Source organism: Crinia signifera, chromosome 5, assembly GCF_055691185.1.
Source record: "Crinia signifera chromosome 5, ASM5569118v1, whole genome shotgun sequence".
Taxonomy (NCBI): Eukaryota; Metazoa; Chordata; class Amphibia; order Anura; family Myobatrachidae; genus Crinia; species Crinia signifera.
Genome location: NC_139221.1, coordinates 161,959,231 through 162,031,319, shown reverse-complemented (window position 1 = coordinate 162,031,319; position 72,089 = coordinate 161,959,231). Strand labels below are relative to the sequence as shown.

Below are 72,089 nucleotides of genomic sequence, written 5' to 3'. Positions count from 1 at the left end.
TAGCACTGTATTATCTAGACCAGTGGTTCTCAAATACAGTTCTCAAGTACCCCGAACAGGTAATGTTTTCAGGATCTCTTTTATCATGCACAGGTGAGGTTGAGCTATTGTGCTGGGTCAGTAATAATCCCAATTGCAGAGAGCACTTGATGACTGAAGCTCAGAACCATTGATCTATAGTAGATCAACGAGTGACTAAGAAACTGACCAAACTAACAAAAAAGACAATACAACATACAGGACAGAAGAAGAACAATAACAACAAAAATATTTATTTATTTACAGTTTCTTATATAGCGCAGCATATTCCATTGCGCTTTACAAAAGGAGACAGTGATACAACATACAGGGTGTTTACAGACAGTCAAAGGTAGGAGGACCCTACTCTCAAGCTTACAATATGAGAAAACGACATAATATTGTAAAAAGAATATGGATAAAAAATATATTATCAAAAAATATTATTAACAACATAGATAAGGAGAGTAAAATAAAATAACTGGATCGTAGTTCATAGTTTTAGTCCAAAATGGAATCAATGCAACTGTGGGTCATACATGTATGTATTTATCTATGTAGATTTAAACTATTAGCCTTCGTAGAGTTGCATTATCATCCAAATGCAGCGACAATCTTTATCTTACATAATGAAGAAAAAGCCTTAGGACTTATCAGTTTTCTGCAGTTATTTTTGTAGAGGTATCGATTTTCAGCAAGTTGAATCTGACATGTATGGGTGATTCTCTCCCATTGTATACAACAGCTAATAAATACTATAGTCAGAAGGAGCTAGCTAGCAGAGCCAAACTTGGAAAGCTTTTTGGAGCTTGAAAATTTTTCCCAGGCGGCCGTCCCTTTGGGGAGTGGTCTTCAGCATTAGTTTGCCAAAACCAAACACATCACCAGTCCTCGTGACATTATCACTGGCCCAACAGATTATATAAGGTACTCTTTATATAATAATTTTGTTGTTGGTTTTGGGTGTACGTTCTTAGCTGAACATGAATCAGGTGGTTCAGACCTTCTCGGATCAGCTTCAGAGCTTAACACAAAAGGGTTGGGATTTGTCATTGCGGGTTGCCTCCCAGGAACAGGGATCCCGACCTCCAGCACCGGTAGTCCCTGAACCTAAGATGAATTTGCTTGATCGGTTTTTGGGAAACCTGAAGGATTTCTTAAATTTTTCGTGAAAGTTGCAAACTCTATTTCCACCTTAGGCCCAAGTCTTCAGGTTCTGAGTCTCAACGGGTGGGGTTGGTTATCTCACTGTTACAAGGGGATCCCCAGACTTGGGCATTCGGGCTCCCAACAGACAGTCCTGCCTTATCCTCTGTGGATAACTTTTACAGTTAGCTTGGTCTGTTATATGACAACCCGACAGGGAGGCTTCAGCAGAAACCCATCTGCGAGCCCTGAAGCAGGGTAAAGATCCAGTGGAGGTTTACTGTTCCGCCGTTGGTCGAATGACTGTGGTTGGAATGACCCTGCCCTATGGAGTCAGTTCCGATGTGGCTTATCTGGCGCCTTCAAGGATAGTCTTATTCAGTATCCGGTACCCGGGTCTTTGGATAAATTGATGGAGCTGGCCATTAAGATTGACCGTCGGCTCCGTGAAAGGAGGTCGGAATGGGGTTCTCAGAACGGTCCCGTTCCTTTTGTGTTGGCCTCTCCCGAGGAAAGTGAAGAACCCATGAAACTGGGTGCAGCCAGAGATTCCTCTGAGGAAAAAGAGCTGGCAGAATTAGCGTCAGTCTTTGTTTGTACCGTGGGGGCAAAGGTCATGTCTTTTGAAATTGCCCCAACAAATCAGGAAAAGCCTAGGCCAAGTGAATGAGGAGAGGGTTCACTTAGGCCTCCAACTTTTTTCCTCTCATAACTCTTTATTAGTTCCCAGTAGTATTTCTTTTGGAGGGGTCAATTCTTCTTGTTCTGCTATTATCAATAGTGGAGCAGCTGGTAATTTTTGGGATATGTCCTTTGCTCAGAAGCTCGGTATTCCTCTTCATAAACTTGAAGGATATATCATCATGCGAGGTCTGGACGCGAGTATACTACCCAATGGTATTATTTATTATCAGTCCCCTGTGTTCCAATTAACGGTGGGTCTGTTCCATACTAAAGATATTTATTTCTTGTTGACCACTTGTCCTGTTGTTCCTTTGGTTTTGAGTCATCCCTGGTTGGTCAAGTGCAGCCCATCCATTGATTGGAGTTCGGGTGATATAGTCCATTGGGGTTCAAACTGCATAAGGCGGTGTGTGAATACGTCCATCCTGCAGGCATCCGTTTCCTTGTTGAAAATCCCTTCTTGTCATGCTGAGTTTGCAGATGTCTTTACAAGTCAGATAGTCTTAAACTTGCACCATTCTTATGAATGTGCCATTAAACTCTTGCCTGATGCTCAGTTACCTAAGGGTAGGCTTTATGCCCTGTCCATCCCAGAGACTAAGGCCATGGTTGAGTATGTTCAGGAAAGTTTTAAAAAAGGATTTATCTGGCCTTCCAAGTCTCCGTTAAGTGCCGGGTTCTTCTTTGTCGCCAAGAAAGACGGCTCCCTCTGACCTGTATAGATTTCAGAGCTCTTAATAAGATCATGGTAAAAAACACCTATCCACTCCCGTTGATCTCCGTGTTATTCGATCAAGTGCGGTCCGCCACCATCTTTTCCAAGATCGATCTTAGAGGAGCATATAATCTTATCAGGATCAAAACCGGAGATGAGTGGAAGACTGCTTTCAGTACCCAGTCGGGGCATTATGAATAATTAGTCATGCCTTTCGGTCTCTCTAATGCCCCTGCCGTCTTTCAGGATTTAATCAATGATGCGCTATGAGAATACCTGGGCAAATTCATTGTTGTCTACTTGGATGACATTTTGATTTGTTTTACAAGATCTGGACTCACACAGAACTCAGGTTAAACAACTGCTGCAGAAGTTGCGGGAGAACAATTGGTTCGATAAACTTGAGAAGTGCAAGTTTGAAGTATCTCAAGTGTCTTTTTTTAGGATACATTATTTCCTCCTCCAAATAACTCCAAGCTGTCATGGATAGGGTCCAACCCACCAATCTTAAAGCTATTCAAAGAATTTTGGTGTTTGCTAACTATTATAGATGCTTTTTCCTCAATAGTGGCACCTCTTGTGGCTCTGACCAAGAAAGGAGCAGATCCATCCAATTGGTCTCCCCAGGCGAAACACACTTTTCAGGCTCTCAAACAGGCCTTTGTTTCTGCTCCCATCCTCAGACATCTCTATCCCGACCTTCCTTTCATTGTGGAGGTAGATGCATCTGAGGTTGAAGCAAGGGCTGTGCTCTCACAAAAGGATCCTAATTCTCTTGTTCTCCATCCTTTCACTTACATGTCTAGGAAGTTTTCCTCCGCAGAAGCCAATTATGACATGGGGAATAGGGAATTGTTGGCCATTAAGTGGACCTTTGATGAATAGAGGCATTGGTTGGAAGGAGCCACTCATCAGATTCTGGTCTTAACCGATCATAAGATCTTGCAATATATTGAGTTGGCTAAGAGGCTTAATGCCCGACAGGCTCGTTGGGCCTTGTTCTTCACTCAGTTCAACTTTCTTATCACCTATAGGCCATGGCCTAAGAATGTCCAGGCAGATGCGCGTTCTCAATGCTTTCTTCCTCAGCACGGCCGCATGGCAGTTACTTCTTCAATTCTTCCTGCTATGTGTATTCAGGCCAGTCTCAATCAGACCTTAGAGGGTCTTATTCGCCAGGCTCAGAGTCAGGCTCCTGTCCAAACTCCGTAAGGTTGTTTGCTTTTTCCTGAGTTTCTTAGATGTAGAGTTTTGGTGTAGTTTCATGACACTAAGATCGCTGGTCATCGGAAATGTTTAAGACCTTGGATCTGTTATCCCACGTGGTCTGCTGGCCAGGTATTCTCGGGATACCAAGTAATTTGTCCTTTCCTGCCCAGTCTGTGCCAGACATAAGGTGCCTCGGTCTCAGCCTTTCGCGGAGCTCATGCCTTTGGCCATTCCTTCTAGGCCCTGGTCGCACATCGCAATGGATTTCGTGGTGGGTCTTCCAGTTTCTTCTGGCTGTCAAACCATTTGGGTTGTCATTGACAGATTTTCAAAGATGGCGCACTTTGTGGCCCTGAAACATTGCCATGTGCCAAAGAATTGGTCAATCTGTTCTTATGACATGTTTTTAGGCTCCATGGATTACCCACAGATATTGTTTCAGACAGGGGCCCGTAATTTGTTGCGCATTTTTAGAGACTGTTCTGCTCCGCTCTAAGATCAAAATCAGTTCTCTTCCATCCTCAGTCAAGTAAGCAGACTGAGCAAATGAATCAGTCTCTGAAACAATACCTGTGGTGTTTTGTTTCTAAAATGCAAAATTATTGGGTTGATTGTCTACCTGTGGCAGAGTTCACTTATTATAATGCATACCATTCTGCCTTCCAAGACCTCACCTTTCTTTGCAGTGTTTGGGTTTCACCCTCGAACCAATGTTTTGGGATCCGAAGCCTCAACTTCTTCTTCCTCTTTTACTTCTTGCCTTAGGATTACTTGGAAGAAGATTTTTGGTGCCATTAGGGAGACAGCTTATAAGCAGAAGGTGTTCTCTGATAAGTCCAGGTGTCCTTGTCCGTTTAAGGTTGGTGATTGGGTATGGCTGTCTTCCGGGAACATCAGACTTCATCAATCTTCGGCAAGGTTTGGCCCGAGTTTAATTGGTCCTATTCGGATCATCAAAGGGTTCTTTGCTACTGTGAAAGTATTCCATCTATTATTACAAGTGTTGAGCATATAGTAAAAGATGATCTGCCATAAGTGAAATTTTATCAACTATTATGAACTAAAGACTTTTTATGAAACAGAACGAACATTCTCAAGGATTTGGGGACTTTTTATTGTTGATGACCCTATAAGGTTATATTGAATAAGGATTCACACCATTGGGCACCATCTTACCATTATAATATATATATATATATATATATATATATATATATATATATATATATATAGTGACAGGTATGTTGGTAGCTGCTCACCTATAAAAGCAAAGTCTGCTGTGAGCTTCAGACCTGATAGCATGACTGGTATCAAACATTGATGTGATAGCTATGTGTATTGCAGCCATTTTCAGCGATAGTGGTAGGACCTGCAGAACAGTGGGGTCCCTTGACGGGGGCTGCAGGCTTAAATGCATTGATCAATTAATGAACCAAATCTCCACTATTTATTATCAGTTAATTTAGTGTGTGCAGAGCCCCTCCAATGTCTATATATATATATATATATATATATATATATATATATATATATATATATATATATATATGTGTGGAATGATGTGATTTGTAGGACACGTCCCCTTTTCACCAGGCCATGCTCAAAAACTTTGGCAGTGCATACAAGCGTACCGCCGCCCATTATTCAGAAGTTGGGAAGTATGATTTATAGCAGAAACATATTATTTAATAAAATGTTGATATTCATTTTGTGTAAACAACAGCATTCAGGACAAGTGCATGTCTTTCAGCTTTGGAAGAGTGTTGAACAATACCCACTTCATACAAAATGCAATTAAATGATTTACTTCAGTGCTTTGAAGCTCAAAAGATTGCGTGTGATCCTGTTTATTTATTTTATTGCAATCTGATTATACCCTAGCTTCTTCCCACTTAGTCAATTTGGTGCCCCAGTTCTCACACTTTTGATGCTGCCAGCTGCTGAATACTGAGAGATGTCCTGTGAAAAGGGTAATATGGGATGCTGCTGGGTCAAGTAGGAGAGAATGGTCTTCCTTTGTACTTGTGCCACATTTCAGATTGATCCCCTGCTGAGGTGAAAAGCAGCTATAACCATCCTATTTTCAGATGGTCTGTAAAATTCCTCATTGTTTACAGGGGGGAACTGTGAACAAATGTGTTTTTATTATTAAAAGGCTTTGAATGTAGAACAGACATATTATACTATTTGAGTATACATAGATGTGCACAATAGTAACACAAACATATTAACAATAGCCCTAATAGCTTTATTGTTTCTAATGCCAGGGCTGGAGAAATTACTTCAATGTTAGGAAATGGTGTAACGTTGTGGGCTAGCATAATATGAAATGTGAGAGGTACAGTATGTCGACATTTTGACTGTCGACCTTCCCCAATGTCGACCTAATGCTTGTGTGGACCTAATGACCCTGTCAACCTAACCCACGCCGACCTTCCTGCATGTCGACCTTAATGCATGTCAACCTAAATGCATGTCGACCTAATGACTGTCGACCAACATGCTGGAGACCTAATGATCCACACCCTTCACGATATATTAGAGAGTATGCTACCAACAACCAGTTAATACAGAGATCATCCTAGTAACTGCCAAACCATACAGAGAACATCCATGTTACCGTCCTACAATATAGATGAGCATCCTAAACACTGTCGTACCATACAGAGATCATCATACCATACAGAGCATAATAGAATAAAAAGAGCATCCAAGAAGGGGCCTAAGGACTAAATAAACATACAAACATGCACCCAACACAAATGCAGCATGCATACACCAAATGTACACGTTTATAGTGTACATACATCCAACACACACACACAGCATGCATACATACAGTACATATATACATACACATCATACATTTATTTATTTATTAACAGTTTCTTATATAGCGCACACATATCCCCCACAGCGCTTTACAGAGAATATTTGAAAATTCACATCAGTCCCTGCCCCAGTGGAGCTTACAATCTACAGTATATTCCCTACCACAAGTACACGTACACACAGACATTCTAGGGTTAATTTGTTGGGAGCCAATTAGCCTACCCGTATATTTTTGGATTGTGGGAAGGAACCGATGTACCCAGAGAAAACCCACGCAAGTACGGGGAGAATGTACAAACAGTTATGGCCATGGTGGGAATAGAACCAATGACCTCAGTGTTGTGAGGCAGTAATGCTATGCATTACACCATCCGTATATACAAACACAAGCCATACATATATATACACACAAAACACAAAGCATCCATACACAGCATATATAACACACATACATTATACATACATACATACATACATACACAACACACAGCATGCATTCATACATAGATACACACACACACACATATATATATATATATATATATATATATATACACTTCCCAAATGTGGTTCAGCGCCCTTTACTCAATTGATAGTCCATACGTCATTTCTCCAAGATAACAATTTATTAAAATCTTCAAAGTTTGATTGACCGTCTGGCCGTACAACAGAATCCCAACGCGTTTCGTCCTAAGACTTCATCAGGGGATTGTATACAGTCCGAATATTAAATTTCTTATTGAAACGACTAGGAGATGCGATGTCGGTGAACAATTATTACACCAAAAAGAATATATGATATGTCTCCTGTCCTTCTCTTGTAAGCCCTATGAGGCTAACCAATTGCACTGGTAGAGATTAGTTTGTTCTGAAAAGAGATCGGCCTGTTACAGTCTCTCTCAGGGACCTCTATCTCTTGCAAGGAAGGATAGTAGTTCTACTTTTCAGAACAAACTAATCTCTACCAGTGCAATTGGTTAGCCTCATAGGGCTTACAAGAGAAGGACAGGAGACATATCATATATTTTTTTTGGTGTAATAATTGTTCACCGACATCGCAACTCCTAGTCGTTTCAATAAGAAATTTAATATTCGGACTGTATACAATCCCCTGATGAAGTCTTAGGACGAAACGCGTTGGGATTCTGTTGTACAGCCAGACGGTCAATCAAACTTTGAAGATTTTAATAAATTGTTATCTTGGAGAAATGACGTATGGACTATCAATTGAGTAAAGGGCGCTGAACCACATTTGGGAAGTGTATGTTGTATGTAAGTTACCCGGCCCTCGGGTAACATTGTGGTATAGCAGCCTCAGTACATATTGTTAAAAGAAAGTTCTTCTGTTTGATATTGTTAAGCGCGTCGTGGAGTATTGTGTTATATATATATATATATATATATATATATATATATATATACAGGGCTGGCGCCACCACTAGGCAGCCTTAGGCATTTACCTGGGGCGCCGGCCACTGGAGGGCAGCACTTGCGAGCAGGTCAGCGGTGTGGAGCAAGGTGAGTGGCATCTGCACCAGGCTCATCCCCCCATAAATCCAGTTAACGCACCAATGCTGTGGACCGTGCGACGAAGCAAGTCACCTGCACTACCGCTGACTTGCTGCGGGTTGCCCGCACCCCCCTCCCCTCCCGTCCGTGAACATGCATAATGCTGCCCGCCCGTGGACCGTGCGCTGTACGCTGGAGCAAGTCACCTGCACTACCGCTGACTTGCTGCGGTGCCTGCACCACCCCATCCCTGTACAGTGACTCGCCGGTGGCCGGAGCAGGTGGGCGGCGGGATGCCCCCCCCGCCTGGGGTGCTGAGGTGCCTTGCACCAGCGCTGTGTATATATATATATATATATATATATATATATATATATATATATATACAGTATATACTGTGTGTGTGTGTATATATATATATATATATATACACACACACACACACACACTGCATTCATACATAAATGCATACATACATACATATACACACAGTGGCCCTTATTCAAATCTGATTGCAGTACAAATTTGTTCTCAAATGGGCAAAACCATGTGCACTGCAGATGTAACCTGTGCAGAGAGAGTTAAATTTGCATGGGGTGTGTTGAAACTGAAATCTAAATGGCAGTGTAAAAATAACGCAGCCAGTATTTACACTGCACTGAAACAAAATAACTCACACAAACTCTCTCTCTACATGTTACATCTGCCCCACCTGCAGTGCACATGGTTTTGCCCATTTTGAGAACAAATTGTGTCTGAGCTCAGATCTGAAAAGGGCCAATATGCACAGCATACATACATATACACAAAACAAAAATGCTGCATACATAGAGTAAACACAATACACAAGCACTAACCAAGTGAGGAGGACAGTAGGTGTTGGTGCTGCTGCATGCTCATTAAACTCCCTAAGCTGTTCCCTGTAATGATGGAGATGCAGAGTATGGATGGCCATCGACTATTGATGATTCATAATCATTGATGGTTTATGGCCAATCAACAATAGTTCTCAATGGAGTGCAGCGAATGGATTTGGTGAGTTACACCCTCGCCTGGGCTGTTTGGTGTATGGAGGGAGGGCCAGGGCTGGACCGGGAAACGCCCTCACACTGGGCCAGATGTACTAAGCTTAAAAAATGATAAAATGGAGAGTGATAAACAACCATCCAATCAATTCCTGCCTGACATTTTTCAAACGCAGCCTGTGACATGGCAGGTAGGAGCTGATTGGCTGGCTGCTTATCACTCTCCATTTTATCACTTTTGAAGCTTAGTACATCTGGCCCAATGTCTGTTCCCCAGGGAACACGGGCAGGCTGATGCCTGCTGGGGGCAGACAGCTGACGTCACAGGACATCAACTGCCCGCCCAGTCTTCGCCCTATCGCTCTTAAGTATAAGTCATTTCAGACTGGCTTTTCTTTGCAAAGACTGGAGAAATCATTCGATGGTCGGCAACCATCCAATGAATTCTCCTGCCAGCGGCTGCGTGCGAGGGGATGTGTTCTCATATTCTTGCTCAGGGGATTCAGCAGTTGGGATGCGGGCGTTCGGCCTGGGCGGCGTTAAGCAAAGAACACCACTGTTTTGCAAGTGGTACTGAATTACCCCCATAGTCTCTCACAAACTACTTTTTTCTTTGCAATCTGGTTGGACCAATATATAAACTGTGGCATTCTACTATATGTGAGTGGCCCCCTTCATTTCTCACTGTTTACTCAAAGTCTTGCTTCTTATTGTTTGTGTTTGTCTCCTATTGTGATGAGCTGCAGAGTATGTTGATAATAAATAGATAAGTGGTAATATTCTGAAGCCCACCTTGGATGGTCTTTTCCAGTTCTTCATGGAACAATAATACAGTTAGAGTTAGTACAGATAAGCACTCCAATTTACTGTCACCACTTTGCTGGTCGACTATGGGGTAGATGTATGAAGCAGTGATAAGGGAGGAGCGATCAGAGGAGAAGTGGCCCATGGCAACCAATCAGCTGCTCCGTATAATTTTATATTATGCACATTAGAGATGTTACTTCAGTGCTGATTGGTTGCCATGGGCCACTTCTCTGCTGGCTCACGTCTCCTCTTTTATCACAGCTTCATACATGTACCATATGTTCTTTGTAACTATGAACCCATATGTGTGTGGATTATTAGATACAGTCGATACGTCAACCCCAAAATGTCAACATGCAATAGGTTAACAGGATCAAAAGGTAGACATGGTAAAAAAAATCGACATGGGAAGGTCGAGCCGATCAAAAGGTTGACATGAAAAAGGTAAACACTTGAAAAGGTCAACGTGAGTTTTTCACATTTCACAAGGCTCAGTATTATATTCTCTTTCTATGCCGACATGGATAGTGAAGTTAGAACAAACCGTTTTGCTTTTTTTCAATCAAGAAAAACTCATGTTGACCTTGTCATGTGTCTAGCTTTTTCATGTCGACCTTTTGACACTGTCCACCCTTAATGTTGATCTTTTGTTCCTGTCCATCTATTGCATGTTGGTCTTTTCGTATAGACACATTGACTGGCTATCTAGACACTGTGGGGGAAATTTACTAAGATGGGAGTTCTGTTTCAGATGGAATGTTGCTATGGGCAACCAATCAGAAACTATCTATTATCTTCTAGAACAGTGATTTTCAACCTTTTTCAGCTTGTGGCACAGCGGGCAAGACTTTAAAAACATTTTTAAAATATAATACATATAATATCAAATGCCACCCTCCCCCCCCCCCCCTTAGATATGCCAAGCACCAGCTCCCCCTTAGAAATTCCACACACAAATGCCCCCCTTAGTAATTCCACACACAAATGCCCCTCATTAGTTATTCCATGCACCTGTCCCATAGATGGTGCCGACAGAACCCCACCGTCCGTGGGGGCCTTTTGTGCATGTGCCGGGACACGCCTGCAGAGCGCACAGGCTGATCTGACGTTCCTGGCGCCTGCTACGCACAGGCACGCCCTGGCGTCAGCTCCAGACAGCGTCACCGTGCACACACGCATGCACACAAGCCCGAGCCGTCCGCCCCTGCATGTCACTATTTACAGTGACAGGCTCCATCGCTGCCGGCGACTATTTGGTTGAGTCGCCGTGACCCACAGCCTGGTGGCACACCAGTGAACTGGCCGCGGCACACCGGTTGAAAAAGACTGTTCTAGAAGGTGCTACATAAATAAGGAAATTCTGATTGGTTGCTCACAGCAACATCCCATGTGAAATATAACTTCCACCTTAGTAAATTTCCCCCTGTAGCTCTATCAACCAGAACCCATTTGGATAATGTTAATGCCTTAGCATTTCACATTTTCTGTTTTTCATTCTTTTTGAATATAGGGGCCCAATGAAAGAAACAAAGCTCTCCTACAGATGATAAACAATTTAAAGAAAATCCATATAGTGCCAGGAAGCTTGGGGGATACGTTTATTTTACGTTTTGCTGTTTGTGCTCGAACTGTTGAATCAAAACACATTACATTTGCCTGGAAGCACATTGAAGCATTGGCGACTGAAGTCCTAAAGACAGAAGGGGAACGAATGTAGCATAAACCAGCATGGTAAGAGTTGTGCCACTGTCATTTCTATGTATACCTGGATGCAAGAGGTTTATACTTTTGGGTTACAACCCAACAAATTTGGGGCCTGATTCTGGTTCATTTGCAAAGGCAGATTCTCTTTTTAATGGACAAAATCATGTGCACTGCAGTGGGGCAGATGTAGATTTGGGTGGGGTTTGTACTTCAAACTAATATCTATATTGCAGTGTAAGAATAAAGCAGCCAGTATTTGCCCTGCACAGAAACAAAATGACACCAAAATCTAACTCTCTCTGAACATGCTACATCAGCCCCACCTGCAGTTTCTTTTTCCATTAGAGAGAATTTGCTTTTGCAAGTGAACCAGAATCAGGCCCATCTGGCCCCTACCATTTTGTTGTTTACTGCCAACTAATATGTTAATGTTTCCATCTCATTTTCCCCAGAATTAGTGCTCTAATTGTTGGTAATATTATTATTTTTATGTGACAAAGTGGCTGATTTTTATTATAATGCTTACATTTTTTAAAAACAATGTGAATATCACCTATGCAATCTCCAATCAACTTAGATGGATCAGTTGTAGATGAAAAACTAAATTTCCCTGAGAGACTTCTTCCAGTCCTCTACACCCCCATTACAGGTGCATCATATTCTCTCAGCCAATCAGCATCAGGCCAGGCTTTTCAATATAATTTTTCAAATTCACCAGCTGCTTCCTGCGCCGCTGCTGGGCAAATGCTGCTATTAGCTCCAGCCGCCGCTCTGTCCCCGATGACCGGACCCCACTGCCTGCCCCCTGCTGAACAGACCCCGCCGCTGCACATAGGTGTGCGCCAGTGGTGGATCCAATTGCGAGACATCTGTTGTCCCACCAGTGCCGTCGGAATCGGCCGGAATTCGCCGAAATCAGCCGAAAACGTCCCAATGTATGGGGGCCTTTAGGGTTTGGCTGTGTGTGTGTGTGTGTGTGTGTGTGTGTGTGGGGGGGGGTTAGGGTTATGCTGCGGGGAGGGAGGGTTAGGACTATGCATTTAGAAGGGGGATTAGGGATAGGAGACAAGCTGGAGGGTTAGGGTGCACGTAGGGGTGGTTTAAAATAGCACAGATAGACAATCAGCTTCTGTCATTATTCAAACCCAGCCTGTAACATGACAGTTAGGAGCTGACTGTCATTGTTTTTCACTATCTACTTTATCCCTTTTTGAAGCTTAGTACTGTACATTTGGCCCAATAGAAGATGTAAAGTAGTGTTTCCCAACCCTGGTACCCACAACAGTTCATATTTTCCACTAATGGTCGACAGCTAAAATGGGTTCACATACCTTTTGGTTGATACTGTGAAAAGGTTGACACAAGCTTATGGTCGATAAGGGAAAAGTCAACAGTCAAAAGGTCGACATGACCTTCTAAAAGTATAAACCATGGTACTCAGCTGCCATCACTAATGCCATCTATCCTGCATGCAGCTTTGACTATCATCATATATTTAGGTCCATGCTTGTGCAGGAAGGTCTTTTTGCATCCGTAGTAGTAAAAAAATGACTCAACTGCACAAACATCAGTAAAGTGCCCACCTATAAATCAGTGATGGCATTTTGTGGATCCAGGGTCACAGAACATCACTGCCCAGGACTGCAATGGGGACTTGTTAGCCCCGCCTACAGGCAGCACCTGCATGTCTGCTGACATGGGTAAAAACTGGAACCAGACCGATCCCCAGAACCTCGGACAGACTACAGGCATCGAACTGTGTCATTACGGAGCTTGTAGTGTCCAGCAAGAGGGTATTTGTCCAGGCGAAGTCCATCTGGTATGGATTCCAGTAAAATCAGTAGATTATAGCCTCCATGTATGGTCAGGGGATGTAGTAAAATCAAGAATGGTCCAGACCATACAGGTAGACTGTAATCTGCCCTTCCCCATCTCCCCGGCGATACTACAAGCTCCAGAATGGTACAATTTAATGACTCACAATTGAGCCAGTTCTTCTATAGGAACCGAGTGAGCCTTGAAATGTGAAGATTTAGCTGAGGTTTCTGGATCGAGATGGTTCTTTTCCAATCACTGTTCAATGGCTCATATTTTTCCCAGTTCCCACCACCCTATGCAGCTCCCCAGGGCAGCCGAGAGGAATGCCGGGCCCCGGTAAAATGTTGGGGGCGTGGCCTAAGTGTGTGTGTTGTGGGAACCTCCCACACTTAGGCCACGCCCCCAAAATGTTTAGAGGAGGGTGAAAGAAAACTCTAAAAACTGTAATCTCAGAAGCAGCACACACCTACAGCATGTGCTGTGCTGACTGCAGGCTCAGCATGACCTCTCACACTGTCAGTGAGACACTCATGCTGAGCCTGCTGTCAGCACAGCACATGCTGTAGAAGTGTGTGCTACTGTTGCTTCCTGGGAGGGATGGAGGGGAAAGGGAGGGGTCCCTTCAGCAAGCCTGGGCCCGGGTAATTAGTACCCTCTCCCCCCCTCTCTCGGCTCCCCTGCAGCTCCCCTCTCTCCCGTATGCATGATGACTGTTCCCACAGTGCATACTGCTACTACTGCTATAGTACACACTACCACTGCTACAATGCACACTGCCAGAGATAGAATCAAACAATGAAAGAAACAATGATACACACAAACAGAGCTGAATCACAAGACTTTGCACGCCTAATAGTTTTCTGCACAATTAAACCCTGCTAAGCCCAGATAATATGGTACCACTATAACCAAGTACCGGACTCTACACATTTATACACACCTTGCAGCCCGCATAGTAAATAGCATTACAACAGGTTGCATAAAGTCACGCTTAGAATTGCTAAGAGTACAGCAACTCAGCTAGACACCCGCAATTGCAACCCGCATGATCTCTGGCACAGGCTAAAATGCATAAGATTCCGAATTTATAGGAAACTTCACTTTTCCCTATAACAGCCTGGCCATAAATGCATGCTAAAGAGAGAGAGAACTCCACACCAGGACAATGTGAAATCCAGACCCCGGACCGGACATCAAAATCTGCAGTCCGGAGCTTGTAGTGTCCCGTCCTGGGGGTGTCTTGTCTGGGGGGAAGCCTGTGATAGCTTTCACCAGGGACATGGGGAAGGGGAGATTACAGCCTCCCCGTGTGGTCTGGACCGTCCTGTTTTTTGCTACATGCCCAGACCATACAGGGAGGCTTTATTCTCTCCCCCCTCCTATCCCTGGTAACAGCTGTCACGTGAAGCCCCCCTGGACAGGACACCCCCAGGATGAGAACCCCCCGTACCGGACATTACAAGCTCCCGACTGCAGATTTTGATGTCCAATCCGGCGGTCCGGGGTCTTGTCCGGGTACGGTTTTTACCCATACCCCTCTACACCATGTCACAGTGCAGGGATAGGGGTCAGCCCCAATGATGTCACTATATGCAGGAGCAGGTAGGTCTTAACAGCGGGTGGTTACACAGACCCACTTCTGGGTAGCAGTCCTTGGAAACATGGAGAAGAGTCGTCTCCCTAACCACTACTATTTTACAGCGAGCAATCTACTTGTCCATTATCTCCTCTGTGTCCGCTAGCCGGTAAGCAGTTCACTCTGACCCATTCCAAAGATCAATTTCTTTTCCAGGAGCGGAACTGTTCAGAGCCGCTCACTGAAGAAAAAAAAGAGTTGACCATCTCTAGAACGAAGTCTGTCTGTTCCAGTGTTCTGGGTCCGCTCCAGTTCTGTTTTTTTACTTTGTTTCCACTGACAATCCTTTTTTCCTCTGCTGCGTATCAGCCCAGTCAGCAGGTGGCTTTCACTTTACATGATGGACCAGAAGATGAGCTCTCCAGATTGCATACTATAATTAGGGAGCCCTCCACTCCAATTCACAACCCTCCACTCATTTATTGACCTCACCTTTAACTTTGCTGTCTAAGTTCAGGTGTTTTGCAATGTCCTGATGTTTTTTTGCATCTGCAGCTTCTTTCACTGACACTTATAGGCTGATTCATGATTGCTTGTAGCGATCTGAATTCGGCCCCAGCCCCAATGGTCAGGGTTTGTGCATGCACATCTGTGCGCATGTGTAAACCCCAACACTGAAGGGCTTCGGCAAGTTACACACTCAACAGGCCATTTGTTGTAGGGAGGGAAGGCCGGGGGCGTAAATAGGACTGGATCAGTGGAACACCCAGTGTTTAGCTGAATTAGGCCCTTTGTCCATCCCTTCTGGAATGGGAACTGGCTGTGGCTTCTTGTTGTGCTGGGTGGGGAAGCAGCACAGTTGGAGCCTGTGGCTAATGTCGGCTGATGTCGTGCTTGGGGTTATCTCTTCCTGGCCCCACTTCCGTCACATTTCCAAAGAGACAGGGGATTCTGGTGGATTTGATTTAACCCTTTGAGTGCCAACATCTCTGTGAGAAGCACAAAATAATTTTCCAAGTCAGTCCCTAAGATCAGAATGTATAGTGTTCCTTGGTATGGATAAGGTTCATAATTAGGGACAACTGTGCATAAAAGGAAAATCTGTGCATATAATATTTTGACTCCTCATCTTTCCAGTTTCATAAATTAAAATTATTTTTAGCACAGTTTTTAGTCTTCTGTGCATAATGCAAAAAATAAAGTAAAATAAACGTCCCATTAAAACACTTGTTTAAGGATAAAGACTGTGGGTATATTGTCCACCTGTCATGAGTGATTTTCACTGTGGTCAGGAAATCCCCAGTACAAATTTACAAGTTTTGCCATAAAACTGTCCATTGATGATGTACTGTACAGTAGTAATAGACTACTAATCTGGCACTATTCATATTAGACATTTAACAATGGCACCCTCTGGTGGTTTATTACTGAAATGCAAGTACCAAAAAATAAAAAATACATCTGAAATATTTTGACCAAATATAGCTCTTTGACAGCTGCTGTTGCACATAGCAATTTTAATAAATGCCATCACACCAAAAACACAACTAATAGTGTTCATGTTCTAGAACAGGATTCCTCAAACTATTTTGCTCTGGGACTCCATCAGACAATAAAAATGACAGGACCCCAGCTAATTACTACAGAAGGTCATCATATCACATGTGTGGTCAGCAGACAGCACATACATGGCAGCATTGTGGAGGCACAAAATGATGGAATGAGCCTGAAGAAAAGACAATTCAACAGATTTTTCAGACTCCTTGAATCACTGACTGAGATTAGGAAAGTCACCAGCCTGATGGTCAGAAACATGGAGTCGCAACCCCACACTGAGAAGGTGGGGACCCACTTTGGGGTCAGGACCCACAGTTTGAGAACCACTGCTGTAGAATATAATACAACTACTGGATAATTACATTATCAGAGGTCAATAAAGTCCTGTATTGTGTTTGTAATAACGACACTATGGGGCTTATTCAGTTTGGATCACACAAGTGACAGGCAAACGCATTCGGGGTGACGGACAAGGGTGAGGATGGCTGGCACTTCGGGGAGTGGCCAGCCTGTGACACGAGGCACAGTTTCCTTGGCCTCACAAGCCACTCAGCTACAGGCAGCCTGAGTACATTACGATGGCATATGCGACCCATGGCAATGCAAATGCATTTGTGATCACATAAAAGTGATTGCAGTGTAAGGAAAATTGCAACCATCGTTTGCGATGCTCCCTCACACAACACATCACATAAAGTCTGTGCAGTCCGTTCTCTTTGTACTAGATCACATTGCATCTAGTACAAGAAGCATGCTGCTTTAACACATTGCATGCTTTTTGTACTTGATGTGATGCGACAGCATTGCAGTGTGTATGGGCAGCTTAAGTCTGACCTTACTCAGGCTGCCTGTTGGGGCAGCTTGAAAGGCCAAGAAAACTGTACCTCATGATGAACTCCTTGGCCTGGCCACTCCCAGGAAATGGATTCATGTTGCCAGCTGCCCCCACCTCTGAACACCCTGCCCGTTAATCAGGCAGAGGTGTTCGCTATTTTGCACTGCGATTGCTGGACCCAATCTGCACATGCACAGAACGGGTCCTGTTCTACACACGTGCAGAATGCAATCCAACCTGAATTAGCCCAAATGTCAGTGGCCAGTCTGAGAATACTTTCATGTATAACAAAATTACCCCTTGGGGGAAATGTAATAGGATGAGAGATTCAGAAAGTGAGAGATTTGGGGGTAGATTTATTAAGCTTGGTGAAGTGATAAACTGTCTGGTTTTTATCACCGGCCAATCAGCTCCTACCTGTGAAGTTACAGGCTTGCAGCGGTGTAGCTAGGTGTCATGGTGTCTGGAGCAAGGGCATATTTTGCGCCCCCCCCCCCCCCCCCCCGGAAATGAATTGGGGGCGTGGCTAACATGTGTTTGCATGTTACATTTGAAATATATAAGACACTGTAGACGAATCTGCTGTGCTATATAAGACGATGTAACGGAATCTGCTGAGCTATATAAGACGCTGTAACGGAATCTGCTGCGCTATATAAGACAATGTAACAGAATCTGCTGCGCTATATAAGAACCTATAACTGAATCTGCTGCGCTATATAAGACGCTGTAACAGAATCTGCTGCGCTATATAAGACACTGTAACGGAATCTGCTGCGCTATATAAGAAACTAACGGAATCTGCTGCGCTATATAAGAACCTATAACTGAATCTGCTGCGCTATATAAGACACTGTAACGGAATCTGCTGCGCTATATAAGACACTGTAACGGAATCTGCTGCACTATATAAGATACTGTAACGGAATCTGCTGCGCTATATAAGACAATGTAACAGAATCTGCTGCGCTATATAAGAACCTATAACTGAATCTGCTGCGCTATATAAGACGCTGTAACGGAATCTGCTGCGCTATATAAGACGCTGTAACGGAATCTGCTGCGCTATATAAGACACTGTAACGGAATCCGCTGCGCTATATAAGACACTGTAATGGAATCCGCTGCGCTATATAAGACACTGTAACGGAATCCGCTGCGCTATATAAGACCCTGTAACGGAATCTGCTGCGCTATATTAGACACTGTAACAGGACCTGCTGCGCTATATAAGACACTGTAACGGAATCTGCTGCACTATATAAGACACTGTAACGGAATCTGCTGCGCTATATAAAACACTGTAACGGAATCTGCTGCGCTATATAAGACGCTGTAACGGAATCTGCTGCACTATATAAGACACTGTAACGGAATCCACTGCGCTATATAAGACACTGTAACGGAATCCGCTGCGCTATATAAGACACTGTAACGGAATCCGCTGCGCTATATAAGACCCTGTAACGGAATCTGCTGCGCTATATTAGACACTGTAACGGGACCTGCTGCGCTATATAAGACTCCCCTCCCCCAAACCCCAAGGTTATTACTATGTTCATTATTCACAACATTGATTAGCTGTAAAATAAAAAAAAATCCACCTTGAATAATGGGTTAACACAGGGCGTCACGGGCAGCAGCAGAACACCATCTAGCAGAGGCAGGTGACTCTGGAAGGAGTCTGTAGTCCTGCTACGCTACGCTGCTCGGAAGCCGGACAGAGCAGCAGCAGCAATTTAGAGAGGGCATAGGAGTGTCGGCCTGCCGCCCGGCCACATCGTCCGTGACGCTTGGCGGCAGGGACCGGGTGAGAAGGGCAGGATGCAGGTGCCGGGCAGGGCAGCCACCGGCGCACGCTGCCCGATACTTTAAACTTGTGCAGGAATCATTTGCGGAGGGGGGGCGGGCCGGCGGCGCCATTCGACCAATCGGCGCCCGGAGCAATAGCTCTGGTGGCTCCGCCCTCCCTACGCCTCTGCAGTCTTGGTTTGAAAAATGACAGGTAGGAGCTGATTGGCCGGAGATAAAAAACAGACAGTTTATCACTTCACCGAGCTTAATAAATCTACCACTCAGTGAGAAATCTCCAGGGTTTTTTTAACGCGCCAATCATTTACACTTGTTTCATTTTGCAGTGTAAATGATTGCAGCTTTAAAAAACTTCAGAATTCTTACCAAATCTCTCACTTTCTGAATCTTTCATCCTATTAAATTTCACACATCATCTCAAACGTAATGGGATGTAGACTTTGAAAAATGCATTAATTATTCTCTGGCTTAATTTAAGATCTGCATTATTATTTTCATCATCCAATTTGTATACAGCATCAACATATTAAGCAGATGTGTACATTGTGGGGATAAACAGTATGACCTTAAACCAAAATAAATATGGACTGTTTTATGGATTGTGTTGAGCTTGTGTTCTCAGCTTTTCAATTTTTCTAAGGGTGTGGTATGGGACTCCGACAGTCGGGATCCCGACAGTCATTATCCCGACGTCGGGATCCCGACTGGCCAGAGTCAGACAGCATGGCGAGTGCAAAAAAGCCCCTTGCGGGCTCGCTGCGCTCGCCACGCTGAGGGCACGGTGGCTCGCTACGCGTGCCACCTATTCTATTCTCCCTCTATGGGGGTCGTGGACCCCCACGAGGAAAAATAGCGGGTGGCCGTCGGGCACCCGGCTGTCGGCGTTTTGACAGTCGGGATCCCGACTGTCGGGAACCCGTCCGGCACCCTTTTCTAAAGTGATTTATCTACAAATGGAATCTGTATAACAACTACTAAATAGGGCTGACCTCTTAAAAATGATGTGGGCCATACATCTACTGCCTAATTCCCCATGTTCCATCTGTTCTGCCAAGATGGACATCAATAATTGGTGATCCATTGGGGAATCAGCAAAAACACTTACCAATACAACTGGATGGAATCGGCCATTTAAAGATTTCCAACTAGTTGGGTTTCCCTAATGCCCCATCCCAGGAATCAGGAAAATGGGGAAATGCCCTCTTTCTCCCCTACTATATGGGCCCCATTAGTTTCCCTGTAAAGTAACAGAGACACTTGCAAATAGGTACTGTACCTTACTATATTGTGCATTGCGTTCACTGTGAACAATATAAAATTATATATTGAGAATTTACAAGCATTCCTTAGGCTTTTACAATGCCAGCAAACAGACAAACTTGTCTTTCATGTAACAGACAGCACTATTATTTTAGACAAGCTATATGCAATTCAAATTATCTCACAATGTAATGTTTTGTTTTCTTAGGTCAAGATGCTGAGAATGGAAAAGTAAAGGAAAAAACACATTTTGCTGCACATTCAGTATTTTTATTGGAGTCTATTTTCTTGTTGATCAAAAATAATGATGGTTATGTGAAATATATTTAATGTTTTGGTGTACTGTAATGATTGGCCATTATTGCCTGCAAAATGTAGCCTAAACAAAAAGTTAGACTCAAAGGTCGTATATGAAATGTTCTTCCCTAGATTAATAAATCTGATATTTTATTGGTAATGAGGGTGCTTATGCAGCATAGATGGCAGTTTGGCAGTTGAATAGCTAGACCAGGCATGGCCAAACTATGGTCCTCCAGCTGTTGTGAAACTACATGTCCCATCTCTGCTTCTGTTAAGAGCCAGGCATGGTCACATACACGTGGAGCTCCGATCTGCCATCTCCAGCTTCTGGAGCAGCAGGGCAGAGGAGGAGGTGAGCGGAGGGTAGGAGGTTGGAGGAAGTGAGCGAGTGTCCCCTGGTGCAGGATGCGGCGACACCCAGACAAGGCGGGCGGCGCTGTGGTCCTCCTGCAGCACCATCGGCCCAGGAAACACCCCCAGGAAAGATCACTAGGTACGTCCTGGCCAGCAGGACACTTGTCTGCACTGGCTGGAATCTCCGGCCCGCAGCCCCTGACTGAGTGCTGCTGTACCCCCCCCCCCCCCCCCCATCGATGCTCCTGCTCCAGGCTGCCCCAGGAGAACTGCAACGGGAGAGGGGTGGCCTCACTGACTCTCTTCCCCTCCTCAATGACTCAACGACTCTTTTCCCCGCCCAACCACCCCACACTGGCTCTCCCTCCAGTCGCAGTTCCAGTCAAGGCCCCTGACATGATCCCTCTAGTCCAGGGGTGTCCAAACTTTTTGCGATGCGGGCCAGATTTGGTGAAGTGTAAATGTGTGGGGGCCGACCATTCAGCCTGACATTCTTTGAATCATTAATTACATCAGAATGGTCCCCCACTCTGCCCCCATTCACTCTGTCCCCCAGCCTGCCCCCCTTCTCTTAATGTCCATCAGTGCCTCCATTCATTGTATGTCCCCAAGCCTGACCCTCCTTCACTGTATGACTCCCATTTACTGTATGACCCTCATTCACTATGTACTCCACTCTGCCCCCATTCACTGTATGTCCCCCAGCCTGCCCCTGCTCCCCCTTCTCTGAATGGCCATCACTGCCTCCATTCACTGTATGTCCCCCAGCCTGACCCTCTTTCGCTGTATGTCCCCCACTCTGCCCCCTCCCTTCTCTGTATGTTTCCCAGCCCCTTGTGTGAGCCAGAGGAAGGAGAGGCAAAGCAGGCACTGCAAGGACAGGAGATGCTTGGGCTCCCGCTCCTGCCCTCCTCCGCTCTGCATGTTATGGGAGCAAACTTCCCCCTTACTGCACCACCTCCCCAAACACTGCTGTCACTGTGATTGTGGAGTAGGGTGATATATGATTGCAGCAGCTGGGGTAGGACGACAAACACATCTGACTGTGGCGGCCGCCACCTTCTCACTGCAGCAGACAGCAAGGTAAAGGCGCGCTTGCCGGGGCCCCACCTTTAGTGTCCTGTGCTTCCCACATCTGATGCTCTGCCCGCTTCCAGCTGGAGGCTGCGGGACGCTTGAAATGACAGCACAGGCCGCAATTGGCCCCCGGGCCTGACTTTGGTCATGCCTGCTCTAGTCCCACAGAAGGACAGCCTCTGGACCCATCCATGCTGGATGTGGTGTGCTGAAGGGGAGATGGCCTGTTAAGCCCTTTCACTGCTGCCCTGTGAGTAGCAAAGTCAAGATGGTGCCACTGATCGCTGCTTAGGATCTGTGCTACCCAGCCTAATCTATGTACCCCTTGTCTCCCCTGTAGTGTTCCATATCTGTACTGTTTCTTTACTGTTTACCTAGCTGGCTGTTGTAACTACTTATTGGCGCCGCTAAATGGCTGCCTGTGTGCTGTGCAGCTTAGCAAATATACAGTATGTTCCCCTTGTCACTGACCATCATCATATCTGTACTGTCACTGTTTTACTTGTTCCTATCCTGGCTGTTGCACAGCAATCCAAATCTTTCCTAGTATACGCAAGTATACCTGACTCTGATCATGCCTTGCCACAGTTTTGCTATTAGGGAATGCTAAAACTATGGCAAGGTTTGCTGGGATGTGTAGTTTCACAACAGCTGGAGGGCCACAGTTTGACCAGGTCTGAGCTAGACATGGACCCTATAGATGTATTGTGGAAAGGTTTCCTTGTGCCCCAAGTGTGATGCCCATATCAGTCTTTGAAATACAAAATAAGGGGGGTGATGATAGGGAGGAATAAGGAGAAGGAGAAAATGAAATGAGGTGTAGGTCCCCTCTACCTGGCATAATGTGTACTATAAGGTACTCTTTTGTGTTGTAACGTGGATAAGGAGCTCTGCTGTGATGTAACATGGATAAGTGGCTTTACTGTGACACAACTTGGATAAGGTTACAAGTGTGTGGCGATACAAGTATAAAGGGTACTATTATGCTGTGCAATGTGAATTATGGACACTACAATGCGGTATAATGTGAATATAGGGTACTACCATGCAATGTAATGTGAATAAAAGCCACTACTGTGCGGTGTAATGTAAATAACGGACACTACCATATGGTGTAATGTGAATTAGTACTATTTTGTGGCTACACCTCTATATTTTTGGAGTGCTTTCAGCATGCACATTGTCCCTATTTTTAATTATGGGGGGCACCAAATTCTGTTTCTGGCACATGACACCATAATGTCTAGTTACGGCACCGTGTACAAACCACATTTGAATGACATTCATTGAGCAGAAGGTATAGTAACAAGTTACAAGGAATAACACAAGCATGCACAGCTGGGTTAGCTGGCTACAGTCTGTTTCAGGTGCATGTTTGTAAGAATATATTAGGAAAAGTAAAGCTGGGTACACACTAAGCAATATATCATATAATATGGCTGTGATGTGTCTTTTGCTGCCACTCCCTGTTACCTCCCCCAAATGGCCCCTTCCTGTTAATCACTAGAAGCATAAGCCTTCACTGAGAATGACAAAAGCCTTGTCGAGTGAGATTGTTGCACATGCTCAGTTAGCTGTACTGATAATCGCTAAGTTGTGTGAACATCAGCACTGCATATAAATCTGAATCAGGACCAGTGTGTACCCTCAATTGCACATGACAGGTGGCTGTTTCCTGGGTCACCCCATCTGCTGCATGTCAGGGTGATGACAATCCCAATGACAAACCTTTAGATACAGTACATGCGGCATGTACGGACGCATCGCGCCACTGCACCATGGTGCAATGTACATGTTGTTGCTCCATCAGCTGGTACTAAGTTTGGGGATAATTCAGCATGGATAATAATGTGAAAATTCTAAATGGACTGAGAGGAGTAAGCCACTGCCCAGACAGAAAGAGTAACCGCCCTTTGCAAAATTGTGAATGGATCGATTAACGCTATTTTTTTTACAAATCTATATGCAACTCCCAAACCATCGAAAAGATTTTACTGTCTGTGCAATTGAGAGTAGTTCTGAGATTTCCACTAATCTTTGACTGAATCAGGGTGGAAATAATCATCGAAGACACCACAGATCCTCCCAAAAAATAACTGAGCATGCCTACATTTTTTCATACACACCAGTTTCCACCGCTAAATGCTGGCTTTCATTCAGTCAAACTACAAGAGCACTATAATTAGAATCCATACACATTTTCTTTGCTAATTCCCCATGCGCATGACTGATTTGAGTGGTACACATGCACAGTCTTCCGATAATCACTAGATTTGTGAATTCTCCATTTAGTGATCCATGCTGAATTAGCCCCATTGTGCAGTATGTGCCCAGCCTATAGGGACATTACTTATCCCAGTCTGGGCAATATAAACATTTTCTAGGCTATTGCAGTGATAGAAAAATGGTTTTCATAAAATTAACCAATAAGACATTGCAGAGGAAGTTGAATGATAGCTCTGGTATTACCTGCAGTGCACATGGATTTGTCCATTTGAGAAGAAATTTGCCTTTGCGAGTGAAACAGGATAAGGGCCTAAATGCCCCCATACACTTGTGCAAGGTATCCCATGCAGCCTCACATGCGATACCTCAGCAATTCCGCATCCGAGGACTTTTCAATACTATTTTTCCTACAAATGACATACAGATTCTATACTGTATGGCAAAATTTAGCTGGATTCTTACCAATTCTTTAGGGGGTCCATTCAATTATGAGCAAGGGAGATGAGTCGTCATTGCAATTGTGTGCATACACAGTAACAGCACCACTTCTCACCCCTTCGCTGCCTGGAATTGGCCTGGATTCACTGAATTTTGTACACAGTTCTATGGGGCTGCAAACAAAAATCACAAGGATGGGATATACTGTACTAAGCTGGAAATGTGATTAAAACTAAAAAAAAAATACAGTTTTCAGAGTTTTAGCTGCATTTTTACATGTGCCAAGCTCCAGAATACAATACATTCCAGATCCTGAATCTGGTTGCCATCTTTATCTTTACCCATTAGAAGCCTATGGGCTTCTTTTGCATTTCCCCTTTGGATGAATAAATTTGGCACGATGTATCACATATGCGATACTTAGTACAGCCGGCCCTAGGTCTGGAGCTACGGTAAGTGTGGCATACACTAGCAATATCATTTTTGTCCATGTTTTAATCATATACATGCCTATCTCCTGGAAAAATTAAAATATTGGAGGGTTATTCTTTCCTGATCGCACGGCTGCTAAATTGTAGAGTCCTACAATCGGGTATATGTTGACCCACCAGAGTGAAATCCTGCCCTGTGCAAGCCTGTGGAATAGCTGCAAATCCAATCGCAAGCCGCTAACCATCAAACGTTTTTTTCCACTGTGTGCAGTTGATGCCTAGCCCAGGACTTACTTGGCGGATGCAATAGAAGCAGCCGAATCGGGGCCGAAGCTGTCATCACACATCTCCCCTTCAAATGCTTGTGCATGCCTACATTTTCTCTGACACTCCCAGAAAACATTTAATGTCCCCCCCCAAACGCTGGCTTCCTGTCAATCAACTTGCATACATGCAGCGATCAAAAAAGTAGCATTATTTTATCGCAGGACATCTTCATTGCTACTCACAAGCCCACACACGCCTTTGCGTACCAGACAACAGCCCTTGATACAGGCCCATTATCAAATATTTGTTATTTATTAACACTCCATAGAGTAGGCATATAGTTTATAGAAAATTTACTTTCATTAAAAGTCAGATTTCATTCAATTCCATTTTCCGACCACTAATTTCTCAGTTTACAGGTTACTACTGTTAAGTTGAACATGTTGCTAGTCATTCTATAAATAATGTTTGTGCATACCAATAAATATGTATGGGATATGTTTGTTTTATGGAAAATCTGAAAAATGAATAAAATATTAAATGAAAAAAAGTTATTTTTTTTTCCTGAATTCTCACATTTTCAACGTGGTTTGCCACTATATGGTTTTATTCACTCTATTTCATGAACATACATGTATCACTTGTTTGTATACACCATAAGATAACTGTATGAAACCAAAGGGGCAAATTTACCAAAGCTTAAAAAACAGGTAAGTGGCAGTGTTGCCCATAGCAACCAATCAGATTCTGACAATCATTTTCTAGAATGCAAAAGAGAAATGATAGCTAAAATCTGATTGGTTGATATAGACAACACCACTTGATTGTTTTAGAAGCTTTAATAAATATACCTCCAAATATTTAACATAGTAAACTACTAACTCATAGGGCAGTATTCAATGTCACATATCGCCGTGTGCAGCGAATCCTGTTTAGGATTCGCTGCACACTCGCTGTGTTCCGGAGGGCTGGCTGCCACTCGCTCTCCCTGTATTCAATGTCGGAGGGGCGAGTTGCCCCTCGCGGCGAATCTTAACCCCTGCAGCGGACGAGCGTCCGCGGCAGGGAGCCGTGGGACGGTGGCAGGCAGGGAGATTGAAGTCTCCCTGCCTGCCCCAGAACTTTTGTGGAGGGGAGGAGGGCTCCCCGGGACCCAGGCAGCACAAGCTGCCCCCCCCCCCAGAGCCAGCAGGGGACCGGGTATAGTCACTGCTCCCGATCATGCATATGTAATGATCGGGTGCAGTGAATATATTAATATCTAATGAGCGGCTCGGCTCCCGGCCCCCTGCTGGCTGCTCTGTGTAAAACAAAAAAATATATATTTTTAAATTGAAATATATATTCATGTGCTATAAGCACATGAATAAAAATAGCATGCCCCTTCACAGAATAAACTTCCTGATTTTTTTTACACCAAAATTAAAACAAAAAACTTTTATTTTAATAGTTCACATTCCACTTCTCCATGAAAAGATGGAGAATTGCTACACGGAGAGACACGGCGAAAATCACTTATTGAATAGGGTTGTTCGCTTATTGAGACCAAAATTCTCCGTCCAACGCGAGAAAAGCACAAACTCGCCATAAAACATGGCAAATTTTTCTCATTGAATACTGCCCATAGACCCATTAGTATGTTATATTATATTTATTTACTGAAAGAGGATGATCATCATTCCTAAAACTTCTACTGCCATTGTTGTTACTTTGTTACTAAATAATCTTACTAAATAATTATTAGTTCAAAATTATTTAGTTACTTACTAAATAATGTTGAATACGTTTTCCCTTCTCTTCTGCTGTTCAGTTACTTTACCATTATATACAAATATTTTATAGGACAATTCATCATATTACCAACTGTTTGGGACAGTGGTGGCACACCCTGGCAAAACAGCTTATTCAGCAAAAGGGATCTATTTATTTAGCAGTTGTGCAAAATGCTTGGAGTGTGTGAGTACATTTTTGCTTTGGTATCTTGTTTAATTCATGGTCTTTAGTTGCTATTTTTTCATGGTCAAAATCTGTACTGTAAATACTGTATGTAGCAAATAATTTGCAGGGATTTAGATTGCTGGTAACATTTAATACATTGATAATAGTAACAGGGTTCTGTAGTGCAGTAGTGGTGGTGGTATTATTGTGACACTGTGCACATGGGGATGGAGGTATCACTGTAGAGCTAGTCAGGCCGAATGCTACAAAAATATGCACAGTGTTATGCACATTTGTCTCCCTCAGTATCTGACCTGGACTCCTACGCCAAGGTAAGTGGTACGCACACCCCTCGAGGTGCTCCAGGTTAATCTGTCATGGAACAACAAAACACCACAAGCTGATATTGAGCGCTGATTGTATATTCTGTACTGCTGCTGAACCTTAAGGGGGATTACCAAAACCCCTCACAATATATGCACAAGAAAAAAAGGTAGTAGGAACAGCGCTGTACTGAATATAAAAATATGTAATTAAGAATTACAATTATACATGTTATCACAGTCAATAATAGACAGACAAGACTTACACACATATAACACAAAGAACTCCTCCATAAATAACTGGTGCTGGTTAAACTTTGTTAGTTCAATATGCAATTGCAGATTTTTTGCTCATATGCAGAGCCAGTTAGTAGGTTAATACTGAGTTCAGTCCCCACAGAAATGTGCACATTTATCGTGGTATACTTATTTGTAATCCGGGGGTCAGGTAGATGGCTTGTAGGCAATGGTGAGTTTCTTCGACCTTTAGCACTCGGTCATATCCGAGAATCAATCATCAGCCCGATGTTATTGGCAGCCTTAGTGTCCCCTCTCAATGCGTTTCTCCCCCTTGGTGTCCTCTCAGCGGCTTCCTCAGGAGAAGTATGCTGGTGGTGACACACTTCCGCCTTTTATGGCGGCGATTCCCGCTTTGCGCATGCCCGCGCGTCATGCGGGTCAGGCCTCGTTTTCAAATAGCCACCTCTTATTTGGTAGATCAGCCGTGCCTTCACTCAGCGCAGCCGCGTTTTCAATTGGTGCAGCCGCGTCATGCGGACCAGGCCTCGTTTCCCTACAGCCTTCTGTTACACGCTCCACAATGAGCGTAGCCGCGTCATGCGGATCAAGCCTCGTTTTCCTTCGACTTTCATTTTGGTACTAACAGTGTTGCCGCATTTTGCGGGTCAAGTCTCTCATTTATGATTATCTCAGTTCGCAGGCTTAAGCAAGACACTTCCTGCTTGCGTTCCAGGAGCCAGACATTACCTGCTCGCATAATATAAACGTGTCACCAGACCAGTAATTCTAATAAATAGCATAAATTCGCTATTTATACCAGCTTTAACGTTTGGTTCCTACTTTAGACATACACACATATAACATAAAATTAGTAATATGATATTACATATATAATTAGAGCGAGATATTGTCCATTTATTTTCAAATACAATATACATAAAAGAAAAAAAAAAACTAAAAAAAAAAAAAAAAAAACTTAATAAATAAAATATAATAATAATAATAATAATAATAATAATAATAATGTAAGATACAGGTACAGATCTCAATCCCAATAGTTTAATCATTTTCTAATGAATAATTTACATCCGTCCGTCTTGGATATAATTACACATTTTTATTACACATATTTATTACACATCTTACATGTCAGCCTAATCATCTCTTAAAATTCTTGATGCAGATTCCATATAGTTATTCTGGTTTGAGCACTTAATATATGGGACCAAATCCGGCATACTTCCCCCACCCATCCCTCCCTTATGATATCCTCTTAGAGGAAACTACCCACCCCCTACCCCGCAGAAGACAACAGTAAAAAGGAATGCAAATAACATTTACATCCAGCTTCATAGATATCTAAATATTATTAAGCTGGATAGTGTCGTTTAGCCCTTTCGGTACCATAGTGCCCAGGCGGAACATCCAATAGGCTTCTCTTGTACACAGTTTATTGAACCTATCCCCTCCTCTACTTGTAGTTTTAACCTGTTCAATAGCCTTAACTTCTACATTTTTGAGAGATGACCCTTGGCATGCTGAGATGTGTTTGGAGAGGGGGTGACTCCTAACCCCACCCAGGATGTTCCGCCTGTGCTCCAGGTACCTAACATTAAGGCTAAGTATACCACGATAAATGTGCACATTTCTGTGGGGACTGAACTCAGTATTAACCTACTAACTGGCTCTGCATATGAGCAAAAAACCTGCAATTGCATATTGAACTAACAAAGTTTAACCAGCACCAGTTATTTAGGGGGAAGTTCTTTGTGTTATATGTGTGCAAGTCTTGTCTGTCTATTATTGACTGTGATAACATGTATAATTGTAATTCTTAAGTAAATATTTTTATATTCAGTACAGCGCTGTTCCTACTCCCTTTTAATCTGTCATGGAGGCTGCTAATGTTGTAGTATGGGCAGGGCCGGTGCAAGGGTGTTTGGCACCCCCCTGCAAACTATAATTTTGCGCCCTCTCCACCTTAACTCATAAATGGACATGCGCCGAATAGGTGTGTTGGAGAGAGGAATGTCTGGAGAGAGAGAGAGAAACATGGGAGAGAGAGAAATGGAGAGAAAGAAAGAGACACAGGGCCAGATGCACTAAGCTTCAAAAGTGATAAAATGTAGAGTGATAAACAACCAGCATTCATCTCCACTCATTTCCAGTCTATTCTGAACACCTCACAATATTGTTTTTAGGCCAAAAGGTTGCACGGAAGTAGTTGGATAACTATGATAAGCAACACAAGTGGGCGGCACAAACACTAGACTGATACGGCACTTAATAGCACCCCTGGACTGATATGGCACACTTAGCATCACCCCTGGACTGATATGGCTCACTTAGCATCACCCCTGGACTAATACAACACACTTGGCAGCACCCCATGAATTATACGGCAGACTTGGCTTACCCCAGGAATTATACGGCACAGATGGTGGCACCTCTGACCTGATACAGCACACATGATGGCACACATGGTATTATATGGCACAGATGGCGGAACCCCTAGACTGACACAGCACACATGGAATTATACGGCTCACATAGTGACACTCCTGCAGTAAAAAGAGTTATTCTTTTAATAAAAAAATGGCAGCACCCCTGGATTGATACAGCCGACTTAGCAGCACCCCATAAATTATACAGCACACTTGGCTCGCCCCTGGACTGATACGGCACACTTAGCATCACCCCTGGACTGTGACGGCACACTTAGCAGCACCCCATGAATTATACAGCAGACTTTGCAGCAACCCATGAATTATATGACACACTTGGCTCACCCCAGGAATTATGCGTCACACATGTGGGCATCCCTGACCTGATACAGCACACATTGAATTATATGGCACAGATGACGGCACCCCTGGACTGATACGGCACATGGCGGCAGGCATTGAATTATACGGCAGACAAATTCCTGCAGTAAAAATAAAAAAATTATTTTTAATCATAAAAAATAGCAGCACACCTGGAATTATACGGCAGACTTAGCAACACCCCATGAATTATACAGCACTCTTGGCTCACCCCTGGACTACAGCGCATTTAACAGCCCTTGCAGTAAAAAAAAAAAAAAAAAACACCTTATTTTTATTTTCATTAAAAAAAAGGGCAGCTCCCCTGGTCTGATATGGGACACATGGGGGCACCCCTGGAATTATACGGCACACATGCGGGCACCACAGGACTGATACAGGACACATGGGGGCACCCATGGAATTATATGGCACACATGAGGGCACCCCTAGATTGATACGGGACACATGGGGGCACCCCTGGAATTATATGGCACACATGCGGGCACCCCAGGACTGATACAGGATACATGGGGGCACCCATGGAATTATATGGCACACATGTGGGCACCCCTGGACTGATACGGGACACATGGGGGCACCCCTGGAATTATACGGCACACATGCGGGCACCCCAGGACTGATACAGGATACATGGGGGCACCCATGGAATTATATGGCACACATGTGGGCACCCCTGTACTGATATGGGACACATGGGGGCACCCATAGAATTATACGGCACACATGTGGGCACCCCTGGACTGATACAGCACACATGTGGGCACCCCTGAACAAATACAGCACACATGTGGGCACCCCTGGATGGATACAGTACACATGCGGGCACCCCTGGACTGATACAGCACACATGTGGGCACCCCTGGACAAATACAGCACACGTATGGGCACCCCTGGATGGATACAGTACACATGCGGGCACCCCTGGACTGATAGAGCACAAATGTGGGCACCCCTGGACAAATACAGCACACATGTGTGCACCCTTGGATGGATACAGTACACACGCGGGCACCCCTGGACTGATGCAGCACACATGCGGGCACCTTGGGCACTGGCAGCAGTAATTAAAAAAAAACACTTTTTTTTGCTTTTAATTTTTTTTTTATTTAAATAATGCAGCCCCCCTCTGTAGCACTAGGAGCCCCCTCTATGCATTAATCACCCCCCCCCCCCCCCCCAGCAGGTTTCCCCCTCACACCCCTCAGCAGACAGCACAAACATATCCGTGCTGTATGAAATCACCAGCCTGTTTGAAAATGGCGCAGACCGCCTGGAACTATATATCCCCAGGTCTCTCGAGAATCCAACACGGGATGAAGACGTTTTAGCCTCGATTTGGACTCGGAAAGATGGCGGGAACCGGCGAACTCCTTGGATCCGGCCTCGGATCAGGTAAGTTCGTGGGGGTTCGGATCTCTAGGATCCGTGCGTGTCTGTTGCATTGCGGACACACCGTGGCATTCAGAGCCACCAAATTCAGCAACAAGATACCTCTGGACCCGGTGGTGTCCACCTCTAAGCCGTTTTTAGGAAATTTAACTTAGAAATTAAAAAAAAACACCAAGTTTTAATTTGCCTTCATTGATGATCTTGGGAAAAAGATTGACGAGCTGTGAAACCGTTGATGAAGGAACAACTACACACCTGATTTCATTGCTGTCATTGAGTATGAATGACACATTCTAACATTATGGTGAAGGTTTTGAACAATTAGGAATAATTGAGTATATACATAGACCACACTTAACACACACATGTACACAATGTACGCGCACACACACAGTACACCACATATGCACACAACACACACATATACACACATAACACACCACATGCAGTACAACACAAACCCATATACACTACAACACACACCCAAAAACAGTACAACAAACACACAGAACACACACTTAAACATTGTGCAGATACAGAAACACACAGAACACACACACTTAAACATTGCCAGGATACGCACAGCACACTACACACACATATATACGTAGCGCTCCTCACAAACTTACACATTCGGCAGATACACACAACACAACACACACACATAACACACCACTCACAGTACAACACGCACCCACATTCACTACAACACACACCCAAAAACAGTATAACACACAGAACACACACACTTAAACATTGCACAGATACAAACAGCTCACTACACACACACATTTATATCTAGCACACCTTTCCCACTTCACATTGCGCAGATACACACAACACAGACATAACATACCTCTAACAGCACAACACACACCCACATTCACCACACACACCCAAAAAACAGTACAAACAAATACACACTTAAACATTGCACAGATACACAAAGACACAACACACATATACACATACTGTATATACATAGTACACCTCACACACTTACGCATTGGACAGATACATACAACACAACACAACACACCACACACAACCACATACACTACAACACACAGACACAAAAACAGTACAACACACACAAACACAGAACACATAAAAAAGATTTTGCCATTTATTTAACAGTCAGTACCGGCAAATAAAAACTGTACCTAATGTACTGTTTTTTCTTTTTTTCCATTACCCGTCTCTCCAGTCCTCCAGCCTGTCACTGCGCTTCCCGGACGGTTGCACTGAGATATTTTGCCCTGGCCAATGCACCCATTGATCAATACAAAGTGGGTACACTGCACTAACCCTGATAGTCAGTTGGATGTTAGGCACTGCTTGGTCGATGGGCATGAGAGCTGCATGTATTTGTTTGAATGTTATGAGTGTAAGAAGTTGAAGAATAAGACTAAGATGAAGATTTGTCACGTTAAAGTGTACAATTTACTCAATAAATCGTGAAAAAATATGTATACATAGAAGTACAATCAAGAAATGAGAGTAGGATTAAAAAGTAAATTCTGATTCGAACTGATAATTGTTTGGATGGGGGTGGGTTGCGAAACAAATCTATAGGTGGAGGGGGTATGGATATTGGTGGCATAATTGGTGTTTGGTACACCTACAGGGGGTCCCCAGTTGATGAGAAATTTTCACTACAGTGTCACCGTAGGGGGATTTCCAATTGGGGTTTAGGTGCTCTTTTAGGGACCCCTTTACAATCCCGTTGGTCTCTTCTCCTGGAGCCTACGGTCTCCCTCAGTGATTGACTATCATTAAGGGAGACCATAGGCTCAAGGAGAAGAGACCTACGGGATTGTAAAGGGTCCCTAAAATACCACCTGGACTTTAATTGGGAATCCCCCTATGGTGACACTGTAGTGAAAATCCCATCAATTGGGGACCCCCTGTAGGTGTACCAAACACCAATTATGCCCACAATATCCATATCCCAACCTATAGATTTGTTTCACAACCCACCCCCATCCAAACAATTATCAGATTGAATCAGAATTTATTTTTTAATCCTACTTTCTTCCTTGATTGCACTTCTATGTACACTTTTATTTGTTTTCACGATTTATTGTACACTGTAACATGGCAAATCTTTATCTCAGTGTTATTCTTTAAATTCTTACACTCCCAACCTTATCAATACACCCATTGATGATTGCGATGGCTGGATCGGTGGATTGGCCGGGCGGGTGTAGCGAAGAATTTGGCCCATTGCACCCATTCCCAGTGGTGCATTGCAGTCCAGGTAGCGTGCCTCGCATCATGACATAATTTGGCCAGGCGCGTGGACCTGCTCCCACACTCAGGGGCTGCCCCACTGTTTGGTAGAGATGGCCCGTGCATGTACTTTACAAATCTACAGACCTCAGAGACTGAGATCGGTGAGGGAAGCGGCAGTGGCAGGGAGCGGTGAATTTTTTATTAATTATGGCGCGGCAAGTAACGCCCACCCCGGTCTCCACGCACTCAGCACCTGTAATTACACACCCAAGAAACTGTACCATTGAAAGTATAGAAATGGAGGTGTGGTCATGCACCCCCCCCCCCCCCCCCCCCCCCGGCCACTTTCTGATCTTGTATCGATTTCTGACCCTCAGATGTTGGAGGGTATGTCATAGGTGCTAAATCTCAGGAGTGGATGTGGAATTCATCAACACATACAAGTTATTAACTCAGGAGCGTTGTGTTTCAAACAACAACACCACACCTGATTTCATTGCCATCATTGAGTATTAATGCAAACACATTATAACATTATGGTTTAATCTTTAACAAATTACAATCTTAGGTCTTTGGCACAGCATACTGTAAGATTACATTTTTCAACAATTTTGGAAATTAAAAAAACCCCAACGTTTTCCCGGGCAACGCCGAGCGTGTCAGCTAGTCTCTAATAAAAACCACTTCACCGAGCTTAATAAATCTGCCCCAGAGTTCCCCTTTTGCATAATATACATGCACAAGCAGCGGCACTCAAATTAAAGACAGCTCCAGCAGCATGGTACCAGCTTAAACTGTCTTTAATTTCTGAAAGCAGCCGCTTGTGTATGTAATGTATGACCCGACGCATGGGAACCCAGGAGGGCACCGGAGTCAGTATTGTATAATTGGGAGTGCTACTCTCTGCTGTGTTTGTGTATATAGTTACATACAATAATTTAGTTGTGCTTCCAAGGGTGAAAACAAAAAATATATACGACACTTGTCCTCGGATCTGAGGGGCGGCTGCCGTATTCTCTGATGACCGATTAGGTGATTCGGTTATGTAGGTCTGAAAAAGTGGGTGAGAGAAACAGGTGCCCAATAGTGTATAATAAGTGATATATAGTTCTATAGAATAATAAGGATGTGCGTACCAAATTAATAATTTAAAGGGTATTTGCGCATGAGGTACTTCCTCTCTGGATTTAAGAGCAGAATATTGTAGTAGAGTGCTGTTTATTGACTACTGATGGTTGGTGCCCAAAAAGAAAAAAAAATGCTATCACATATACTATATATGTACAGTAAGTTTAAAAAAGTACAATTAAGTAAAGACCATATCTTAGGGAAACATAGGTGGGGACATACATGTATATGAATTTATATATAAAAATATGAGTTGCTGAATTAGAAACAAATATAAAAATACTGAAAGAAGTACTTAACTTTCTAAATTATGTCCATTAAGACCAAAATGCTGAATAGCAGTGCCAATAGGGACTTTCTCCCATGCAGGCAAACATTATTACTTTATACAGTACCCCGTGCAGTTGCAGTTTGTGCTTATCAGGAGGGAAATGCTGCAATGCCATGGTCGGCAACAGCTGTCAAAGCCACATGGGAAGTTCCAACTTCTCACTGCCTGGACGGAGGTGGAGATGCTATCACTGCCTGGACGGAGGTGGAGATGCTATCATTGCCTGGACGGAGGTGGAGATGCTATCACTGCCTGGACGGAGGTGGAGATGCTATCACTGCCTGGACGGAGAGGGAGCTGCTAGCACTGCCTGGATGGAGGGGGAAAAGCTAGAACTGCCTGCCTGGAGGTTTATGTGCCACTGCTATGTACCGCAGCCGCCTTCTGATTGAAATGTGAAGTTGTGGTGCATAGTACATGGGACGGGGCCCTGGGTGGTCAGCTGTTTACAATTGAGGCAGGGTACAGCAGCATGAGCAGAGCAGAGAGAGAGCCTATTCATTTGCAGAAGCTGCTGAGCGGGTAGCGCCAGCCCTGACTATGGGGGTTTTGTTCATGGCTGTAGTGCGGGTGTGTATTGCTGTTGTATACTTATTACTAATGGCTGTAGAAAGGGGCTTTGCTTTATCCATTAGAATATGAGGGGGTGCACCAATTTAGTTTGGTGCCTGATATGTATGTTGTGGGTTATTAGGAGAATGCTGTAGGCTTAGATGTAAATGCTATTGATGTAATGAAGAAATTGGTTGGAGGACCTAGATAATTGTAGCTGCGTGGCTTTCCAGGTATATATTTCAAAATACATTTTGCTTCTTAAAGTATTGTGCTCTGTCTCTCTTTTCACTCCTTGGTATGAATAGGGATGTCAGCTAAATTTAAAGGCATAGCGCCCAACTGTTCCGCTTACCGTGGGAATGTCTCTGTTTTTGGGGAAGTTCCCGCATCCCGCCCAGGCCGGCACTGTCGCTCGTGAATAGACATCTATTCATGCCCTACAGCAGCAAAAACAGGGCGTGGTAGAGGCCATGACCCCTTTCACTAGGCTACGCCCCCCAAATTTTCAGCGCGGCTTAAGCCATTTCAACAGACAAGCACCTGGAGATTGTTCAGAGTTCCACTACATTATGCATCTATTCCTTTTTGACATGTATGTATTGTGACAGGCAAGATCATGTGCCCATTGACTCCCGTATTGACCACAACTTTGGCATCTGCATATTTTATGTCTATGTGACTGGTGATCTGGCCCTGGTCCCTGTGTAGCTCAGGCTGTTGTACTCTTTTATGTACCGCTGCTGTTTATCAGTACTGTATATCATAGGGAGGTTGGATACAAGCAGAGTTTATTAATGTGGTTAAGTCAGAATGTGGCACTTTGATCCTAGGGAATCAGAAAGATGAATTTCCTCCACCAGATCTAGCCAGTGTGTAGCCAAGGGACACATCAGGAGTGTTGTATACACACTATGGGCCTGATTCAGAAATGTTGCTTAGGCAGCGTATATTCGCTGCCAACAAACAGGTAAACGCCGCCTGCCCCATCAACCAAATCCCTGCATTTGCATACGAGGGAATGTGTACGCTCACACATCCCGCCTCATGAGTGAAAAATTGTGGGAAAACTCATTATGACCTTTTGACTGTCAACCTTCCCATTGTTGACCTAAGCCCTGTCGACCTTTAGTGGTTGACCTAATGTATGTCGACCTAGCAACTGTATTCCTCTGGCACACCAGAAATGAAATGACTAAGCCATGTCCTACTTCACTTCATAGTTTTGTATTAAAAATGAGCTTTTGTCACATCACTACTGTGACAAAAGTACAATCCACAAGTTCCCCTGAAACTGATGCTGGCATTGTATGGCCCAACAGTTTGCCACTTTTGTGCTAACCTGGGTAAAACGATCAAGGGCCGGTATGAGTAAGGTACCAAAGTACAGCATTGTGCAATACCATGTGGGATATCCAATTAAACGCATTAAAATCACAAAATTTCAGTCAGTCAAAGGGTATTCAATTAGATGCAAGAAATGCAGCCATGGTAATGTCTAGGACTAACCAGAGATTTTTTTTTATTGAAGTTTAATATATAGGGAGAAGAACTGGGCCAGATGTATTATAGCGGCACATATAACACTTCCTGCAGGAAGGGACATCGACAAAATGTATTAACATCTTGTCTGCCGAAGCGGGGAGTGCAATTTCGGCTTGGGGTGTTACATTGTGTACCCATACCCTCCAATAGTACACTTTTATGGTCTTTACTGGGTAAATCCAATGTACCATTTTGTACCAGTTAGACAGGTTATTATGGAGGTATTCTCCGGCAAGTGAGATGGGGTGGATTTGCTGTCCGTGACGTCTTTGGCGGGGGAGTTGCGACCAATAGTTGTTCAGTCAGCAGCGCTATCTAGATGTGGTACAGCTACCGGACCCAGAAGAGCACCTTATTTCCGTGCAAAATAATGTAGATGTATGTATCAGGGGAAGAGATTAGATTATCTGGCTACCCACCGGAAATTACGGTTATTACTATATTACTGGGATCTATATTTCTAATTATAAGAATAAGTACTAATCTATTGAAAACATAGGATAGGGGTAGGGTTACCACCTTATCTCTTTAAGGGGGAGATTCTCTAAGCTAAAAATACGGTAAAAACACCGTTATATGGGTTTTTACCGCATTTTGGGATGCTGTAAGCATCCCCCGCCGGGTTACTGCGGCGGGGGGCATCGCCTGAAAAATCTGGCGATGCCCCATAGAAGCCTACCCCGCAACGACCCCCGCATCGATCCTCTTCCGGGTGCAGGGAGGAGAAGAGCCCGGAGCAGCAGCAGCGCCGGGTGTGGGTGGGAGGGAGGGGGGAGCTGCCAGGACCTGCTGTGACCTGGCGACTCTCACCGCAAAGGACAGCTCTTAACGCAAGAGCTGTCCTTTGCTATAATTATCGCATATATTAGAACATATGCAATAATTATAATTGCGATGGGCGGCGAAGGGGGGGGGGTGGAGATTTTTAGAGAATCTCCCCCTAATTCTGGACACATATAATTTCACAGGTTTTGTGGCTGGCTGACTTCAAGATACATTTCACCTGGTTTTAATCAGCCACAGAACCTGTGTAATTAATGTGGGTCCGCTCACTCAATTTGCATACCTCCCAACTTTACCCTCTCCAGGAGGGACACAATGCTCTGTTTCTGGATTTTCCTCTGAATGTGTGATTGCCATCACCTGTGCCGAACAGGGTAATTGATAAGAAAGGTGCTTCAACACAGGTGATGGCAGTTATTCAGAGGGAAGTCCAGAAACAGAGCATTGTGTCCCTCCTGGAGAGGGTAATGTTGGGATTACATACCTCCCAACATAACCCTCTCCAGGAGGGACACAATGCTCTGCTCCTGGACTTCCCACTTAATTCACAATTGCCATCACCTGTTTTAAACCGGTTCATTGATAAGAAAGGTGCTTCAGCACAGGTGATTGTAATCATGCATTAAGAGGAAAGTCCAGGAATAGAGCATTGTGTCCCTCCTGGAGAGAGTCATGTTGGGAGGTATGCAGCACCTATTATTCTAATCAATTTTGACGGCAAGTGTATTTTAGATACATCTTAGAAATGTATGTTTTTCTTTTCAAAGAAAGCGCTCAGAATACTATATTTTCAAACAATGGTCCTAATTCAGAGTTGATCACAAAAGCCAAATCTCTTTTTTGCTGGTATCTGGAGATAAAGCACAGCGGTGTAGCTAGGTGCCATGGTGCCCGGAGCAAGGGCATGTTTCGCGCCCCCCTACCCCGGTAATTGGGGGCGTGGCTAACATGTGTTTGCATGTTACATTTGAAAAGAAAAAACTTAAGTTAACTTAAAAATAAGACACTATATAAGACGCTGTAATGGAATCTGCTGCGCTATATAAGGTGCCGTAAAGGAATCTGCTGCGCTATATAAGACACTGTAACGGAATCTGCTGCACTATATAAGACACTGTAACGGAAGCTGCTGCGCTATATAAGACACTGTAACAGAATCTGCTGCACTATATAAGGTGCTGTAACGGAATCTGTTGCGCTATATAAGACGCTGTAACGGAATCTGCTGCGCTATATAAGACGCTGTAACGGAATCTGCTGCGCTATATAAGACGCTGTAACGGAATCTGCTGCGCTATATAAGACGCTGTAACAGAATCTGCTGCGCTATATAAGACGCTGTAACGGAATCTGCTGCGCTATATAAGACGCTGCAACGGAATCTGCTGCGCTATATAAGACGCTGTAACGGAATCTGCCGCGCTATATAAGACGCTGTAACGGAATCTGCTGCACTATATAACATGCTGACAGCTGTAAATAAATAAATATACATACAGCACAGCAGGGCAGCAGCAGATGCCAGAGAGATTCACCCCCCCCCCTCCTCCCCTCCCCCAGGACCCACAAATCCCCCAAACCCCAAGTTTATTATTATGCATATTACATCATTAATTAGCTGTAAAAAAAAAAAAGAAATCCACCTTGAATAATTATAGCAGGGCGGCAGCAGAAACTCTCCTCACCAGCGCTTGGGAAGTTGGGATGGCTGTGGCTGATGACGGAGGAGGGAGTGAGAAGCAGGCGACTAGAAGGAATCTGAGTGCTGCTGCGCTGCCCGGAAGCCCGTCCGAGCAGCAGCAGCACCAATTTACATTGAAGTGAGTCAGCCGCCCAAGCGTCACGGACCGGGCAGGGGGCAGGAGGCAGGCGCCGGGCAAGGCAGCCGCCGGCGCACGCTGCCCGTACAGATGATCTTTGTGCGGGGATGATTTTTGCGGAGGGGGGGGCGGGCCGTCGGCGCCATCCGACCAATCAGCGCCCGGAGCGTGAGCTCCGGTGGCTCCGCCCTCCCTACGCCTCTGATAAAGCATACTTGCCTAGCTGACCCTCTCCATTCGGGAGAAAATGCTCTGTTCCTGGGCTTCCCTGGTAATGTATGATTGCCATCACCTGTGGTGAAACACCTTTACCAAGCTCCCCACAGGTGATGGCAATCATACATTACCAGGGAAGTCCAGAAACAGAGCTTTTTCTCCCGCATGGAGAGGGTCAGGTAGGCAAGTATGAGATAAAGTCATGCACCTCAAATGGATCATGTGCACTGCAGGTGGGACAGATGTAATGTGCAGAGAGAGTGAGATTAGGTTCAAACAGAAATCTCAATTACAGTGTAACAATAAAGCAGCCAGTATTTACCCTGCACAGAAACAAAATAACTCAACCAAATCTACCTCTTTCTCTGCGCCTATTACATCTGCCCCACCTGCAGTGCAGATTGGTTTTGTTCATCTGCAAAAAGTGCAGCCTGGCATTGGTTGGTTCTTTCACCATAGAAGCCACCCCTCCCCATTTATCCGGGCTTGAGACCGGCTATGATAGTCACATAGGCTGGGTTAGTGGCCTCCAGAGAGGTGTTATGTCCTCTGGAGGTTTTGTTTGTTGTTGTTATAGATGTTTAGGTGCCCATACACGGTACAATTATTATATACAATATTGTATACAATATCGCATCTCATCACATCTCGGTTTTGCCATGAGATGAGATCTAGTACAAAAAGTATGTGCTGGCATCTGGTGATGCCTTGTGGCTGGGCAATGTGGCAGCAGTCTCTGCAGTTAGTATGGACACATGAAGTTATAGCAGCAACACTTGACACAGTAAATGAGCGAAATGAACATGCCTAAACCGAACAAGCTTAAGCAGATGGTCTTCATGGCAGCAATAGCCTCTGGATCAGTAAACCGAGTTTTTAAGCCAGCTTTTAGCACAGTCATCCTGAATCCAGCCTTCATCTTCTGTTGGAGCCAGCAGTAGTACAATCCTGTGTCACTGATTTCTACAGAACGGATGTTCAGATGCTCTCCGTAGTCTGTTGTTACTCTGCGATTGTCAGAAGGCCTAAGTAGGTACAGTGATCGATATAGTCTATGGGTGACTTTTTCCTCCTCCTTATCCCAAGCCACAATTTGCCCTGGTTTGGCTCCTGGGCACTGAAGGGTGAGGCTTTGGCCTTCTGGAATATGTACCATTTGAGTTGGTGCCTTTAGTAAGTTTGGTATGTTTGGAAGGAAAGGCATATAATTCCACATTTTCCTCATACGTTTCAAGGCACCAGTTATCCATTTGCCGATCTTATGTAGGAGGTTGGATGGTGTTTTCCTGCAGGGTGATGTGCAGCGTCTGATCTGGATCTCTGGCTTGCGATTAGTAAGATATTGCTTAAATCTTGCTGGGACAGCGCCTGAGCCACATGGAGCCTCTTTTTTCTTCATGAGCAGATACCTTGGGAACAGGTGGTCACTCCTCACATGACAGTAGCCCACTCTCATTTGTTCTCCTTGCACATCACAGCGATCACATACGGACCAGTCTGAAAAAGACGTGAAGGCTGTAAAGCCGTCCATTACCAGGTCTTCTTGTGGACGATCGTTCTTTTCTGAGAATTCCACATCTGCTGTTAGGGCATCTTGGATGTCGATGTTATAGCTATAGAAAAACTGCTTATCCCATGTGCCACATATGTAGTGCCCGGAATCTTTTGTTTGTGCCCGAAATAGTACAAGGTCATACACTTGGATGGCAAACCTCTTCAGGGCATCGGTGTTACTCTGCATGTTGTGGCTGTCCACTTGGGTTCCACCGTTGACATTGGTGAACACCCGGCTGAGCTCACCACCCAAATTCTTCTGATAGTACCACACTACAGATTTGATCTCTTCTGGCTTGCAGTGGCATTCTAGCGTGATGGTCATATCCGTCAGGTAAGCCGCTGTGTCAAATACTATGAATGCTGGGCAGTGCACGGTTCTAAATACATCCTTCTCCTCCAGCAGCTCCAATCCAGAAGCCGGACTGATGTTTATTAGGAAAGCCGCAGCAATAAGTAATAAAAGGTGATGATGACTCCTCAGAGCCATCACCATGAAAGTCATTGTAAAACAATGTATAACTCAAGAAGCAACTATCAAGTATGCAACTTCTCTCGTCTAGTCACAAGTGACAAATGAGCCAGCACAGGAGTCCCCACTGGGATAGTCTCTTCTGTTATTGTGATGTCACAATACACTGTCACCATGGCAACCACTCAGACAGACTTATGGGGCCCATACACCAGTGAGGGGGGATACTACAGCTAGGGTTGCCACCTCATCCCTTTAAAACTGGAGACATATTAATTACACAGGTTCTGTGGCTGGCTCACGTCAAGACTCAATTTCAACTGTTTTTTTTTTTTTTTCATTCCAACTGTATTGTTTTAATCAGTCACAGAACCTGTGTAATTAATGTCTCCAGTTTTAAAGGGATGAGGTGGCAACCCTAACTACAGCTGATTTATTTATTTATTTACAGTTTCTTATATATCGCAGCATATTCCATTGCGCTTTACAATTGATTTTCTCTTCTTCATCTCTCCCCTCATCTGTCCATTTATCTCATTAGCATCTGATTTTGTTATATAGATTATGCTTAGTATCAACAATGTTTTGTATCTTTACTATTACATTTTTTGGGACATCGTTGTCGTTTCTTCTCTACACGCCTTACAATAGACATTGGAAAACACAGCAGGAAACTGTATTACAGATCAAGAAGTCAATAGTGTATGAAAAATAGTTTCCCCTTCACTATTTTATTGCAGTGTATACACAGTGTCATATAGAAGCAGTTAGGTTCAACAGGATGCAGTTTAAATCCCGGCGGTCGGGATCCCGGCATTCAAAATCCCGACGCCGGAATCCCGAACGCCAAAATCCCGACACTTTCTCCCCCCGTGGGTGTCCACGACACCCTCGGAGGGAGAATAAATTAGTGTGCCGAGCGTAGCCACGCACCGGGCCCGCTGCGTGGCGAGCGCAGCGAGCTTGCAAGGGGGGCGATCCACGTCCCCCCCTTGTCGGGATTTCGGCGTTCGGGATTTCGGCATCGGGATTTTGAACGCCGGGATCCCGACCGCCGGCTTTTCATGCCGAATCCAGGTTCAACAGTACATACCTCCAAACATGACCCTTTAAAGAAGCAGCAGAGGCTGCCATCTTGGGCACACTGCATAGCTTACAGGAAAATATGTGCCTAATTTAGGAACCATAGTACAGTAGCCTTAACATTTGATATTTTTTACTTTGCATTCATGAAAAATCGGTACAAAGGGCTATATAGATACTGCAGATCACAGTCTCCTCCATTTGATGACTGTGAAACGATCTTTTATCTTAGTGCACTTGGTTGGTTTCGGAAGCTTTGGCCGATTTTTACCTATGGGCTGCAGACCCCCAGTAATATCCCCTACCTAGCTCAGTGAAAGTGAAGCCAGATGCAGTCCATGAGAGTGCACTGGCATCACTGCGACTGTCAGTGACTTCCAATTGGTGGTTCTTCCTGCAAGTCACAGACACTACAGACAGTTCCACCAGGATGTGTTTCCGTCTACTGGGCAGGGGCAGAACTGTCAGAGACTATGGAGTGAATTGCTGCTGGGCTCCATTCCTGAAGAGGGCACCTCCTTTGTTGTTCCCAACTGCTAATACTATTCCATTCAGTGTCTCCCTGCTGTGCCAGATGCAGATTCCAGGCGCTGGCATCAAGCATGTAATCCCCAGCTGGCAATGAGCATGCAACTCCCCTAGCAATGAGCACGTGACCCCCTGGCAATGAGCATGTAAACCCCCCACCCCTCTTGGGAACGATCATGTAATCTACCTCCCCCTGGCAACAAGTATGTAACCCCCCCCCCCCCCCCCTGCCCCCAACACTGTTAAACAGGCAATGAGCATGTAATCCTCCCAGCAAAGAGCACGTAAACCCCCCTCCCCTTGGCAAAAATCATGAGCCTGTAAGGTGCCCATACAAGCTGCAATAATTGGATGTGTTTTGGTCCCGATAACATCGCACACGATTTCCTTGCAATGCGATCGGAACTTAGTGCAGCACATACTTGGAGTTGTGCGCTGGGATGTGCATGGTTGTGTGCACCGCACCCGTAAATCGCAGCGTGTATCGGCACCTTGAGGTATATATGTATTTATTTATTTTAAATCTGTTTATTGTTATAAATTTGGCAGATAGAATTACAACAAACAGGTAAATATAAAAGAAACAAGAATGACAAGCATACAGTTATAAAACAGAAATATAGATGTACTTTTGTTATGCTTTTGAGCAGTGCGTGGAAATGACAGTTGAATACTGGAGAATCTTTGTTCTGACTACTCTGATGGTAGGTGGACTGACTGCCCATGTGCAGAACGAGCACTGACTTGACGCAGTCTCCCAGCATGATTGACTTTCCACTTTGCAGTAGGTGCGCGCCAGTGGTGTCTCCAGCGGAGCACCACTGGCGCACTACCATTAGGGGTCCCCACCCCCTCCGCCGATCGTATGCTCCGGGATGGTCGGCGTGGCTCAGGGGGACTCGGGAGTGCTCCCGAGCCGCCGCGGACATCCCTGAACCTGCCGCCATATATCACTTCTGACTGTGACTGGCGGCTGGGGTAGCGGCAGCAGGCGTACAAACGCCAGAGCGGAGGTGAGGGGGGGGGGGGCTTTCTGCATCCTGTGGTGGGTTTAGCTGGGGCAGAACAAACCTGCCCTGGTAGGTTTGTCCTGCCCCAGCAAAACCCACCACTCGAGGGGTTAAAGAAAATGTAAAAGACATTATGTAGAGAAATTATGAAAACTTATTTCGTGAACACAACAGTAACCATTTAAATTAATGTATGTGAGGTGAAAAAGAATAAATAGTATTGTATGTTCTAGAGCAGTGGTTCTCAAATTCGGTCCTCAGGACCCTGCACAGTGCATGTTTTGCAGGTCTCCTCACAGAATCGCAAGTGCAGTAATTAACTCCTCCTGTGGATCTTTTAAAATCTGTCAATAAGTAATGAGTGCACCTGCCGGGTGACCTGGAAAAAGTGAACTGTGTGGGGTCCTGAGGACCATGTTTGAGAACCTGTTCTAGAGGATCCTGAACTTGTATGACCGCTTCATATCTCCCAACATGACCCTCTCCAGGAAGGACACATTGTGCTGTTTGTGGACTTCTCTGTTAATTTATATTAGTATCACCTGTGTTAAAGCACCTTTCTTATGAATTAACCTGTTTAAAATAGGCGATGGCAATCATACATTAAGAGGGACGTCCAGAAACAGAGCTTTGTGTCCCTCCTGGCATGGGTCATGTTGGGAGGAATGGTTGGGAGGTATGAATTTGTACCGGTTTTTTTATGTATGAGATATTGCAAAGTTTAGACTGCACAGCGGGGAGATCTCATCAGACAGGCCAGGCACAGATACAGCGGTAGTAAAGGAAGGAGCATGTAACGCCACTACTCCCTTCTCCCTATAACGCTCCCTCCCTACTAATATAGACGTACAATAGTAATAACACCCACCGGCACCACCCGACCTCTCACGCTGACAGTGACACGCTCTCATACAGGAACTACAAAAAAATGGCGGCGTATTTCAGTGTGCTCTTGCAGTAGACCGCTGCCGATGTAGAGAAATGAGCACTAGAGGAGATAACATTATCTGTATTCTGGTCTCCAGTTTTGGAGAGTCGCGTACTGGTGACGCCGCCTGTCATGCAATGCAGAGGACAGCAGCATCACACCGCGGGAAAGATAACAGCCGGACGGGAGTATTGAGAGTTGCGGGCTGCGGTGCAGACTTTCAGCCGCATCATTAGGATCCGCACTATTAAGGTGCAATTGTGTTACGGTACGTTTCATCCAGTGCCCACCACACTGCGTTACATACTGCCTCCCAATTACACGTCTCCTGGTGTCTAGTACTACAGGTGCCCCAGTGCTGTGCCCCCTCCTCCACAATCCGCCCTGGCAACAATAGGATGCACTGTGCTTAGCATGGAAGTTTCCCTGGGAGTTCCTATTCAGGTTTTTAGGAACATATTGGTATTTTGCCCACCACTACCCCGTAGAGTCCTTTCTGTTACATGATTGCATCAAATGTAAAAAAAAAAGGGTACTTCCTGGGACTAAGTAAAAACCGGACCCGGATAAGACACCGGAACGCCGGACCAGACATCAAACTCTACATTCCGGAGCTTATAGTGTCTGGTCCGAGGGGTGTCCCATGCGGGGGGTGTCTTGTCCGGGGGGATACCTGTGATTGCTCACACCAGGGACATGGGGAAGGGGAGATTACAGCCTCCCCGTGTGGTCTGGAACGTTCCAGTTTTTATTACACCCCCGGACCATGCGGTGAGACTGTATTCTCCCCCCTCTCCTCTCCCAGGTGACAGGTGCGAGAGCAGCCCCATCAGATGGAGCACCCCCGGACAGGACACCCCCGGACCGGATACTACAAGCTCCGGAATGCAGAGTTTGATGTCCAGTCCGGCATTCCGGTGTCTTATCCGATTCCGGATTTTACCCATACCCGTACTTCCTCGTCTTTGCAGCCGCCACTTACGCCAGTTACGTTAGCCGCTTTCAGAATAGCATCATCATCCCCTTGCAGGCTCACTTTGCTCAATGCGCTTCGGGCTCGGTGTCTTGCTTCGCTCATCGCAACTTTACTGAAGGTTACTAAGGTTCCTAGCGGTGGCTGCAAAGATGAGGAAGTACCAAAGAATAACACAAAAATGTTATGGGGTCACTCCCACTTCTGTGTAAAAAGTGTGAATCTCTGTTCCAACAGGCAGCAGCAAATGCCCCATGGCCCAATCTCACCTGAATTCACACAATTCTGTAAGCAACCCAACACAATTGTGCTGTATAAAGCGTGACTGGCATTGCCATACCCTCCAACTGTACCGATTTTGCCGGTACAGTACAGTTTTTTAACAGTATTGTACCGGCAAAATCATTTTGTACCAAATTACCGATTTTAAGTGTGTTTTCTCCTGGTGCCCGGCTCTCTCCTCCCTAGTTCCATTCCCATGTGTCCTTTGCGGCGCCGGCAGACTTTGCATGACATCATGACGTCACTGCCGCACCCTGCACACAGTGTGGCGCTCAGGGGATGGATGGGAGACCGTGTACTGCCCTGCCTCACTGTCTGCGCATGCGCAGACTCAGGGCGCGAAAGGACAGTGAGGCAGAGGCGGGCAATCAGTGCGCGGTCGGTGTACTACAGCGCAGCCAGAGCCGGGGCGCGCATAAGGGGGGATCTGGACTTCAGTGTGACCCTGTTGACCCGGAGCCTAGTAAGTTATGACGATACAACAGAACAAGCTGCAGACTGTACAGAGAGTGATCAGCATGGTCTCACAGGCACTGCTATCTGTAACTATAACAGAATGCATCAGTTATGTACGTCACTGTCAGAGCCAACCAGACAGTTATTGGTAGAAAACAAGACAGGAGAGTCATGCTGGTATTTGTAGTACTACACATGCTGGTGGTGATCCTGCCTGGCTGTTACCATGCTTCATACCTCACCTACATCTGTGTCTGCAAGGACTGCACCAGTGTATAGAACAAGTTCCCTTCTCACCACTAGCTTTACTTTTGTTTACACTAGTGTTGCTGTTACCATAGCAATATAATGCTTCCACAATGGGTGTCAAGACAACGTGGGCGGGGGGAGAAGCTGTACTTTGTGGGAAACAAACTACTGTACATCCTTTCGCCATATTTAGTGCTGTCTGCCAGGAAGTTGTCTAGTGATCGATTTGTCACTCATTTATCAGAGCCCAGGCTCATTGTGATGCCAGCATTGTATTCTGCATACAGCAAGCCATCTCTCCCGTACAAATTCTGAAAGGTGCCGTGGCCACGCCCCATTTACCTGTGGCCACGCCCCTTTCTTGATTTGTACCGATTTCAGTCCCTAAAATGTTGGAGGGTATGCATTGCACTAACTTGACGGGGAAGAACCACACAAAAGTATATTGACCCCTATAAACCACACACAAAGGCTGCAATAGCAGAGTTGCATGAGAAACTAGACACTACCCTGATGGCACTTCTTGTTTCATCAAAAATCTATACCTGCAAACATCCCAGTTATCATATCTTTGTTTCATATTGCAGAATTAAGAATATTTTTTTTATATTAGCGCTAGAAAAATAGTTATTACTACAATTTACTAATTGGGCTAAACTCAGGAGCCTCTATGTTTTGCTGTCTAGTTGTGTGGGCTGACTGTGCCGCAATCCTTATTAAATACGGTAAGCAAGAAAGTTTTCTCCAGGGAAACCTCATGAATAATTTGTTCAACTTTGTAACATTTTTCTGGAGAGAGGGAAGTACCCTAACCCACTGGTTACCAAGCTTTGTGCCGTGGCACCCGGTTACAGGGGTGCATCTGGTTGCTTGGAGAGAACAAATTCAATTGATTTATGGTCAATGTAAAGCCATATACACGATTGCGTTGATATTGGCAGCGGGGGGATTGACATTGGCAAGTGCATACACACTTGCCGATGGCAGCGGTGGTAACGACGGTCGTGGGTAATGCTGCAACTGCAGCATGATAATCATTGACCATGTCCTCCCTAGTGTTCCCTCCAGGAATTTTTTGGGGAAGGGCGCCGCTGCACGGGGGTAGCGCAATGGGGGCGGACTGGGCCCGCTGATGTCACAGTTGTGGGCAGTCCCGGGTCGAAACATCACAAAAGGGGCGTGCCCGGGCCGCGAGGTCATGAAAAAGGACGGTCCCGGCTGCCTCTGTCACTAAAAGGGGCGGGCCCGGCCCCGCCGAAGTTGCTGAGCTGCCGGGGAAGCACCGTCTACGGCGGTGCTGGGCTTCCCTGTGCAAACCGTTTGGGCTGGCACCAGGCTGTTTTAGCGGGGAGCTGCTAGAACAGCCTAGCGGGAACACTACTCCCTCATCTGAACATGCATGGAAGAGGGAGGGGGTCATTAATGGCGCGAGGGAGTGTGCATCGTTAACAATGCACAGCGTACACACTGGACAGTATTGTTCACAATATCGTTCAAAAAGCCCTTTCTAAATTATATTGAGACCAATATCGTCTAGTGTGCATGGCCCTTAACCCCTTCCCGACAATTGACGTACATTTACGTCATGGTCGGGAAGTACTTCCCGACACATGGCGTAAATGTACGTCATGGCATTTAACTGTCACCGCGTCTATAGACGCGGTGACAGTTTCAACATGTCTGCTGTCCCTGACAGCAGACATGTCCGTGCATGCCCAGGGGGGGCTGCGATGCCGCCCCCCCGTCGGCGATCGCTGTGATTGGCTGTTCAGTGTGAACAGCCAATTACAGCGTTTTCTGTGTCACCGGCGAATAACGTTCGCCGGTGACACGCGATCGGAGGTGATTGGTGCTGTAAAGTACAGCACCAATCACCGCGGGGTGTAAGGGTGACACTGGTGTCACCCCACCTCACCCCGCCCGCCCCCAAAGGCCGTGATTGGTCCGTCGGACCGACGGACCAATCACAGCCATGGAGGGGGGTTTAAACTAACGGTGACTGCACTGCAGACGCCATTCCGGTCTGGAATTGCGTGCAGTGCGGTCACCGTGCCAATCTGCCGCGATATACTGACCAGAACCTGGCAAAATACTTACCTGATCCTTGCAAATATCTTGGCTGCTTCATCTGTGCTTGTAGTGTGCTGGATGCTTCCTGGATCCTGTTACTTGTGACTTCCTGTGAACTTGTGCTGCTGCAGTGTAATAGCGTTAGTTAGATAGATAGAGAGAGATAGAGAGAGATAGTGTCAGAGAGTGCTGTATTTTGTGCTGCTGCAGTGTGATATAGTTATAGAGAGAGAGATAGAGAGAGATAGAGAGAGATAGAGAGAGAGAGATAGAGAGGCCTAGTGACAGAGAGTGATATATTTTGTGCTGCTGCAGTGTGATAGTTATAGATAGAGAGAGAGAGATAGAGAGAGATAGAGAGAGAGAGATAGAGATAGTGACAGATTGTGCTATATATTTTTTATATAACTGACTGCTGCCCCCCCTTTTGTGCTGATCAGTATAAATTAACTGATCAGCAACTTTTTGGGGGCGCAGGGTATTTTTATATATATATATATATACCAGTCACTGCTGCTGCTGCAGTGTCATAGAGTGTTAGATAGTGAGAGATAGAGAGATAGAGAGAGATAGTGACAGAGAGTGATAGAGAGTGCTAAATTTTGTGTCTGCTGCCCCCGCCTTTTGTGCTGATCACTATATCTGAGGTGATCAGCAACTTTTTAGGGGTGCAGAGGTTTTTTGTTTTTTTTTATATATACCTGCCAGTTGCACTGTCAGTTGCACCTGCTGCCCCTCACTGGTAATCAGTGTCGCATCACTGATCACCTTTTTTTTTTTTTGTGTGCGCTGTGGGGTCTTTTTTTAATTTTTTTTTTTACACACACTGTGATTTTGTGGGTGTCCTGTGGCCGCTGTGCGCGGATCAGTGACGTACATCACTGATCATCTTTTTCGGCACAGGGTTGATCTATTTTTTTTTTTTTATCAAATTCCTGTTGCCTTTCAGCGCTGTTCAGTGACGGACGATACTGACCAACATCTGTGCTCAATTTTTGGCGCAGGACCTTTTTTTTTTTTTTTTTTTAACCCCTTCAAAATTTTTTTTTTTAACCCCTTAAATTTTTTTTTTAACCCCTTCAATTTTTATTTTTTTTAACCCCTCCATTTTTTTTTTTTTGTATAAAGCATTTTTTTTTTCTGCACACTACATACCCCCCGGGTTGAAATAAAGTTTGTACCCCCCCCCCCCCTACACTATACACGTGTTGAAACAATTCACTACCAGTAACACAAAAATAAAAATGGCATCCCAAATGTCATCCCAAATGTCATCCCAGTCATCCAGAAGAATGTATTCAGCGGAGGAGGCATATGCCCTGCTTGCTTCTGACTCTGACACAGCCAGTGATGCAAGCGGGGAATTTGAAGGATTCGCCTTAAGCTCCTCTTCCTCCTCTGGTGATGAGGGACCCCCTCAAAGACGCCCCCGTAGAGCAGCTGAGACCCCCCCCCCAATAATTGATCTCGTATGGACCCCACCACCAGACAATTTTGAGCCCCAGGTTCCTGAGTTTTTGGCCATGCCAGGAATCCAATTTGATTCCACAGGTCTCAGAGAAATTGACTTTTTCAAATTATTTTTCTCTGATGATTTTATAAATTTAATGGTGGACCAAACTAATTTATATGCCCAGCAGTTTATTGCTCAAAACCCCACGTCATCATTTGCAAGGTGGACCCCTGTAGATGCAGTAGAGATGATGACGTTTTGGGGTCTGGTGCTTCATATGGGCATAGTAAAAAAGCCAGAAATTAGGCAATATTGGAGTACAGATGTTCTGTACAGCACCCCATTTTACCGTATGGCCATGCCCCGGGCTCGATTTGAGACGATCCTTAAATTTTTGCATTACAACGATAATGCACAGTGCCCACCCAGAGATGATCCCACCTTTGACCGGCTATTCAAAGTCAGGCCGGTCATTGATCATTTCAGTGCCAAATTTGAAGACATGTACATCCCAGATAAATTCATTTGCATAGACGAGTCCCTTATACATTTTAAAGGAAGGGTTAAATTCCGCCAGTACCTTCCCAGTAAGAGGGCAAGGTATGGCATAAAAATGTATAAGTTGTGTGAAAGCACCTCAGGGTACACCCACAGGTTTAGGGTATATGAAGGGAAGGATTCAAGAATTGAACCGCCAGAATGCCCCCCCTCCCTCGTAGGTGTTAGTGGAAAAATTGTCTGGGATTTAGTGCACCCCTTCCTGGATAAAGGTTATCACCTCTATGTGGATAACTTTTACACCAGCATCCCCCTGTTTAAGGCCCTTGGTTCAAGAGGTACAGCAGCTTGCGGTACTGTGCGCAAGAACCAAAGAGGCCTCCCAAAAACGCACATTGCCCAAGTAATGAGAAGGGGTGAAAGCAGGGGAATATGCACCGAAAATATGTTGTTGGTCAAATATAAGGACAAGAGGGATGTCCTTATACTGACAACAATTCACGGAGACAGTACCACCTCCGTCCCTGTACGAGGTACCAGTACCCACACCTCCAAACCTAATTGTATCCTGGATTACAATAGGTACATGGGCGGAGTGGATCTTTCAGATCAGGTACTGAAGCCGTACAGTGCCCTGCGGAAAACAAAAATCTGGTACAAGAAGCTGGCCGTGTATATCATCCAGATGGCACTGTATAACGCTTACGTGCTATTCCGTTCTACCGGCCAGAGGGGGACATTTATGCACTTTCAAGAGGAAGTCATAAAGGGCCTAATATTTGGGAACCAGCAGGCTGAGGGCCCCAGTACTTCTAGTACTGGCCCCCGTATTGTACCAGGGCAGCATTTTCCTGATGAAATCCCCTCCACTGGAAAAAAGGGCAGGACACAAAAAAGGTGCAAAGTTTGCTATAAAAAGGGAATAAGAAAGCAAACTATTTTCCAGTGTGACACTTGCCCCGACAAACCCGGCCTATGTATAAAGGAGTGTTTTAAAATATACCACACATCTATGGATTATTAGGTTCATAATTTCACCGTGCTTCGGGGGTCTTGCTAATGCCACATACCACCCACCATTCATTCCACCATAATCTGAGCCGCAAAATCCAAAAATCACTCCTTCCCTTCTGAGTCCTGCCATGCACCCAACTGGTATTTTTTGGTCACATGTGAGGCATTGCCGTACTCGGGAGAAATTGGGGCACAGATTTTGGGGTGCTATTTCTCCTTCATACCTTCTGAAAATGAAAAATTTTGAGCCAGAACTGCATTTTTGTGTAAAAAAATGTAATTTTTCATTTTCACTGCCCACTTGTATCAAAATTGGTGAAACCCCTGGGGGTTTTAAATGTACACTATACCCCTAGATGAATTCCTTGAGGGGTGTAGTTTGCAAAATGGGGTCACTTGTGGGGGGGTTCCACTGTATTGGTGCTTTGGGGGTCTTGCTAATGCGACATAGCACCCACCATCATTCCACCAGAATTTGTGCTGCAAAATCCAAATATCACTCCTTCCCTTCTGAGTCCTGCAACTTTTTGGTCACACATGAGGCATTGCCGTACTCGGGAGAAATTGGGGCACAGATTTTGGGGTGCTTTGTCTCCTTCATTCCTTCTGAAATTGAAAAATTTTGAGCCAGAACTGCATTTTTGTGTAAAAAAATGTAATTTTTCATTTTCACTGCCCACTTGTATCAAAATTGGTGAAACCCCTGGGGGTTTGAAATGTACACTATACCCCTAGATGAATTCCCTGAGGGGTGTACTTTGCAAAATGGGGTGACTTGTGGGGGGGTTCCACTGTATTGGTGCAACATAGCACCCACCATTCATTCCACCAGAATCTGTGCTGCAAAATCCAAAAATCACTCCTTCCCTTCTGAGTCCTGCCATGCACCCAACTGGTATTTTTTGGTCACATGTGAGGCATTGCCGTACTCGGGAGAAATTGGGGCACAGATTTTGGGGTGCTTTTTCTCCTTCATACCTTCTGAAAATGAAAAATTTTGAGCCAGAACTGCATTTTTGTGTAAAAAATGTAATTTTTCATTTTCACTGCCCACTTGTATCAAAATTGGTGAAACCCCTGGGGGTTTGAAATGTACACTATACCCCTAGATGAATTCCCTGAGGGGTGTAGTTTGCAAAATGGGGTCACTTGTGGGGGGGTTCCACTGTATTGGTGCTTGGGGGGTCTTGCTAATGCGACATAGCACCCACCAAAATTCCACCAGAATCTGAGCCGCAAAATCCAAAAATCACTCCTTCCGTTCTGAGTCCTGCCATGCACCCAACTGGTATTTTTTGGTCACATGTGAGGCATTGCCGTACTCGGGAGAAATTGGGGCACATATTTTGGGGTGCTTTTTCTCCTTCATACCTTCTGAAAATGAAAAATTTTGAGCCAGAACTGCATTTTTGTGTAAAAAATGTAATTTTTCATTTTCACTGCCCACTTGTATCAAAATTGGTGAAACCCCTGGGGGTTTGAAATGTACACTATACCCCTAGATGAATTCCCTGAGGGGTGTAGTTTGCAAAATGGGGTCACTTGTGGGGGGGTTCCACTGTATTGGTGCTTGGGGGGTCTTGCTAATGCGACATAGCACCCACCAAAATTCCACCAGAATCTGAGCCGCAAAATCCAAAAATCACTCCTTCCGTTCTGAGTCCTGCCATGCACCCAACTGGTATTTTTTGGTCACATGTGAGGCATTGCCGTACTCGGGAGAAATTGGGGCACATATTTTGGGGTGCTTTTTCTCCTTCATACCTTCTGAAAATGAAAAATTTTGAGCCAGAACTGCATTTTTGTGTAAAAAAATGTAATTTTTCATTTTCACTGCCCACTTGTATCAAAATTGGTGAAACCCCTGGGGGTTTGAAATGTACACTATACCCCTAGATGAATTCCCTGAGGGGTGTACTTTGCAAAATGGGGTGACTTGTGGGGGGGTTCCACTGTATTGGTGCAACATAGCACCCACCATTCATTCCACCAGAATCTGTGCTGCAAAATCCAAAAATCACTCCTTCCCTTCTGAGTCCTGCCATGCACCCAACTGGTATTTTTTGGTCACATGTGAGGCATTGCCGTACTCGGGAGAAATTGGGGCACAGATTTTGGGGTGCTTTTTCTCCTTCATACCTTCTGAAAATGAAAAATTTTGAGCCAGAACTGCATTTTTGTGTAAAAAATGTAATTTTTCATTTTCACTGCCCACTTGTATCAAAATTGGTGAAACCCCTGGGGGTTTGAAATGTACACTATACCCCTAGATGAATTCCCTGAGGGGTGTAGTTTGCAAAATGGGGTCACTTGTGGGGGGGTTCCACTGTATTGGTGCTTGGGGGGTCTTGCTAATGCGACATAGCACCCACCAAAATTCCACCAGAATCTGAGCTGCAAAATCCAAAAATCACTCCTTCCGTTCTGAGTCCTGCCATGCACCCAACTGGTATTTTTTGGTCACATGTGAGGCATTGCCGTACTCGGGAGAAATTGGGGCACATATTTTGGGGTGCTTTTTCTCCTTCATACCTTCTGAAAATGAAAAATTTTGAGCCAGAACTGCATTTTTGTGTAAAAAATGTAATTTTTCATTTTCACTGCCCACTTGTATCAAAATTGGTGAAACCCCTGGGGGTTTGAAATGTACACTATACCCCTAGATGAATTCCCTGAGGGGTGTAGTTTGCAAAATGGGGTCACTTGTGGGGGGGTTCCACTGTATTGGTGCTTGGGGGGTCTTGCTAATGCGACATAGCACCCACCAAAATTCCACCAGAATCTGAGCCGCAAAATCCAAAAATCACTCCTTCCGTTCTGAGTCCTGCCATGCACCCAACTGGTATTTTTTGGTCACATGTGAGGCATTGCCGTACTCGGGAGAAATTGGGGCACATATTTTGGGGTGCTTTTTCTCCTTCATACCTTCTGAAAATGAAAAATTTTGAGCCAGAACTGCATTTTTGTGTAAAAAAATGTAATTTTTCATTTTCACTGCCCACTTGTATCAAAATTGGTGAAACCCCTGGGGGTTTGAAATGTACACTATACCCCTAGATGAATTCCCTGAGGGGTGTACTTTGCAAAATGGGGTGACTTGTGGGGGGGTTCCACTGTATTGGTGCAACATAGCACCCACCATTCATTCCACCAGAATCTGTGCTGCAAAATCCAAAAATCACTCCTTCCCTTCTGAGTCCTGCCATGCACCCAACTGGTATTTTTTGGTCACATGTGAGGCATTGCCGTACTCGGGAGAAATTGGGGCACAGATTTTGGGGTGCTTTTTCTCCTTCATACCTTCTGAAAATGAAAAATTTTGAGCCAGAACTGCATTTTTGTGTAAAAAATGTAATTTTTCATTTTCACTGCCCACTTGTATCAAAATTGGTGAAACCCCTGGGGGTTTGAAATGTACACTATACCCCTAGATGAATTCCCTGAGGGGTGTAGTTTGCAAAATGGGGTCACTTGTGGGGGGGTTCCACTGTATTGGTGCTTTGGGGGTCTTGCTAATGCGACATAGCACCCACCAAAATTCCACCAGAATCTGAGCTGCAAAATCCAAAAATCACTCCTTCCCTTCTGAGTCCTGCCATGCACCCAAATGGTATTTTTTGGTCACATGTGAGGCATTGCCGTACTCGGGAGAAATTGGGGCACAGATTTTGGGGTGCTTTGTCTCCTTCATACCTTCTGAAAATGACAAATTTGGAGCCAGAACTGCATTTTTGTGTAAAAAAAATAATTTTTCATTTTCACTGCCCAGTTGTACCACAATTGGTGAAACCCCTGGGGGTTTGAAATGTACACTATACCCCTAGATGAATTCCCTGAGGGGTGTAGTTTGCAAAATGGGGTCACTTGTGGGGGGGTTCCTAACTTTTAGCATCTTATGGTGCCTAAAAAATAATCTCATAAAAAGGAGGCTCCAAAATCAAGTAGGTGCTCCTTCTATTATGAAGCCTGTGGTTTGGTCAACGTGCACACTAGGGCCACATATAGGATATTTATGAAAACAAAAGAATTGGGGGAATCAATTTTCAGTCACATTTCTCTAGTAAAATGTACTGTGTTCCTTAGAAAAATGTATTAAAATTGCAAATCTGCAAAAAAAAAGAAATTTTGAAATTTCACCTACACTTTGTTTTAATTCCTGTGAAACACCTAAAGGGTTAACAAACTTCCAAAATGCTGTTTTGAATACTGTGAGGGGTGCAGTTTTTGAAATGGTATCATTTATGGGGGTGTCTCACATACAAGTCCCTCAAAGTCACATCAGAACTGAACTGGTCCCTAAAAAAATCAGTATTTGAAATTTTCTTGAAAATTTGAGAATTTGCTATTCATATTGTAAGCCTCCTAGTGTCCCAAAAAATTAAAAGGAAGTTGAAATAATGATGTCAACATAAAGTAGACATATGGTCTATGTTAGTTATTAACTATTTTGAGTGGTATGATTATTTGTCTCACAAGCAGAAAATTCAACATTTTGCAAATTGCTAAATTTTCCATTTTTTCACGATATTTTGGTATTTTTCACAAAAAAACACAGACTGTATCGACCCAAATTTACCACTAATTTGAAGTACAATGTGTCACGAAAAAACAATCTCAAAATCACTGGGATAAGTAAAAGCAAAAAAAAGTTATCCCCACTTAAGTGATACATGTCAGATTTGAAAAAAAGGGCTCTGTCAGGAACGCAAAAACTGGCTCCGTCAGGAAGGGGTTAATAGGCAAAACCAGTGCTGGTGGCTGCCAGTCATAGAATATGTGGACATAGGGTGCCGTGAATAAGGGTCTTATCTAACTTTAGTAAATGGGACCTGATTCAGAGTTGTGCAGAAATATGCAAATACTATAGCCATCTGGGTATTAAGGCACCCACTGGGGGTGGGATATGGTCATTTTTTCGACCACTGAAGGTTGACAGGCCTTAGGTTGCCACCTGAAATAAGTTGACAGCGTTGGAAGGACGATACAAGTATTAGGTCGACAATGGCAATGTCAACAGTGAAAATGTTGACATGAGTTTTTTACCTTTTTTTTTTTTAAATCAATATATGCAGACAGGTGGAATTTCATGCCCTACTATCCACTAGGCATGGAGGGAAAATACAGTATTGTGCCAAGTGCAGCGAGGCACCGTGTCCGAAGCATGGGGAGTGCAGCGGTACACTTTCATGGTGTTCATGTCTACTATGTCGACATCTGGGGCAAAAAAGCGCAATAAACTCATGTTGACTTTGCCATAGCCATGTCGACCTATTTCAGGTGTCGACTTAAGGCCTATCATCTTTAGTGGTCGACTCAGTGCATGTTTGGGGATTTGCAGAGCTTGCAGAACAGCTGCGTCTTTTCATTTTGACCATCTGAGTAACTGGAATACATACAGATGACCGGTGGTCCTAATACCGATGCCAGCATCCCAAAGAAAATAATCGTGTCATGGGTCAGGTAAGCATTCCCTCCATTCTAGCAGCCTAACCCTAAAGGCCCATACACACTGGGTGACTTTGAGCTGAAAGTCGATCAAAACAGCAGGTTTGAGCAGCTTTCAGCTCAAAGCCGCCCAGAGTGTATGCCCCAGCGATGAGCGCTGCTGTGTGCTCCCGCAACATTGCCGGGAAAGTCGCTCATCTGCTGGTTATACCAGCTGATGAGCGGCTTTGAGGATGGCTGTGCATAGTGCTGCGCTATGCAAACCCTTCCTCCCCCCTCCGTCGGTGCCGGGCAGGGGGAAAGCCGCTCAGTGTGTATGCACTGAGCAGCTTTCCCCCTAGCGAAGAATTCTGTCATCGCTGTCCATACACGCTGGGCATAGTCACCCAGTGTGTATGGACCTTAAGTCCCACCATTAGTGCCTAAATCTAACCTCCCTCTTCCCCAGCTTCACACTACCCAACCCTGCATAATCAGCTTTTGGGATGTCCGCATTCCGGAGATGGCATCCTGAACAGTTCCGGCACTGGTGTTTTGATGGCAATCGGGATACCAGCGTCGGTATACTGAATGTAGGTGTCTTGCCTGTCGGTATGTAGACTGCATCCTGCTCCGGCTCCCCCTGCCCATCTCCCTCGCCAGCATCCGCCGCCTGCAAATCTTATGTGCAGCCGGTCCAACCTCCCGACTCTGACCCGATGCGCACGGGACCGCGCATTGGGTCGGACCGGGTGTCTATACCTGCGATTTGGCCCGATTCCACTGCCCGATCCATCTGAATCGGGTGAAATCGGGACCAAATCGCATAGTGTATGGGGGCCTTTAGAATTATATCATAGAGGAGAGGGGTATGATGAAATGGATAGTGGGAATTAGTGGGCAATGATGATCCTGAGAGAAAAGGAACAGAGAATGGACTTCAGCTGTGCAGTGGTATGATCAATAGAATAAGGGTTATGAAGTGGATTAAATGGGTGTAAAGGTGCCCATACACGCACCGATGTCAGTGTGCGGTGCGTTTTGAAATTCAAGGTGCCATGCGATTTTGGCACTTGAAGTGGATGCGATGCGATGTGCTGGTGCGATGCGATTTCAGCCTTTTTTTAAGTTAACAGTCTGTAATGGACATCGCATCGCATGTACTCCAAAACTGATGCGATGCAATGAAGCACAATAAGTACTGCCTGCAGATACTTTTTGTGCTTTACAATATTGTACCCGCGGGGACGCGCATTGCATTGCATCCCCGCAGGTACACGGTGCGATTAAAGGCGATGCAATGCGTTTTGAACTTTAAAAGTTCAAAACACATGCGATTATCGGCATGTGTATGGGCACCTTTAGTTTCATATGGCTGTGCACAGAGAGTGGGCTATGTGCATGGTTTTTAAGATTTTCCTGGCTCATAGCTTATAAAGTATTTATTGAAATACTGAAAGAAACATTTTGAACAAACATCCAAAGCACTCATTAAAATGCCAGATTCTTCATAATGGTACAGCTTCAAAACTGAACACTATTGTTTTTAGAAGCAACTATAGTTTATTAAAATGTTTGAACACACTTTTAATATTAAGTCATGCAATGCATATACATGTAATGATTGACACAGACCTTATCTGATAGAAACAAAATGCATTCAGAAAGGAAGTTCCTTTAGGTCAGCGGTGAACAGAAGATAATCAGATAAGTGAAGTTCCTTATCCAGTGACCTGTTTATGCTAATCTAGAGGAACTTCTTTTGGGGGCAAATTCTATTACTATCAGATAAGCTCTTTTTAACAATTTTGGTGATATCTATCTAAAAGGTTTACACACAGTAAGATTTTAAAATCGCAGGACACGGTTTACACATAAGATTTTGACTCTATCGTACAGATCTGTACTATATAGTCTTGTCTGAGCAGTTTATTTTTCTATTTGATTTCGATGCTGCACATTGGTATCGGAATGAAATTAGTTTGATTTTTGTTCGATTATAAGCAAAATCGAATAGAAAAATAGATGAAATCTAACTATGTGTACACCCTATTAATAATAATTAGTATTGGATGGATTTCCCAAGCCTGAAATCCTATACTTGTGCGTTTGGGTTGAATTTAGTTATCATTGGTTGTTGCACTATATTATTGCACTGTGGCTTATTTTATTTTACTTTCAATGCAATTGGTGCATATAATATATCACTTTCATCTTCAATGGAGGACATTATTTATGTACAGTAGTGTTCATTCTAGCACCCACCATCTTTGAAAACCCATGCAGTTCCTCTTCCCTGCCTGGGGTGTCGCTGTCTGCTGTGGTGTTTTTAGCAAAGGTCTGGTTGCATATCAGTCCTGATTTACAGACCACACTGCTAGAAGCACTACAGCAGACAGTGACACCCCAGGCAGGGAAGAGGAACTGCATGGGTTTTCAAAGATGGCGGGTTCTAGATTGAACACTATGTACAGTATAACATTACATACACAGTACAGGTACAACCCCGATTTTCCGGCATCGTCGGTTCCTGCACTGAGCCGCATTACAGATTTCGCCGGATTTTCGGTGGTGTACTCTGAATGCAGGGAGACCCCCACAGCTCGATATTATACTAAATCATAGCAATCATGTACAATATTGCATAATGTGTATGGGCCCTAGGTCTCCCATAATGCTCTCTGCCATTTTTCTGCAGTATCTTGTAGCTGTCCTTTTGTAAATAAAAACATTGCGTGTGGGATTTTATTATTTTGTGAAATATTGTACGGTACTTGTGTATTATCACGGCGCCCACTAAGCAATATGCTTAGTGTGCTATTCTGCGTAGGAAAATCGCATTGCATGGCACTAAAATGGCCCAATGAGATGCAATTCTCTTATGACCTTTTCATGACCCCACTATCCATGTCGGGGTGGACTTGATTCTATATAGTGTGCCGAACGCAGCGAGCCACTGAGCCCGAAGCGTGGCGAGTGGATGCGGAATACATGTAAAGTAATCCGCGTCCCCTCGCGGGGCTCGCTGCGCTCACCACGCTACGGACTCGGTGGCTCGCCACACTATATGAAATCGATTCCGCGCCGACGTGGATAGTGGGGGAATGAAAAGGTCGTAGGACATGTTCTGCCGCCCCTCACGGGGCTCGTTGCGCTCGCCACGCTTCGGGGTGGCGTTGATAGTGGGGGGGGGGGGGGGCTAAACCATCATTATATGTCATACAATTATATTATGGTACAGCTAATGTCATGGCATGCGATTTCGCGGGTCATGCGATGCCCCGGGGCTGAGAGAGCAGTGATAAATTAGAGTAAAAAATCACATTGCATCGCATGACCCTTAAATGGCTGATGCGATGCGATTTCCCTACGGTGCCGTACGTAGCAAAACTGGGCGCCGTGATAATACACAAGTACCTATTTTACAATGGAGATTGTTGACCTTTGTGCACAATCTGCTAAAGCACTAGGTGGCTTCTGTAGTTTCTGCAGTGTCACTGCTTGCTCCTCTTACCTTTCCTACTTTTTATTTTTTATTTCTTTTTGTGATACATACAATGAACTGAATTATTTTAAATACCTTCAAAAGTCTTATACAGTACATATATTTGTGCCCTATAATCATATAATTGATGTATTTGGAATGTTCTTTCCTGAACATGGAGACAGTAAGTGCTGAGAGAGGCTGGGCACGAGGAGCATAATGCCTGGTGTTATCTGCATCAATTTGTAATTTTCCATGGAATCTCATATTGTTGAGAACTGGTATTAGGACAGTAACATTCCTTCACAATTATTCTTTTTTTTTTTACAATGGGTCATATAACCCAGATGAAATTAAGATTGAGATATTTTTTTTTCCCCACTATCCTCTTAACCCCTTCGCTGGTAATCCCAAGAATTTTCCGGGCTATGCCTTACTGCCCAGACTGGCAAGCCGGGAAAATTCTCGTGGTTACCGCTGGTTATAGCCAGGCAGCGCCGCTGAGCTGATTACTAAAATCAGCTTTAGCGCTGCCCAGCTCCGGCTGCTTGGCAGCACGTCCCCTTCCCCTCCCGTCTCTCTCCCCTGGCTATGTGACAGTCTATGACTGTGCGGCGACGGCTGGGTTACCGGGGGGGCTGGGCAGCGGCAGAAACACAATTCAGCGGCGCTGCCCAGACCTGGGGACACAGTGGTGGGAGTTTTTAGGGCGTGCTCCCCAGAAAAAACTCGCCCAGTGGGGAGTGCTCCCTAAAAAAAAAAAACACCACTGAAGGGGTTAATACATATCCTATAGTATTCATCAGTACAAATTGTTTTTCTGCATAAGATGCAGGTCAGGCATTCATTTTCTTTCCCTGACAGTCTATGCATGTTATTTTTTTACTTTTTTTTAATGGTTATCTAATTTTAGGTTTTATTGGAAAGCAGGTTTTCATTTATCCATTTTTCTTTTTATAATGGGAAAAATAAAATAAAATCTTTAAAACTTGACATGTCTGCTAAAGCATAATACACAGGACACAGATGATCACAAACAAATAAATGATTAACTGGCAAAAGGTGCGAACAAGGGAGGAATTTACTAACCGTGGCAGGATATTCTGCAATTGGTTGTCACTTTTCCTCAAAATCAGATGAAAAGCCCACTTGGATTCCCCCTGGATTTCAGGGTAGTCAGCATTGGTTGCAACTTGCATAGAGGGGACACAAGGGTTTGTTTCCTAGTGGAAGTTGTGCCCGCAAGCTTTGTGCCGCCTTCCTGAGTATAACCAGCCTTGAATCCATTGTACATTTTCTGATAACACCCTATAATTAACATTGACCCTACCATGAATGAACCTGGATGGTTATCACAGTCTAATGTTTTATGTTAAAGTATAGGGCTAATGTTAAGTATATGGAAATAGTTCCCAGGCGGTCTGTTTTTATTATTGTGATCACTACAAATTTTGTTGGGGGGGGGGGGGGGGTTCTTTTTCTCCAAATCCTTTTGGACTACTTCAGGACAACAAATATCTGGGTACATACCTAGCCGTATTTTCCCCCATCCGGCTTTCGGGCTGATTAGCATACACACGTATCAATTGGCTGCTCAATATGTCTGGCCAGACATCACAACTGAGCTGTATTTGAATTTGCCCACCAAGCTGTGATGTTGGTTTATGTAGACAGTGTATGGGTTATCAGCAAGTCGCCCATAAAAGTATTGCATGCTTAATATGTTATATTTTCCATAATTATTTATTTTCTTGTATTGTATCTTTGTTATCTTCACACTGTACTACATATTGTAATGTTTTGATTTTATGTTTTGTAGGAAACACTATGCAGACACCTAAACCCAGCTCTGTCCACCTGAGTGAATGGCAAAAGAACTCCTTTGCTCTGAGTTCTGGCACCTGCTCCCCAGGACAGAAGGCAGATATTTACCGTGCACATATCTCACAGATTCAGTATGCATGGGTAAATGCTGAGATTTCCCAGGCATCAGCAGCCCACCTGTTCAAGAAATATACTGAAAGGTACGCGGCCATTATTGACTCTGACAAGAAGGGGACTGGCCTGAATAACTATGCAGACAGCATTATGTCTTTGGCCAGATGTCCACGGAATGACAGTGACAAGTGGCAGTCCTCTTTGACTACCAGCAGTGTTTTAAAATTAAAGAGTGTGCAGGAAATGTTTCAGGCTGCAAGAACAGATTTGCAGTCTCTAGTGACTCCAACAGATGTACCGGTCAGGGATGGTAATGGGGTCGGCACCTTTGGAAATTCGCTGGTAGCAAGTAATGTCCTTAGCATATCAGGACATAAGAAAACAGAACTTGAGTCATTAGAATGTCCAGTAACAAAAGATGACTCAAATGTTATTCAGAATACAAAACTTTCCATTGCAGCAAAGATAAACGATGGCTCAAATACAAATTTCTCACCAGCTGCTCCACACTGCAGTAAACAGTTTCAGGCAACTCCAATATTTGGAAATAATAATCCCAACATTTCTCAAAATGTATGCTCCGTGCCAGGGCAAAATATGATTTCTTCCAGCACTCCATATTCCGGAAAGAGGAAAACCTTTTATTCAAATGGGGAAGAATTTGGGGATACAAAAACATACCAGACTGTCCCTGGGCAGCCAGCTAGCAAACCTAATTGCGGTCCAACAGATGAAAAGGGTTTTAAAACAGCTAAAGAACAGCTGTGGGTTGAACAGCAGAAGAAGTATAATGGTCAGCCCCAGCGTAACTCAGGACCTGGTACTTACAGTATTGGGAAAAAGTCCCTGGGAGCTGCTCGCTCTCGTGGACTTCACGGAAAATTTATACCTCCTGTTGCTAAGCAAGATGATGGGGATGATGGCTATACAGCACAGAGAAAAGCTTATGGAGAAAGTAGCAGTGAGACAAATGTACCATCTGATGAGCGTTTGAGAAACATAGAGCCAAAAATGATTGAATTGATTATGAGTGAGATTATGGATCATGGACCTCCACTGAACTGGGATGATATAGCTGGTTTGGAGTTTGCTAAAACTACTATAAAGGAAATAGTTGTATGGCCAATGCTAAGGCCAGATATTTTCACTGGTCTTCGAGGGCCTCCAAAAGGAATTTTGCTCTTTGGACCGCCAGGGACCGGAAAAACTCTCATAGGCAAGTGCATTGCTTGCCAATCGGGTGCCACGTTTTTTAGCATCAGCGCGTCCTCTCTGACTTCTAAGTGGGTTGGTGAAGGAGAAAAGATGGTTCGTGCTCTCTTTACAGTAGCTAGGTGTCACCAGCCTGCTGTGATATTCATAGATGAAATAGACTCTCTTTTATCTCAACGTGGTGAGGGGGAGCACGAGTCTTCAAGAAGGATCAAAACAGAATTTTTGGTGCAGCTAGATGGGGCCACAACTTCCTCCGATGACCGTATACTGGTGGTCGGTGCAACTAACAGGCCTCAAGAAATAGATGAAGCTGCTAGAAGACGACTTGTTAAGAGACTTTATATTCCTCTTCCGGAAGCATCAGCCAGACAGCAAATTGTTGTCCGCTTGATGTGTCGCGAGCATTGCAACCTTAGCGAGCCAGAAGTAGAGGCAATAGTTGTACAAGCTGATGGATTTTCTGGTGCAGACATGACACAGCTTTGTCGAGAAGCTGCCCTCGGTCCTATTCGCAGCATTCAATCAATGGATATTTCAACTATAACACCTGATCAAGTCCGACCAATTGCTTACATTGACTTCCAAAATGCTTTCCAAACAGTGAGGCCCAGCGTGTCCAAAAATGACTTAGAATTATATGAAAACTGGAACAAAACATTTGGGTGTGGGCGATAAAAACAAAACCACTTATCCAACACGCAGAAGCTATTATTGTGGCATTTACACCGCTATTAATGTATCAAAAATCTCTCTCAAAGGCTATTTTATACTAAACATCTGTTGCCTGTTCTAGAAGAGTTTAATTTCTTAAGTTTTATATCTTGATAATTTTCCTCCAGAAATGTTTTTCTATTTATTCCATTTTGGCTTGCCTGTGACATTTGTTTCATGGCATTAATAAAGATGCTTGTACCAAATGTTTACTTTGTTTAACCATATTTCTATGAAAAGCAGTGGTTTCCAAAGGGTTTTGCCAGGACACTTGCAGGGGCTCCTCAAGTTGATGATCCAGGACCAATTAAAATTATTTATGGCCATTGTAGTAGCCAAAACCACTGCTTGTGGCTTCCAGTCATAAACTATGTGGACTGACAGAGGTGAATCCTGTCTGTCACCACATAAATAAACATAAGAATGACATATAAACACTACTTAATTAAAAATAAAATCTACATTTGTCAATAACAAGCTTTTATCCTAAGGGTGCCATTAAAAAATACTGATACTTCAGGGTACCGTGATTTCAAAAAGTTTGGAAACCCCTGACTTAAGGCACACCTGGTTGTTTCTAGCTCTGATAGCGGATATACTTGTTCCAAACTGTATTACTAGGTTATACATGGACATTGCCTTGCATTTGTGAACACAATAGATTGTTAAATTAATAAATATTAGAAGGGAAAAAATCCTTTTATACTCCAGTTACAGTTGGAGGCTATATGTAATACACAGATGCCTGGGATGTGGTTAACACACCAGCGTTCAGGATGCCGGCATTCATAAGGATGCCGACACTGGATAACCGGCGTCCCGATGTGAGCACATGAATTCAGCAACATTTGAATTGCTGTCGGGCACCACGTAGTGCCCGCAAATGCAGAAAAAATTTGAATTCTGCCAATGAAACAATGTCAACTTTTGATGTTGGCTTTAAGATTGGTCACTGTTTAAGGTGATTACCACCATGTTTAATTGCAGCAGAGGTCCATATCCTATATTCCAGCACTGATTACAAGTACTGCCTTGTAAAGTGTATATATAGTTTCTAGCCAAATTGGAAAGACATATCGGGCATATCGCTCAGTATGTATTATTATTATTATTATTATTATAATTTTATTTATAAGGCGCCACAAGTGTTTCGCAGCGCCGTACAAAGGAACAATACAGGGAGACAAAGCTTGGCATAACATTGAATAAATAACAAGAATACAGTACAAATAAAGAGCGCCACAGTTTAATACACATTACAGCTTGGATATAAGTAGTGAGGACTCAATCAACATACAACTAGGGGCTTGATGCCAATGATGGAGATGAGTATGCAGACGAAGATGGTCACTGAGTGTTGGAGTATAGGAGAGCTGTGAGTGACATGTGAAGAGAAGTGGGCTTTGACAACAGGAGGGAAGAGGGCCCTACTCGGAGGAGTTTACAATCTAGTAGGAAGGGGAGACAGACAGATTACAAGAGGTGCAAGCAAGTGGGTGGTGGTTAGATAGCAGGATGTAAACAGGCAAGGGGTCGGAGAACCATCTGGTTTATGCAGTGGACGGGTACGCTTTGATGAATAGGTGAGTTTTCAGTGCCCGTTTGAAGCTTTGTAAGGTCGGGGAGAGTCTAATGGAGCGAGGGAGTGCGTTCCACTGAAGGGGTGCAGCACGGGCAAAGTCCTGTACTCTAGCATGGGAAGCAGTGATCAGGGTGGAGGAGAGACGACAGTCGTCAGCCGACCATAGAGGGCCAGGAGGGCTTATGAATGGAGATGAGGTTAGAGATATATGGAGCAATGGAATTAGAGATTTACAGATGGCCTTGTATGTGAGTGTGAGGTGTTTGAAGAGGATTCTGTAGGGGAATGGGAGCCAGTGCAGATTTTGTTGAAGGGGAGTGGCAGAATTAGAGCGGCGGGAGAGGAAGATAAGCCTGGCTGCAGCATTGAGGACAGATTGGAGAGGAGCCAGTTGGGATTGAGCGAGGCCCGTGAGGAGAACATTGCAGTAGTCGAGCTGTGAGATGACCAATGAGTGCATAATCAGCTTAGTTGCACTCTGTGAGAGAAAGGGCCTGATGCGAGCAACGTTGCGTAACTGGAACCGGCAAGAATGGGCCAGGGCTTGGATGTGGGGTGCAAAGGAGAAGGAGGAGTCAAGAGTGACACCCAGGCAGCGGAGTTGGGGAACGGGGGAGATGATGGTGTTGTTAACAGTGATAGAGATATTAGTAGGGGGCATAGCTCTGGGTGGGGGAAAGATAATGAGTTCGGTTTTGTCCATATTCAGCTTCAGAAATCGCTCAGACATCCAGGTGGAGATGGTAGAGAGGCAGTTGGAAACTTGAGAGAAAACAGTGGGGGACAGATCAGGAGAGGAGAGGTAGATTTGGTGATATTGGAAGCCAAAGGAGTTAATGAGTGCACCCAGAGAGGAGGTGTACAGAGAGAACAGAAGGGGTCCAAGGACGGAATGTATGCCCAATCAGTGATCATAATGAGCTTCTTCACAGTTTCTGGGTCCCATCACATTATGGGGCATGAGAGCAGACAGCAATTCAGACAGTGTAACGTTCAAGTGGCAGCATGGGCAGTGCTGGGGGCAGGTGGCAGATTGGGTATAAGGGGTTTGGGCCAAGCAGCAGTTTGTATAGAGCTGTGGTTGGAGGGAAGTAAGGGCAAGCAGTGCCCATGAAATGGAAGAGGGTAAGTGCTAGTGTGGTGAATCCCGTGCCATTTTTTCAATTGGGGTATTCGTGGTTGGAATAATGTAAATCCTGGAATTGGCCTCCCGATGGGGAGAGGGCAGACATAGTGTGCCGGGACCGGTGGAAAGCATAGGCAGAGATACAGCTCACCTGGGGTGGTTTAAAACTTTGGAGCATCTGGAGCACACAGACGAGGTGCAAACGTACCCGCTCCATTACTCCACTTCAGGATCCAGGGGCGAGGTGACCTCTTACCTCCCTCCTGAGTTCCGGCAAGTCCGAGTGAACCTGTGTCCAGAATCCAGCAGCAGCGAGTGATTCCCTCGTAATAGCGCAGCGCTGCTGTCACCTGCACTGTGAGTGTTCAGTGGGTGACGGGACCCTGCTGTGTGCGAGACAGCATATATGGGCACCTTAACACTAGACACAGTGCGGCGGCAGGCACCAGGTGAGTGACAGTTTAAAGCTGTTTGAGAGTGCTGAAGTCAGTGGCTGTGTCCTTATGTCCACCTTCAGTGCCAGTGGCTGAATGATTTAATTGGACATCCTGAGTAACCTAAGGGTTATACAAATGTTTGATGTTCAGGCAGTTGATCAGATGCTGCATCTTCAGAAGCATGTGTCAAACATAAAGATCCATTCCTTAGTCTGTTATAATATTTCTATTGCCATGGTCAAATACAAAAATTATATTGTGTTAGTAGCATTTTTTTCTCAAAAGATTTGTGATTTTTTTTCTATTCTGCATATAAAATATTAATAAAAAGGAAATTTCAAATATTTGCGATAGTCTTAAAACTGCCCAGAAGGTGGTGCTGTTTTGTAAACTAAGTACACAATCACTGACTAGCCCTGTTTCATTTGTACATTTTTCACTTTCATACTGTATGTCTAAAGTCTACATTGAATTCTAAAAAATAAATTCTGTGTGCAACCGTGGCTGTAAGTCCACACAAAATAGAAAGTTCATGTTTTCCAGTAAAACACTCTTAAGTACTATTTCGAATGCAGATACAGCTGCAGTCACACACACAATATAGGCATGCCACAAATAGGGCTTAATTCAGGCCTGATTGTGCGGCTGCTAATTTTTGTAGCCCAGCAATCAGGTATATGCCGCTCTTCCAGAGTAAAATCCATGAAATAACGTCCAATATGTAAAGTCTGTGCATAGCCAATGACTTACTCAACTTACTCAGTGGCTGCGATAGAAACAGGCTTCGGGGGGGGGGGGGGGGGCATACACTGCCCATACACGCACCGATCCCGGCGGTGCGATGTGTGCTTTGAGGTGCACGCTCACGCAGCACCTCATCGCACAGTACAAAAAGTATGTGCTGCACATACTTTTTGTACTTGATATTCATCGCATCGCATTGCATGCACAAGGCATGCAATGCGATGTGATGGATGCTATTTAAGCCCACAACGCACGCCGGGATTGCAGCGTGTATGGGCAGCTTTAGGCACATCATTTTAATAAACATTGGATGCACAAAAAAATAGAATTCTGCCAATGAAACAATGTAACGTTTTATGTTGGCTTCTTGGTCACTGTTTAAGGGGATTACCACCATGTTTCATTGCAGCAGAGGTCCATATCCATAGCACTGATTATAAGGCAGTACAGACTTCAGACTTTTAGGGTGACATTTAATAGGATGCGGAAATGTGATTTTTGCGGGGGGGGGGGGGAGGGTTTCCCCCGGAAAAAAGGGCCAAAATCGCACTTTTTCCCGAATTCGCATATTTAATGAGATGCGAAAATCGGCAAAAAAACACGGTTTTTTTCCGTGACATCGCACATTCTGAAAGTGTGATTTTTAGTCGTGCCGGAAAATATACAATTTGCATATTTAATGAGATGCAAAATCGGGAAAATGTGTCTAAAATTCACCACATATGTAGACCAGGTTCTGACAGGCGATTTGGCCAAAACCCTGCACAGATCATTGCAATCTGTGCATGGTCCTGTGTAAAAGTTTTTTATTTTTTTTTAAATGGCATGGGGTCCCCCCTCCTGAGCATAACCAGCCCCGGGCTCATTGAGCCGGACCTGGTTCCAAAAATACGGGGGACAAAATGCGTAGGGGGTCACCCATATTTCTGAAACCAGCCCCGGACTTGGACCGGTCTTGGTTCCAAAAATACGGGGGACTAAAAATCTGGGGGTCCCCTGTATTTTGAAACCAGCACCGGGCTCCAACAGCCCGCGGTGTCATGCCACACCCGGGGGACAATTTTTATATAAGGTCCCCCGGCCAAAACATGAGCACTGTGGCTGGTCACCCTTGGACGGGGTATTTGGAGGAGTGGGGACCCTCCCAATAAAGGCCCCAAGCCCAGGGCTGTCTCTGGCGTCTGTGTGTGTCAGAGCACTGGACATTACATCAAAGTTGGATCAGCCTGTAGTGTGTTTTTTCACTTTTGAGGGGGGCTCCAAATCCAGACCTCCATGGGTTAATAAATTTGATTTCCATTGATAATTCGGTACTTGTGTATTATAGCGGCGCCCCCGATGTACATCGCGCAATGTTTTTATCACATCGCATGCCATGCACCCGATGACATGCGATGCGACGCGATTTTTGCCCCCTATGCGATGAAACATTGTATAAGCACCCTAAAGGGTGCTTTTAAGCACCCAAATGGATGCTTACAATGTTAAATGCACCCCCACGCCACCCCCCCACTATAAACGTGAACCCGAAGCGTGGCGAGCGGCGGTACGCGTCCTCCGACCTTTTCATACCCCCACTATCCACGTCAGCGTGGAGTTGAGAATAGAAAGTGTGGCGAGCGCAGCGAGCCACCGAGCCCGAAGCGTGGATACGCCCGAGCGGATGCGGATACCTGTGAAGCCCGCGAGGGGATGCGGATACCTGGGAAGGTATCCGCGTCCCCTCGAGGGGCTCGCTGCGCTCGCCATACTTCGGTGCGCTCGCCACACTTTCTATTCTCAACTCCACGCCGACGTGGATAGTGGGGGTATGAAAAGGTCAGAGGATGCGTACCGCCGCCCCTCGCGGACTCGCTGTGCCTGCCATGCTTCGGGTTCACATTTATAGGGGGGGGGGGTGGCGTGGGGGTGCATTTCACATTGTAAGCAC

The 72,089-nt window shown here is 44.7% G+C and overlaps 3 protein-coding genes across 4 annotated transcripts in view; 2 read left to right on the top strand and 1 right to left on the bottom strand.

Moving 5' to 3' along the window:
- Positions 1-25,744, top strand: part of DDC (dopa decarboxylase) — a 120,592-nt gene extending 94,848 nt beyond the window's left edge. For both annotated transcript variants that reach the window (XM_083188202.1, XM_083188203.1), the window contains 2 exons: positions 11,456-11,676; positions 20,716-25,744. In XM_083188202.1, coding sequence (XP_083044328.1) covers positions 11,456-11,662 — 207 coding nt within the window. In that variant the 3' untranslated portion in view covers positions 11,663-11,676; positions 20,716-25,744. The remainder of the gene's footprint in view (positions 1-11,455; positions 11,677-20,715) is intronic.
- Positions 25,745-41,670: 15,926 nt separating this feature from the next.
- Positions 41,671-42,987, bottom strand: LOC146005750 (Ig-like V-type domain-containing protein FAM187A). Its single transcript, XM_083145180.1, has one exon. The coding sequence runs from the start codon at positions 42,985-42,987 to the stop codon at positions 41,671-41,673; it is 1,317 nt and encodes a 438-aa protein (XP_083001306.1).
- A 3,523-nt stretch (positions 42,988-46,510) lies between these two features.
- Positions 46,511-66,476, top strand: FIGNL1 (fidgetin like 1). The gene is made up of 2 exons (XM_083188201.1): positions 46,511-46,771; positions 64,226-66,476. Exon 2 carries the CDS (start codon positions 64,234-64,236, stop codon positions 66,232-66,234), a length of 2,001 nt encoding a protein of 666 aa, XP_083044327.1. The 5' UTR covers positions 46,511-46,771; positions 64,226-64,233; the 3' UTR covers positions 66,235-66,476.
- Positions 66,477-72,089: the final 5,613 nt, after the last annotated feature.

Bases quoted from the DNA above. Each gene is read 5' to 3' on its own strand.
- LOC146005750 (XM_083145180.1), bottom strand. From the start codon at position 42,987: ATGACTTTCATGGTGATGGCTCTGAGGAGTCATCATCACCTTTTATTA.
- FIGNL1 (XM_083188201.1), top strand. From the start codon at position 64,234: ATGCAGACACCTAAACCCAGCTCTGTCCACCTGAGTGAATGGCAAAAG.